At 37.6% G+C, this 72089-nt stretch overlaps 3 protein-coding genes across 3 annotated transcripts; all 3 read right to left on the reverse strand.

Annotated features, from left to right (window-relative positions):
- Positions 1 to 7934: 7934 nt before the first annotated feature.
- Positions 7935 to 19620, reverse strand: LOC105442849. Its single transcript, XM_030988126.1, has 11 exons — positions 19295 to 19620; positions 17581 to 17828; positions 16285 to 16413; positions 15022 to 15184; positions 14428 to 14464; positions 13855 to 14138; positions 10880 to 10984; positions 10405 to 10698; positions 9842 to 10099; positions 8988 to 9323; positions 7935 to 8227 (listed from the first exon to the last, which is right to left on the reverse strand). The coding sequence occupies exons 1-11, from the start codon at positions 19539 to 19541 to the stop codon at positions 7935 to 7937; spliced, it is 2394 nt and encodes a 797-aa protein (XP_030843986.1). The 5' UTR covers positions 19542 to 19620.
- Positions 19621 to 21349: 1729 nt separating this feature from the next.
- Positions 21350 to 29083, reverse strand: LOC105442847 (serine/threonine-protein phosphatase 6 regulatory ankyrin repeat subunit B-like). The gene is made up of 4 exons (XM_030988128.1): positions 27595 to 29083; positions 26902 to 27351; positions 26525 to 26829; positions 21350 to 21589 (listed from the first exon to the last, which is right to left on the reverse strand). Exons 1-4 carry the CDS (start codon positions 29081 to 29083, stop codon positions 21350 to 21352), a joined length of 2484 nt encoding a protein of 827 aa, XP_030843988.1.
- A 19003-nt stretch (positions 29084 to 48086) lies between these two features.
- Positions 48087 to 62829, reverse strand: LOC580955 (ankyrin repeat domain-containing protein 50). Its single transcript, XM_030988129.1, has 15 exons — positions 62823 to 62829; positions 62018 to 62030; positions 60956 to 61373; positions 60434 to 60438; positions 59546 to 60149; positions 59083 to 59274; positions 57108 to 57265; positions 55999 to 56096; positions 55488 to 55622; positions 54146 to 54349; positions 53193 to 53434; positions 52561 to 52695; positions 50853 to 51015; positions 49649 to 49766; positions 48087 to 48480 (listed from the first exon to the last, which is right to left on the reverse strand). Exons 1-15 carry the CDS (start codon positions 62827 to 62829, stop codon positions 48222 to 48224), a joined length of 2751 nt encoding a protein of 916 aa, XP_030843989.1. The 3' UTR covers positions 48087 to 48221.
- Between the last annotated feature and the right edge of the window lie 9260 nt (positions 62830 to 72089).

The following is a 72089-nucleotide window of genomic DNA, read 5'->3' on the forward strand; positions in this document are numbered from 1 at the left end:
TTATTATTTAAAAAATTCAATTACTACTTCTAGTATTGAATACAAACTGAACAGTTTTCAAACCACCTTATAATGAACCATGTTATTATTGTATCGAAGTATAGAACTACATGCGCAATACAATTTTAGCAATAGAACTTATTATTCATATAATAAAGAAAACATCTTCTGTAAGTATTTTGTCATGTACATGATTATTCTAGCAACATAATTGAAACAGTATTCGCACAACCTTTATTCGACGAAAATATATTCTGTAATTACAATTTCATGTACATTGTCACTGTTGAAACATAACTGAAATGATATTATGTATATACTTATTGTAGCAAAAGTACTGAAACAGTAGTCATACAACCTTGCAATAAACAAAAATATCCTCTGAATCATAAAGCTACCTTTTATCCATGATCTTTGCAGCCATACACCTTAAACCGTTTTCATACAACCTTATGATATTAAACGCATATATTCATTGCATTTATTACCTACATAATCATTGTAGTAAACGAAATGAGCAATCTTCCCAAAACCTTGCCATGAAGGAAAATATATCCTGTAGGTATTGTCTTATGCACATGACCGTTGTCGCAATACAAATGAGACACTAGTCATATAGCCATGTAGTAAAGACAATTAGGTATGTAATTATTGTCTTATTTTCATGATTAACAGTTTGTATACCACCTAATGATGAACCATATATTCCTGGTATTTATTACCTTATGTGCATTATTATTGTAGCAAAAGAATTAAAACAGTATTCAAACAACCTTACCATAACGAAAATATATTCTGAAATTATCATCATACTGAAACAGTATTCATAAAACCTTAAAAAAAAGAAAATGTATTCTGTGATTACGATTTTATGTACATTGTAATTGTTGAAACAGAACTGAAACAGTATTTATACAATCTTAAATGAACGATATCTTCTGATATTATCATGATGCTGAAACAATATTCATACAACCTTAAAACAAAGAATATGCATATAAACTGTTGTTATTATAATAATGTATATTATATGGTAGCAACAGAACTAAAACAGTATTCATATCACCTTTTAAACAAGAAAATTTATTCTGTAATTACAATCCTTTTGAACTTGACAATTCTAGTAATAGAATAAAATAATAAGAAAAAAAAAACGATACTTATGAAGCACTTACCACCGAAGTCTTTAAGCGCTATAAAATTAGAAACGGTGTGTAAACAACCTTTAAGAAAAGGCAATATTGACTGCAATTATAATCTTATGTACATTGCCATTATTGAAATATAACTAAAACAGTATTCATATAACCTTTCGATAAAGAAAATATCCAATGATTCTGTTGTCACATGTAAATGATTTGGAGTGTGCTGCTCTAGCGTTTCTGTTAGATACCATTGAGGAAGGATGAAAGGAAAAAAAGACTAAGGCCTACCAAGCACCGAAGCTCTGTTACACTTACAACCCCCTCGCACAGACACACAAACACACGCACACACACACAAACGAACACACCCACACGCACGCACGCACACACACACACACACACACACACATACACGTTTACCCTTATTGACAATCCATATCTAAACAACCTTCTCAAACATGAAATATAATTCAAAAAAATTATTATCATATGTAGCTTAACTACATTACTCTCAGCAGCATCGGATGGGGAACATTCCACAGTAACTTCGAGATTCAGGTTGAGAATGGCGCAAACTTAGAATACATGTTTCTCAAGATGTAGGCTTCTCAGCTTAATGCATTAATGAAGTAAATCCATTCTTGGTCGTGGGATGATGACAAACATTTCAATGACAGTGTTGCCTACTTCTTTGACTCCCATACTTGCCTGCGCTGAGCAAAGCGCCTCTTGCTACTCACTAAAACGGAATAGTGAAGAAAGAAAATGAATAGTTTGAGTAGTTGGACGTGTTACAAATTTCAATTTCAATTTTAATTTAGTATTCATTGTCCATTTCTGGATATTTGATTTTCTCTGGTGTAACATATACATATTAACTTTTACTAATGAATTTACAAAAATGTAGACATTAACAGTAAATAAACAAGGTTTAACGTATGATTATTAAGCACAAATTAACAATTAAATTTCTCGCAAAATAAAACTTGGCAAGAAAAGAAGGGAAATTCAATAGTTCGAATATTTAGATAATTAAGCTACTCACTTATGGTTCATACAGAACTAGGGGAAGAAAACAATTCAGGATTTTTTTAATTGACATTTTTATCCTGAAAGGGCGGTAACGGAACATTATCTTTGTAACTGTTGCCATACACAAATTACAGCCATTGCTTATAAAGGAACCGTTCCCGTGGATTTGGGAGCATTGTGATAAATTGATTGCTCTGGATAATGAGACGCCCAAAGGGAAGTTGGCGTTCCGTACTGAACTCTAATGTTGTAGGTTCCAGGTATATGGCGTTGCTCGGTGCTAACAATATCTGACAAGTTTGTTACCTTAAGTTATTATGAACATTCCGATGTGTATTAAATGGGTATTTACCAATGTTTGGGCAGTATTCGAAATAGTTCGAGCACATTCCAGATCGTTTCAGTGATCACTAACGCTGCAAAAACCTTTTTGGTGCCTATGTCTATGGTTTATTAGAAGAGGGTTCTAAGTTCTAAGACATATTCTCGTTTCATCTTTCTAACAATACAAGGAGACTGTTTAGTCTTACATAGTTCGAAAGGTTAGAATATGGTACTTACGATCGTGTAAGATGACCTGAGCTGCATGACCTAACCCAGCATTTTGCAATGCCAGATGAAGGTCATCTACCTGCTTACTAGGTCGAACATGCCGTCTCCAGTCACGCAGCATCTCACCAAAGCTTGACCTTGACACACTATCAAAGGACACATCTGCTAGTTCGTTGTATTTCTTCATGGATGAAGAAGAGAAGCCAAGCTGGTTGCCAAGGGACTTTAAGTCCTTTGTTGTTTGGATCACACCGGCCAGGGTCTCAAGAAGATTGTTGGATACATACTTCAATCTCCCCTGCCTGTAGGTAAGTACATTCATAACATTCGGTGGGGGAGGGCGGTTGGGGGGGGGGGGTGAACAAAATTTAAAATATGTAAACGAAAAAATACAAGCTAAAAGAGGAATGGCAGATTCCGTTGTAAGATATTGATATGAATCCTTGTCTTTTGACAAAACACGATCAAAACCTATACTAATTACGGGTATTTGGAACGTTTTAGTGACGGTTACGCGTTAGGAATGATAAATCCCTATATAAATGTCTATATAATGTCCATTCTCAAGGATTATAATGATTTGGATCTATGTCATGATTCTTAATCAGAGTTTGAAAGTGCATTGTTATAATATTAATGATGGTGATGATGGCGTTTTACAAACTGCTTCTTGGACAAGTGAAGAAGATCCCCCCAAAAACGACGTGGTGTTGTCCACTGGAGACTGGAATGCCAAGGTGGGAGTCGATGCAGATATTCCACATGGCAAGGGACTGCGGGAAGATTTGACCTCGGAAATACGAATGGGAGGGGACATAGCCTGCTGGAATTCGCTGAGTTTCACGACCTTCCATGTTCTGGTAAACACCCTATATCTCCGAGAAATGTCACGGGAAGCTACATGGCACTCATCAGATGATAAAACGCACAACGTAATCGACTACACCATGATCAACCGACGTTTCCCATCAATTCTAAACCTTGCTCAACCCAGGTCAGTCCTGTACATGACATAGGGAGTATCCAGGAAAAGGAAATTAAGAAGTAAGAAGCTAAGAAAAGAAACTAAGAAAAGAGAGGTCACCAAGAATGAAGTTCAGCTTGGAAAAATTGAAAGATCCTGACATATTGCTAAAGAATTGGAGGCTAAGATTGGTGGAAGATTTGCTCCACTTATATTTGCAGACACATAATAATTTATGCTGTAATCTTCAACAATCAGTTGAATCGGCGTTTCATTGCCAATTCAACGGAGGTTCTGGAAAGAGCAAGGGACATGAACAACCAATGAATGGGAGGGAGTTGAAGAAGAAAAGGTACCTCAACGATGCTGACTGTCAAGCGTAATAGAGAATCCAACAATGCAGTTAAGAAATCAACTAAGAAAGCCAAAGAAAGGTTGATCATTGACCGGTGCAAAAACATAAGATGTAACAACTCTGCAGTCGCCTATAAAACAGAAGGAGACCTATTAAAGGGACTTCGTAACATTGTTCAGATGAGAGAGAGAGAGAGTGGTGCTAAGGTAGTAACGTCATTGCTAAAAATTTATGATTTTGTGCATGTAAAAGGGTTAGTACAGTAGAAGGAATATAAAAAATTATGAACATTTTGATCAACTTTCAACCATGTTACCGAGTCACTTTAAAGGAGGTGAACACAAATGACAGTTAGACCCTATACTGAAATGCCAACACCCTTAAAACAGAAAAGCAGGCTGTTCGGAGTAAGCTGAAGGGATACTACGATGAACTCTGTGATTACCACCTAACAAATCATAAACTGCTAGATATGTTGAGGTCCGGGGTAATAATATGTGCTGCGCCTAGAAACAAAAATTAGGCTATTATTATTATTGTCTTAATTATAAGGCTTCTCCATACCCACTATAATTTGCATACGTCCAACGAGAAACCGAGAGGGATAAGGGAGAGTTATCAGGGGGAACATGGTCACCTCATCACAATTGTGAAAAGACGACAGCTGCAGTGTTTTAGGCACGGTCACTAGATAAAAGAATAGCTTGGAAAACACCATCTTGTAAGCAGAAACTGATCGGAGAAGAATGAGGGGCAGACCAACTAGGACATGAACTGATAACATCAAGCAACGGAGAGGAATCAATTATTTTAGTAGCTAACTAGAACAGCTAAAGACAGGAAGTTATGAAGCTGGGTCTCAAGGTTCATTTCATTGAAGCCCCAATAACCTCAAAGCTATGGGACATAGATGATGATATTTGTTTACTTACGAATCTGTGTGATCGACTGCATATTCTGGTTCATCTACATTGAATGTAATAAAGTAATACAATAGGAATAAATTGTTCAGTATTTAGAAGTGCTATGAATTTAATATAAATAGATGTGTTTTTAGAGTTGATAATTCATAGGTTTTTTTATAACTTTTTTTCTCACAAGAATTTCATAAAATACAATAATGCAATCTAATTTCTGAGAAACAAATTTAAGATCTGAAACGGACAGCTACCTTAGCTATTCTTTTTCTTCTTTTTGTTTTTGTTTTTGGAGGGGGGCATTAGTGTGTGCTTTATGTGAGACCAGGCGCGTACACAGGGGGGGGGGGGGTTGGGGGTTAAACCCCCCCTTTGGTATTTTTTTGTGTGTAAACCCCCCCCCCCTAAATTTCTCTAACCCCCCCCCCTTTTGGATTTTTTTTTTTTTTTTTTTTATTAAAACAAAAACAAAAACAAAAACAAAATATATTCCTATGGTTGACCTAAAAAAGCTGACCTTACCCCCCCCCCAACGGAGCAAAATGTCAAATTTTCAAATTTCGAGACAAAAAAAAAAAAAAAATGTGTCCTCTTCCCCCCCCCCCCCCCCCCCGCTTATTCAGACCAAAAAAAAAAAGTGACCTCTTACCGCCCCCCCCCCCCCGCTTATTCAGCAGCTGGCTGAGTCATTGCGAAATTTTCGGCCCGATTTATAAATGTTAACCCCCCCCCCCCCCCCCCCCCCTTGAAAAAAATCCTGCGTACGCGCCTGTGTGAGACTTTAAAACACATTTAATGATTCTTATTGAAGGGGAAGAAATGACTGATGTATGGCCTTTGAGATCAAATGGTTACAGTAAATTAGTTATTTAGGTATTCAAGATAACAGGATACAGAAATGAATTACTGGTATGCAGGGTCTTGTAGGTAAATTATGTAGGGTCTTGGAGTAACTGGCTATAGGAAGAACTTGTGTAGGTTCCTTGAGATAACTAGTTACAATATATGACTTATGTAAAGTATTTTATGTAACTCGTTATGTAAATGACTGACGTAAGGTCTTTGAATTAACTGGCTACGTTTTATGAAATGAAAGACACATAATATCCTACTTCCAAATAATATAGGCTTACCTTCTATTGAAATGATAAACTCTCTTTCTGCACGTGTGGCTGACCCTTGTAGTATGTCGATATGGCCGTTCTTCTTTCCTTTCTCTTCTGGAGAGAACTCCAGCTCGAAGCTGAGAGGGCTGCATTGTCCACTTAGTATACTCTTGATGGGCATCTTCGTTTGAATATCATGGGAATAATAATAACAACGAACGATAGCAACAACAGCAATGATAATTATATGATGATAATAATAATGACATAATACTAATAATTAAATAAACATTACCAAATTATGTTGGCATGTGCATGTGGTTGTTAAAGGGAGAGAAAAGATTGAGAGATGGCATATATTTGATTTAAGGAGATGCTCCAAATTCGAAATAAAGAAGATGCTTGATCATTCAGTGACTGTTTACGAAAAATGTAACTTCAACTTTCTTAATGGTTGCATTTATTTAAAAAAGGTCATGTATAGATATATCAACTTGGAAAATAAATGTATATCTAGAAACGAAATAGCTTTGTAAAAGAATAGCAAATCAGCTTCAAGAATGAACATCCAAGGAGTTAAATCCTAACTCCTAGGTCGACCACTATTCCTCAACAGACCTTATGAATAAATTTTTCAGGCATATTTACCGTTCTTTCGTTTCTTTTCTTCCCGTCGTCGAACAAAATCTGCAGGTCCCTTGTTTCTGACTCAATAGAGAACGTGAATTCTTTCAGGACTCGGCATGGTACAAAAGAACTCTTCTCCTTTCTCGCTATTTCCTGGAATATGACATAAACAATCCAAATCTAGGTATAGCAAAATTATTAAATCGTACGCAGATGAATAATCTCAATTATTGTAGGCCTGCTAAAAAACACATACATTACCTTTACTAAAATATATATGTTTTTTTTTCTTTTAATGTGGGCGTAACAATTAAATGGTAGAAATAAAATCATGAATAAACAATTTGAAAAGTAATAGTATTAATGAAGAGTTTGGTCTCAAAATATGTTCTTTATCTGTAATATATTTATGGCACTAAAGCTGAATATTCACCGTAAATGATATTGAGGCCTTTCAGGGCATTACACGTGATGCAGGTCCAAAATATTCTACATCAATAGTTCAATGACCTCCTACGGGAAAGACTAATCACAAAATTCTACGTCATATATATGTTATTTATCTGTATTATATTTATGGCACTAAAGCTGAATATTCACCTTACATAATAGTGAGGCCTTTCAGGGCATAACACGTGATGCAGGACCAAAACATTCTACATCAATACTTCAATGACCTCCTACGGGGAAAGACTATAATCACAAAACTCTACGTCATGTATGAACGGTCAATTTGCTGATCACCACTTATACCACAAGCATCACAGTAAGATAATGTACAAGAATCCTCAAAATGTAGATACTTCGTGGTTGCCATAGTCCCGCACTCATATTTTAAATCTTAGAGTATTCCCCCCCCCCCCCCGTTTCACACGTGCTACTACAATGTATATTGTTCCACGAAATTACATATTAGCGTTTTATCCCATGAGGTTGTTGTTGTAGCCGTTTTTAGGCGGGTATTATTCAGATGTGAATATTTATGCCAAAATCTGTTCGCATTAACCAAACAAAAAGAAAGGAGAAGAGAGGAAAAAGGAAGCAAAATTTACGCTGTATAATTTACCGCAATTTGTGGAGTTTCTCCTCAGGCTGTCAGCATAAATCGTTGGCCGTTTATTTCGGTACGTTGACCAGACTATATGTACATATATTTCCTGAACAGTTTCCACTTCACACCTTTGTTTTCTTATTTAAATCCCGTATTTCAACACAAAGCTATAATTTGAACAAGTTTTATCGATTTAAGCAGTCAGAACGGAAACTCTTAATGACCACAGTACCAAATGGCGCCCGCAAAGCATATGATATAAATACCTCTACATAGTTCCTGTACGGATGAAGTATGTACGCACGTAGAGTTGGTTTCTCTGCAGGAGTCATGAAGAGAGGCTGGAAGACTACACATTTCAACTGGAGTCCTTGAAGATCGGTCGATGACAGAGCCCAGACTTGAAGATGACTTGTACGAAACGTGATCGTATCTTTTGAGATTTGTGATGGATTCATGTTCCTACGACCGAACGTTCCTTTGAATTTAAGAAAATAAAGATTCAAAGATATCGATTAAACATATCTAATTACTCCCTGATAATAAAGGTTTGTACAATATTGATTATTAGTAGAGTAGGAATTGAATTCGACTTCATTTTCTGACATTTTACTTCATTCAAGCTTTGTTCTACTTTATTAATTTTATATTTCGTTATCATGGAGAAATAACTCAAAAGTAACTTTTATCAGCTTATCATTTTGAAAATTGATTCTTGCGACAGGAATATTAATTTATATAGGAATTGAAATGAGTCATTCACCTCATTTGTCAAATTATCAGGATTCAAATTTCAAATGATGAAGATTACTTTTTATTTTAAAGGGATCGTTTAACAATGTTAAATCTGAGATAGACGGCCCTACGTGTTATCAGTGTCTGTGGTATGGTGTAATATTGAAGCCCTAAAAAATTGCGCTTCAAAATGATCAAGAAGTGCCTCAAAAAAGTAAAAACCTTTGAGTGACCGGTTTTACCATACTCGTTTTCCCCAATAGACTGTAGTGTTATGAAAACCGTCAGGCGAACGTTTTTCAAAATTTGTAATTCCAATCATAAATATCTTGATAATCAAACAGGCGATCGGCTTGTAAAATTCATGGGGTTCCTGACTGACCTAAAGGTTTATAATTATCATTGCATCATGAGCTAAATCCAGAATTTTGTTTCAGAATCTGAGACAAAGTTACCGGATCCCTTTAAGTGAAGAGAATAAAAATATGTCGATAACTTTGTACCTGGTCCTGTCCTTGTGTACAAGATAACAGAAGAGTCGTCTTTACGTTCATTTTGAGTGGTGCAGTGTGGTAGTACCACCGTAGCAGGCTTGAGCAGTTCTTGTGTCAGAGAACCCTCTATGACTGGAGTAATGACTACCTCACCCTCCCGTACGGGAAGCCTAGGAGTATCGTGAGTTGGGACGCTAAGAGTTACAACTGATCTCATCCCTTTTGGCAGAGCTCCTTCGGGGATAGAAACGGCAATTCCAAGTTCATCAAGGGTCAGTTCTCCACCCTTGTGACCAATGATGCCATGCGAGAAGAAAGGTTTATAGCTTGCTTGGAATGTCATTGCTAATGAGGATAAGAAGGAAACAAGTCATAGATAATCCCCATATGAAACTTGATGCGAATAAAATACAGTTTAGCTATACAAAATATCATTTTGTTTCAAGTTATGTTCATAGTTATTTTCAAGGAAGTCCCTTTTGACTGTATTGAGTAAAGTATACATTGGTCAAAGTTTTTAAAGATATAAATCATTGGCAACATCTCCGAGATGTTCCTGTAAAATTCAAACAAGGTTATTTGTTGGTATATGGCGCTTCTTAGGTCTAAAAGATAACTGGTAAAGGGACCATTTCATTTTCATTTCGTGTTTCCTCATCAAGCAACACGGCTTGTGATTACTCCTTCCTAGTAGGAGTTAAAAGTGAACAGGCTCCTGCCAATTTTATGATTTTCTCTAAGGGGGGATGTGGGTTTCCGTTATAGTTAGGCAATAGTAAGTAAACATGATGAATCTGTTTGATATTTTTCTGATCAAGTAGGCCTCCACCATTTAATGTAATGTGAAACACAAATGACATTACATTCTGCTATCTTGACTGCTGCTTCGTTGAAGCGGAAAGCCTGAGCAACTTCCAGAAGCCGCTTCCTAGTCCCACCGTGATGTACCCACTCTTTAAGCATCTTCAGAGCACTACGGCCAATCATGTGAGGCGGGAAGATCAGAAATGTGCTCATTATGAGCAAGATGTCAGAAGGTTTAACACTCAGGCGATGGCACAAGTCCAGTAGTTTGGTCTTGGAACCAATGGTTTTTGAGATTTCTTCACAGCCTATGGAAACTGAAAAAATGCATATATCAATGTGAAGAAAAATATCCACTTTAAAGGACATAGCATCATGAATTTATGATGGTGATGAATGAGGACATTGACGGCGTCAGAAATACAGAACTTAACTGTAAAGCATTGATGAATATGGGGAAAAGTAAAGACTCTACAAATAATTTCTGTGATTTGTACATACATATCAATAAAAATCTTTACCTACTGACAATCTTCTTTACTACTTTTCTTTTAAAGGGTAAAATGTACAACTTCTTATCAACACGATTAAGGTTAAACTCAGCCTTATGATTCCAACGAACCTGTTTTGACATCTGAGATGTTAAACTCCGAGAGAAGCGTAGCAAACTTATTTCCTTTTTCATCCTCTTTCAAACCATTCCACCAACTGTCTACGAGCTGTCGTGCGATCTTCTGGAGTACTGACGAACTGGGTAGATCGATAAATCCAACAATGAGGTCATCATTTAAACGAAGGGCTTTTCCAAGTGAACATGCTAATGGCAGACTTGTCACTGGTAGAGCGACGCTGCAAAGCTCTTCCGTGCTTGGCGTTCCCCCACATTGGTCAAGGTCGTCATTAATTTCATCCCGCTCTATTTCAAAATAAAGTGATAAAAAATCGTTAAAGAAGTTCATCAATTCCTTATTTCGAAATTGACATATTTGATATTGATTTTTTTACATTAGTCATGCCTACTGTTATTGTTTTATACAATGGGAATGTATATAAAGTTATTATTTTCGCAATCATATCATTATCATTCTGTTATCTACCTGTTTCTGATGTTGTAATGATATCCATATATTCAGGCTCTATAGGCTCGATTGATGTGGCTCTTATCTCAGGAGTCGCCGACGAGCTCGGAGGCAAGCTTTCGTCTGAGAGAAGAATATATAAATATTAAACAGCATGTGTATCATGACAGTCAAAGCACTGCTAAGGTTTTAGTTTTAAGTTGTTTGTGTATTAAATAAGTTTTTCCGTACATCCTATGTATTATTGAGTGTAGACATGGCTCCGCCCTATCTCGTCTTACCTATTGAGACAAGTTTTTGACACATTAAACTGACTGCTATGAATGATATTATCAGCCCTGATAGTCAACCTGAAGCTAGAAAACCATTTGTATTACCACTAAACATTTAATTCCATTGAAGACAAAGTTCAGTTTAGATGTCCGTTTGTTTCTTCATTTGATTACAATTACCAATCATATAATATACGATATATACAAGTCATAGAGCTATTGGTTATTAACATTGAAGAAAAACCGTCGCTGTTTTCACGAAGTGACGGTAGTGAAAAAAAATTGCATTCACTTTGCGTTACGATTTTCCTCACTACCGTCACTTCGTGAAAACAAGGACGAAACAATTGCCTGTATTCTCATCCGTAGGCCTAGATGCCAAAGAGACAGATTCCCAAATGCACTTCAACGTCTCAGTCGCTTCAGGATCTGATCGTTGAGATGCCTTCCACGTGCAGAGCATTTGGATGTTAGCGTCTTTGCGATTCTGCAATGTCTTGTGTTTGATGTTCTCAAGCTTATTCCGACTGAATCCAAGCTTTGTGCCAATCTCCATGAAGTCCGTCCACTTGATATGTCGAGCCAACCTAAGCAATTCTCGGTCAGAAATGTCACTAAATATATTGAGAAGAAACGATGTTTATTATACTAGAGTCAAACATTAACTTGACTTCTGGCTTTTGACAGAAACTGTTATCCAGTCAATCGAATTTTTGTCATGCAGTATAAAGATAGATCGATTGCTTCGATAAACAAATTAAGTTAGGCATCATTAGAAAATCAAATGAGACACGTTTACCTCTAAAAACGGATACCTTAAACAAACTTGAAACACATTGAAATTTCCAAAAAATTAGTTCAATATATCAAACTAAAGCTTACAAGCCGAATAAAACAAGTAGCAACCTAATTTTCACTGAGAGTAGTAGCTCTCAAAATTAACAGAAAATCATGACACCCAATACAAAACTACAACGAAAATACTCCACTTCACACACAGTTTTGCATTTCACGTAGCATATGAACGTAATATTACCGAAAACAAAGGATGTTTTATCAGCTTGGTATGTAGCGCCCTCTGCAACAGAACTCAACTATCTAAAGGGATAGTTGAGTTCTGTTGCAGAGGGGGCGCCACACAAAATATTTGTTGTTGTAAGATAATGGAAAACTGAATGTCAAATTCGAAAGAACATACAATTCTAACGACAAAATCATCTTGGTTTGACCAAAATCGGTTCAGAGACGGCTGAAATATCCATAAATATATTACCATTTCTTATATTTGTGTACCACCACAAATATTAGATAATTAGAACCAGCCGTTACAAAAAATAGCGCATTATATGTTTTGTATTAGCCATTAACGATGTTGGCTTTTTCGTATATTTTGAAATGTAGAACTGAATTGGTATGATCTTATTGGCTAAATTTCACACATTGTGGGGTCTAAAATTACCTTCATACCAATTCTAGGTGCTAAAAGGGTACTAGAAATGTCATAAATAAGAATAAGTGCAATATCCATGCATGTTAAAGGCATTTGCGGTCTGAAACAAGAACTCAAGTATCCCTGGATGTTCGACGCCTTCAATTTATAATATAGTTATGCTATATACGTCACAGTGGTGCCTTTTTTGTATTACTGGTGAGAACTTAAAAAGGTACATTAATTTCCTAATTCAATCGGATATTGCTCAAGCTCTCACTAATTTGTTTCTCGAATTTTTCGGCTTATATTGATACCAGCTAATTATCAGGGTGGACATCCTTTATGATAATCTCCCTTTTGATGTCCTGGTTTTAAGCGCTGCGACATTCGCTCTGGGTTTATCTCGTGAACAAAATTAAACACACGTGGATAGAGTTGTCAGTGAGGGTTGCAGTAAGGTTTAAAGGTAGATTTATTGTAAGGGTAAGTGACCAAGAACAAAACCTTACCTGGTTAGAGTAATAGCTGAAGTTAATCCATTATAAAGAACGTCATTGATGGATAAAGAAAGAGAAACATATATAGTTAAATTAGATTTTTCTGTATAATTACAATTGATTAAATGAAACACTGTAATAATAGGTATTTGAAAACATAGTTTTAATAAAATTCTTTCACAATTTCTTTTCTTCCCTGGCTGGCTAATATATTTTTGAAAAATAAAATCTTCGCATTCTATGGTTGTTACTATTTATATTACTACTAGTATTATCATTATAACTGATATTTGTATTATTAATCATCATTATTATAAATATGTAAATATCATTATTCATTATTATTGTGTGTGTGTGTTTGTGTGTGTTATCATTATTATCATTACTATCGTAATTTTTAGTTGAACTATTTAAATCTATATTGCAGTGTTTTCATGGTGAATATCAAAGTTTCCTATGCCAATAACTTTATATTCCTTTTTTCCCCTTGTTGTTTCATTGCATTGTTTAAAGTCTAAGTGATCAAAAATGAGACCGCACTTTTTCATCCATTGCTCCTTCTTTTTGGAAGTTGTTTCAATCACTTCTTCATCTCGCAGAAATGCAAAAGAATTAATTTGTTATAGGAGTCTGTGGCTTTTAATGTTGTTATATAGAAACATATTGCGTCACACCAATGATTACTACGATCACCATCTTTTTCCCCGTAGCAACAATGGCCAAATGTTTAACTGTTAAAATCAAAAGATTAGTTCAGATCCATACACAGCTTAGGTATTATATCAATTATACCTGTCATTTTCGTATTTTCTGCCTCTGTTTCTAAAGACTTCAGGATTGAAAGAAGCACTTCCTTCACATTTTGATGGGGTAGTTGTCTCTGTTTCCATGTTATCAACATTTCGCAGATGGCCTCTTGTCTGTCTTTGAGCCTCTTATACTCTATTGCATCCAGTTGTTGTATTTGGAAACCTAGTGCAACTCCCAGGTCATAAAAGTCGTCTATCGAAAGCTTTTCAGCGATTTTCTGGACATCTTTATCAGGGAGATCATTTCGAGAAGTTCCTTCGATTTCTCTATAAAAACAAATACATGTATATATATTTTCATCTTAGTTACAGTGCATTTCCTGCATTGTGTTGCATTATAAGATGTTAATGATCTTCCAAATTCCATTTAAATTTCTTACAAAAGGAAAGACCAATCAGGAGTATGAATACATTGTATTTCAGACAATAGGCCTAATTGTCTCACTTAATATCTTACAAAATTGTAATGAAACTTAGATTAAAAAATCTCGTAATGCACCTCAATCTAACTTGAATTTATTCTGAAAATGTGAATGATTGATTACGCCATGCTTACCGGATAACTGGAGTAAACTCAGGACTCTTGATTTGATCTGTAATCATGTATACGATGATAGAGAGTTTTAAAAGAAAATGTATACAAGTATTAGGACACTTTTCAGATCATTATTATTAAATATACAATCATTGTCCAAAGTATAAAAAAAGAAGATGAAAATAATCCAAATAAAAGAAAAGGATATATATCAGTGCAAATGTATTGTCTACCAATTGATTTTGAACGCGTGTATGTCCCAATTGATCAAAATATTGTTGTATCATAAGAAACTCTCAAAAAGCTGACAAGAAAAGAATTTCATATTATGCCTGCCTAGGTTTATCTTTTTACGAAACTGATAATTTTGTTCATTTTTCAGACTAATGCTTTCCTGTTAAGTCAAGTTTATGAAAGTAACAGTCGGAGCTTAATAAGTGAAGAAAAATCAATTTACCCATTAACAAAGCAAATCATAGTTAAAAAAAGAAACATGGAAGAAAATAACGTTCATAGTATTATGTTAAATCATAGCTCGTCAACAACAAAATACAAATAACAACGGGCCATCTCTCTGTATAGGATAATAGGATTGATTGAAGATTGTAGACCAACCTTCGTATCTAATGACGAATGCCATTGATCGAGACATCCCTAGCTTCCCAGACTGTGTAAGGGTGATGGTTATCACGTCAATTGGAACATCGTCCTCACTTGGGGGCACATTGAAGACTACATTGTGTCTCATTCGGTTGTGAATTTTCTTTAGAGAGAGCAGCTAAAGGACGAGATAATTAAAATATTAAGAAACAAACATTCTTTTTTTCTGGAAAGAAACAAAACAAATTGACAAGAAAAGGGGTTCCGTATCCGTATTTGCGATTGTATTTCATTATTCATATTCCTCATACTCTGTATCCGTTAACCCAAAGAAAGCGGCTTTAGTAAATAAGGGGGCTATAGCGCAGTGCGGCTGAAATTGAACATATTTTTGAGTATGGCACCCTAAAGTGCGTTTTGTCGGAGAAGCATTTCAAAACGTGTTTTACTCGGAATTATCTCGGGATTTCAGCTAGGTGACAGATAATCAGTTTCTTTTATATTATTGCCCAGTCATATATACGTCTATTTGATGACGAAATTTCGTTCGATGAGTGTTAGAATTTAATCGGTCACTTTGCTCGCTCGCACGATTTGGAAACCAGATAGTTGATAATCAGGCAAAAGTCTTGAGGATATTTGACTCGGGCTTTTATTTATTAGGGGAAGTAGACCCTTCTAATCGATGACTTCGGGGGTCTTGGTAATGGCAGACTGGTTTGTAATTGTAGCCATGTTATTTATTAAAATACGACGGATACCGAATATTCGGATATCGCATACCCTAACAATAATTAGCTGGTATTAAAGGTATTATGTCCCATTTGCAGGCCAACCAAAATGAAAAGGTTAAACTCCACTGGCATTTGAAATAAAATACCGATTTAGGGGCTTGAAAATATCTTCTTGTGGGAAAATAATGGCCGTAAGTCGTCGAATCGACTTTAGGGATTGCAATCCTTTTAGTAAATAGTCTGATTACCAGTGCTGCGCAGAGATTCAATCAGTTTAATTTGGCCATTACAAGAAGTGGGTTTATTGGTGTAGGGAGAATATAAAGTTCAGATTTCTTTAATTTCAGAGCACATGAGAAATCATTTCGCAAGAAATGTCATATAGTTGCCAATTTGTGTTTTTTTCCTGATTTTAATCGGATTTTGCTCAACTTTCACTGACCTGTTCTTTTCAAGTTTCTGCTTTCTTTATAAAATCAAACTTCATAACGGGGAGGACTTCCTCTTAAAAAAAAAAATTAAAAAAAAAAAACGATTTTCGTACCTTAGTTTCTGCCATCTTCCCGTCACAATCACGTGCCACTGTAACGTCACCTGCATGAGATATGGTGCTAAATGGGACCGAACGATGGGCCTTGCGGTACGCCTGATGCTTCTCATCTTGTCGAACTTCCTATTTCAAAGCAGGGAGGACCAGCAATTGAAGAAAACATGGGCCTAATCAATCACAAAGTTATTGGGTTATCATGGAAATATGTCCTGACATTATTAGCGTATATCCTGGGGTTCACTAAACAACATTATAATTTATATCTCACTTAAGAAATCCAGCCATCTGATTAGTCGAAATTAGAGTCGGGATTTTAGCCATTCCCGTAAAGAAACGAAAAATGCCAATACCGGTTAATAGTCCAAGAGCGAGATCCCTTAAAATTCCGGTTACCATGAAAATAGTAAAATTTTGCTGCAATACCCATTGGTTTACGTGTTAAAATGTTCTTTGTGCAAGCGCACACACCATACGATGTCAGCGATTCCCAAATGATTGAAACTTTCAGTCATTTTTCAAGCAAAGATTACAGACAGTGTTTCAGATTTTCCGTGATGTTTTAAACATTCTTTACTCAATAAAAGGATAAGGTAAGAATTATTGATAGATTTCTGTTTCAATTCGGCATATAAAAGACATATCGACTACTTTAATATTCGAGGTCTGGCTGCTTTATATGCTCTCGGGAACTAGCACGTCCTGCCACGACCCCTCGGGGCGCCGCCCACCCAGGCGCGCATCATGGTCATTGCAGGAGGTGCGGGCGCTCCCTTGAGCATATAAAACAGCCAGCCCTCTTAAAGCAGTTAGTATGTCCATACTATTCTCAAAATCATTATCATTATTCCATTTAATTTTATTTCCATCGAATTCAAAAACATAAATTGGTAGGATAGGAAGTTCGTCCAACTTTTCGTACGTAACATTTTGGAAAAACCCATAGACCGCTGGTGGATAATATTTGAGGACATTGGAATGTATTTCTGTACGTTATCCTGAAAATTCAGCTTGTAACAAGCATTTTATAGGAATTGGCATACATGACATGCTAGGATCAATTCTAATAAACCTATGTCTCAAGGCAGTTTTAATGGCGTACAGCTATTTTCATCACAGTTCTAGAACTTCTATCAAGTCTGCTAAGCAAATTGTGAGGCCTTGCAAATAATAACAACAGAAAGTCAGATTTTAAACAACTACCTATAATCTTCCGGAAATTTGCAGTAGTTGACAGTTTTAACAGAACTGTAAATTAACAATTTACTTATAGGACACGTTAACAGTACTAACCGCATCCATGCCAGGAACATCGGCATGCACATGCAGATGAACTTCAATCTCTTTGCCTCTTTCTAAGGTTTCTGGGATGTATGGAGTACACATAAGTTGGTGTCGGATCAACTGCTGTTCAAGAGGAATAAGAACCCACCACTCAGCACATTTTCCAATGTACAGCTCAAGATGTCTCTCATACAATCTGCAGTATGGTGGTTCGTCTGGTGAGCTGGATGATCTCATTCTTGATGTTCTTGGTAGATCTATTGCCAGTGGGTAACAAAACAAAATGCGTTTGTTTTAAAGATGTGTTATTCGAAAACGGAGCCAATTTGTCCTTTAAACTGTTGCACCTGAATATGGCGAAACCATATATTTAAATAAGTAAAGGTGTCTTTGTGGAGAATATTTACTTCAAGTGGTTTTAAGTTTAATAAGCCCTCATAACACGCCCCAAATATCCCCTTACATCAGTTTCCCTTTATTGAAAACTTCGACAGGAAAATTGGAGTTATAAATTGTTCCTCGATGTTATGGCGCTGTGATGACGACGATACCTATAAATAGAAGTACTAACTTAGAATGCGTTTTAATTCCCCTCATGAATCAGGATTTAAGAGTCCAGTTTTAGTCAAGAATGAAGTCTATTTTGCTTTACATTTCCTACAATGCGAGTAATGAGACGTCAGGTTATTTTTAGAAATCAAGTTCACGACTATCCTTCCCGATAGGCGTTTTCCTATCACCTTCCTAGAACACGAACACGCTTTGCTCAAAACACCTTAATGTGTACAGGTCCCAAATTTCTGGAATTCTCACGATTCTGTGATTAAAATATCTATTGTTCATGTATTCAAATGAAAAATGAAATTTCATTTAATTGAATACATATTGTCATTCCTGAATCACGACTATTTTTTCTTCTTCTAAGCAGTATGCTTTTGTTGATTACAATGAGTAAATAACGGTATGGCCATGCCAATTATGTACATATACTACTCATGTTGAGAACAAATTACATTGTACTATTGTTTTAAAGAGCTGCATATATATCCCCTTCCCTTTCCCTTGTCTTTTGCTGTTGATTGTGAGTATCGGTACATGCATCCCTGTAATATCCCTTTCCCTGTTTTAGCGTGTATTTGTCTTTTATAAACCTAACTTTTTGTATGTCATTTGTAGTTTAAGGAGCCTATCCACAACTAGCTCTGCTTTTCCATAGGCTCCGCCATTATATCTCCCAAGTTCAACTGAAGGACAATTTTCTGAATAGTGTGTACCGGTATTATATTAGCATGTATATTATAATCATTTTTCATTATATTGTTACACTCTTTGTAAAATAAGATATTGTGGAAACCAATATCCCCCCCCCCCAAAAAAAAAAACAACAACGTAAAACAAAATATGCCATAGTATACTGAGAATTTATTTGTTATTGTTTTATTGTGCCCTTTTATTTTACCCGACTGCTAGAAAAGCAGTATACTTGTAAACAAAAAAGTCTTTAAGTCCTCTACTTGGTTATTAATAACTTGTCCAAGGGCAATAGCTTAGACTTCGACTAGTAGCGAGACCAATCTCTACCATTTAACCATATCGCAACTCCTCAGTGTTGTCCCGAAAGTGGTTTGCGTGGTTTGTTGAAAAGAGATCTCAGGGCATTAACTTCCGTCTAGTCGAGCATTAAAAAACGAGTCAGTTTCAACATCTGACCAGATGAACTTACCGTTTACTGAATCCCATACATGGGAAACAATGTCTGGTTTCACTTGATCAGGGTTGATGGCCAAGGTAGAGTGTGGTATCCTGATCTTAACAGGTTGGTGGAAGATCATGTTTGGAGGATCACATCTGATCCCGTAGCAGGCCACTGATTCACCATCTTGGATGTCAACACTGGGAGGGTCCCTTAGGAGGGTCAGGGTGATCTTGCTAGGGTCATTCTGATGAACAGCCTCCGGAGGAATAAACATTGATACGCCATGGTCTTCTAGTTCGATTTCCTTACTTGTATTCCTTTCGACTTCAACAGAGACAATGGTAGGTGTTGATGGTTCATCTGTTGTTTATTTAAAAAATGAGGAAATTACACGATAATGAGAACATAATAGATAACAAAATAAATTGTGTGCACATCGGGATGTTAATTGAAGAAAAAAACAAATGATATATTATTATAATTTTTATTTGCAATCTTTTCAACAAAAAGAAAAGATTGTATTACCTTTTCAAAAAGTTATGTTAAATACCTAAAATGAGATATTCAATACTGGTTTCTAACATTTTGATTGGGACCCATGACAAATCCAAAATGTTTTATCCATAACACTTTTTTTATTCGTGTATCTGCATCTTAAATTGTTCTTTCATTTTGGGCACATTCCCCGTTTATCTCTTGTTTTTGGTCAATTGATGTAACACTAAAATTTGGATCTATATATAATTATGAATACAAATGAAGTATAACTAAGAAATAAGTGGAAAAATTTTGTGTCCAATTAAGTAAAATACCCGGACAATAAATTATAAAATCCTTCGTTCTTTCTCTGATGGAAAACCTGAAATGCATTTTTTAATCATCGCAAAACATTGATTCGTGACTTAATGGATAAGAAGAAAAAATATCAGAATCACTTATTTATCACTTATTGTTTAAAAGATGATCTTACCTCGATAAGACTGGATCTCCTCTAAAGATGGTAATCTGAAATTAATCATACGTAAACAAAACATCATTTCTATGGGCTGTGAAAGCATGTAGTTGTGTCCACTCATACAAAATGACATACGTGATATTAACAACAATTGAACAACTGTTGAATGTCAGACACTTATCGAGGCCTACTGTAAACAAAAAGATTAAGGCTCTAATATTAGCATTACTCATGAAAATGAGAAAATAATACACACGCTTGCATCTAGAAAGAAATGCCGTAAAATACATCTTAAACAGATTAACAAAATTAAAGAACCACAGTTAGTGTTTTTATTCTAAACGAATTTCGAAGAAAATGTATACTTTCTTTCTGAGAAGAAAGAACACAAAGATGATTACCCAGTAAGCCTGACTTATGGCCCCGGACATATTAACTGTCACAGTTAATGTCCGAACAGCACATCTGTAATATGTTCAACTACTAAGATTTACATTTAAGCTTAGAGGATTTCATGTTTAAGAACTTAATTAATTCCGTTACCAAATCGTAAAAGAGCAGATATTTCAAAAAGCCTTATTCCTTGCGCTTTGATAAATCACTTAGACCTGAAAGAATCACCTTGACAAAATCATTTGTTTGATCACTTCGTCCTTGGCATACTGGATTGGTAGGTTGCCTGTGTTGTCCTTCACATCTAACTTGGCTCCATTCTCTAGGAGATAAAACACCAAGGCCTTCTCAGGAGATAGTTCGCCCTTGTAGTACTCCTCAGAGATCTGACACAAACAAATATATATATATATATATATATATATATATATTAATAGAACAGTATCATCCATCAATAGCCAGGGTGGATGAGCATCATAAGCATAGTTTATCGCTACCTCTTGGATTCACAGGAGTGGAAATCCCTTGTCAAATTATCAACTTTCCCACACACACAAACACAAGTCCCAACCCCCATATACACATTTTCTTTGATCAATCACAGGTATCAGATTCTAGGATTCACTAATAATCTAGAGGAACAGTATTTGTCAGTTACACCGCCAAAACGATTCCATTTAGACTCCGAAGCTATCCAAAATTTGACCGTTCGGGGAAATTTGTTGTCCAGACTCTTATTGGGCTGGTGTCGGTCTCGTTAGCGTTACTGGGGTACAACTCACATATTTGAGTGTATCCGTGTCTTGCACAATCGTCTCGCTCTTATAGCAGAGTTTAATGGCTTTATGGAGACAAGTCTGGCCGTCGGTTGACTGGATATTGAGATCGGTTCCCTCTGAAACTAACTTCTCAATGATGGAGGTATGACCGTGTTGTATGGCTAGATGGATTTCCGCTAATTCATTCTGGGCGAACTGGATATAAGAAAATACGTAGCAGGAAAACTCAAGATTAAATTTTAAAAAATTTTAAAACACAAATCATGCCAAGTGATCGATAAAATACAATAAATCGAATACGTTTTCAGCAAACATTATAACTTGTCTATAAAGTACATTAAACACATCATTGAATGCTACTGATGTTAGACTTCAAAATAATTAACATATAACTACTCAGATTTTATATAGCGCAAATTACAATTAAATCTCTAAGCGCTTCCAAACTTGGAGATAATTACCCCGACTTTAGCTGTGCTGCAATTACGGCAGGCGTCATTTCAAGGAATTAATTTCTGCCAAGTACCCATTTACATCCCCTGGGTTGATTATTGCAAATGTAGATCAATATTTTGCCAAAGGACATTGGTGCCGCGGGGAGACTCGAACCTCGGACCTTGTGATCGACAGTCCGGCGACGTAACCACTCGACAACGACTCCTCTTCATATGGACGTATGGCCACTAATGCTGTTACAAAATCGAGTTGGTCAAGTCTGAAAACAAAACTAGAGGTAACCTATGCCTAAAGCAGAGTTGGAGCCTCGAGTTGTTGCGAGCTGGCGCGAGCTTGAACTCGCGTAATCTCCTGTGAACTTACTAATTTTTGCGATATTTGCATGAGTGCTCTACGACGCAACATCGAGTTTCCTACGATGGATGTACGAGTGAATAGAGCGCATTACGAGACACGCGAGCTCGGTTTGAGTTGCTATGACCTGTGTACGACTACGACTTGTACCGATCTACCAACGAGTTATCAAGATCTTCTAAGGAGTCATAGCGATCAAGGGGAAATGCATCATTTTGGCCAGGGGCGACCAAGCGACTTCCAAAGCGGGGGGAGAGGGGGCCAACAAAAAAGGGTACTTTTTGGAAAAAAGGGCACCTTCGAGGGGAAATCTCAAATATCATATATAACTGTTGTTATACATTGTTATATACCCCTATATTGTGATTACATTATCAGGGATTATTTCAAGATTTGTTTCACTTTGTACCCAATACAAGATACTGCTTAAAGTAAAGACCGGTAGTGGTAAAATTGCGGTTCAAGGGTTTTGGGTGCAAAATATCCACCTAATAATGTTTAAATATTGCCTTCAGAGGTTTAGATGGCAATACTTCAACCCAAATTCGCAAAAAGCTGAAATATATGCCTAAATGTTCAATGTTGAACTGTATTCGCAATATCTATCCAGGACGGATCGGTATCAAATACTGTATATCAATTGGTGGATGGTTTTCTGGCAAAATTTGTATCATCACGTATTAGTCAAAACATATTCTTTTACATAATTGGTAATAAGAGCTTCCATTTTATTTTTCAACTGGGTCGTTTCTAAAACTGGTCATACTTTGCAGTTGGGTGTGATGGAAAATCAATTTGCGAGCGAGGAAAAATCCCAATCCTGATGGGGTTATAAGCACATTCTAATAAAGGAAGACTGAAAAGACCTTTGATAAGTAACATAAGTATATCATCAATAAATGCGAGTGAGCGTAGCGACTGAGCTTTATATAGTGGGATGTGCTCTTAGACGCTTGAAAGTAGGGGCGCGTTTAATGATAAGAGGTAAAGGGGACACTTATCAGAAAAGAAATAAAGCTCTTGTCAAAGTACAAAAAGTAATTATCAGAGGTGAAAATGGGGCATTTTTCACACTGGCACCTTTACAATGAGGCACTCACCAGGGATGAAAAAAGCACTTATGAAAATAGGATATGGGCATTTGTCGACGGAAAAGGGGCCTCGATCTGATTGTTAAAGGGACATTTATAAGAGGTGAAAAGGGGAATGAAAAGGGCATGAGGCCTTTATTAGAAAGGAAAAGGGGCACGTATCATTGTTAAAAGGGAATTTATCAGGGGTGAAAAGGGGCATGTATCGCACCTGAAAAGGGACGATAAACAGAAATTAAAATGGGCACTTATGGGAATGAAAAAGCCACTTACAATGTGCATTAGTTGAAAGAAAAGGGGTACCGACAGGTTTTGATAGGGGCATTTATCGGAAGTGACGGGGGCACTTATCAGTGCTCCATGGAAGAACAGAGCCATAAGGTTAATTGACTATCTAACCGTTTTATCATTATATTATTATACAATATAGTGAATGGCCATGAGTGCAATGGTTCAAGATTTTGCACGAGGTGAAAGATAAGAGACGCTCTATTCAACGAGGCGCAGCCGAGTTGAACAGAGCGTCTCATCTTTCACCGAATGCAAAATATTGTTCCATTGCACGAATAAAGACCATTCACTATTTGTTGTATACAACACCTCGGACGTAAACGGGCTTAAAACAGTTTTCCTAGGCCTTAATCTCAGCGATTTTTGTTTTCTTTTTCAATTGATGAAATTGCCGATAGTGAGCGCGCACTTTTAAGCAGGCAGCAAACCATGCGCGTACCATGCGGCGCGCGTACCAACCTTTATGTTTATAGTGACGCGGAGTGCAATTTCGTTTGATCCATTGGTACCATTGCACGGCGACGTCACTTACCTCACCATATACTTTGTACATCGTTAGTGACGTCAGCGTGCAATGGTGCGAAAGGATCAAACGGAATTGCACGGCTGGAGAATGATGCCGTTCAACAGTACTTTTAGCGCATGTCATGGGATCAATAATTGACCAATGAGGTTGCAAGAATCTTAGTAGGCGTTGTATAAAGTTATATATGTCTTTGATTTGATATATTGTGTTATTGCTTTTATGATGATTCTCGGAAATAAAACAAACAAAACTAATCAGTCTAAAGGAAAAGGGAGTAACTTCTCGTACCTAAAAAGGGTCATTTACCAGAGGTGAAAAGGGGCATTTGTGTGAAGGGGAAGGGGCTCTTTTTAATAGGGGTACTTTTCATTAGGAAGAGGGGCACTTATTAGAAAGGAAAAAGGGCACCTGAAGAAGTAAAAGAGGAGCCTCTCAAATCTAAATAGGCCAAATTATCAGAGGTAAAGGGGCACTGAAATTGAAAGGGGGCACTGCTCGTCTCTGAAAAGGGGCACTTATGAGAATTAAAAATGGACACTTTTTGCAATGGAAAAGGGGCACTTGTCAAAATAAAAGTGGCACTTATGCTAAGGAGGGGCAATATGCCAAGGATATTAGATTTGAGAACATGCTTTAACTTCAGATACGTGAATGAAATGGGGCACTTGTCAAAGGAATGCCATAATTGTAGTTTTTATATTATTTCAGTTTCTAAGCAATAATACAAGTACTTTCAATATCAAATGTCAACAATGTTATGTCAAAAATATTTTAATTTCTATTTTTATATTTGTATATTGTCTTAATGACTCTTTAAAAGTACATGTATGCAATTCGTATTTGTTAATGTGCATGTACTTTTACATCTTCTTATCTTACTTCTATTCTTCATGTTTCTCTTCTCCGTTTTCCATTTTGTGCTGCCCAAGCAATCTTACCATATTAACTATACATAATTATTTTCATGTTGACAAATTAATTGTAACATGACCATTTCAACCATGGGGCTGCGATTCATGTCTTTAATAAACCTTTAATTGAATTGAATTGAAAGTATAAGAGGTGAAAAGGAGAGGGGCACTTTAAGAAATAAAAAGGGGTACCTGTCCAAGTAAAAGGGGCACTTTTCCTATGTAAAAAGAGGCAAATTTCGGGTACTGAAAAAGAGTAGGGGCACTGCCCCCTCCTCGCTCCCTGCCCCCCGGGGAGGACCGCATCTGATTTTGGCCCTCTCCAAATCAAAGATGGATGCCAGAATCATTTTTGCTAGATCTGCTGGAGGAAAAACATGCCGTGATCTTCTGCACAATTGTAGGCCAGCTGACGCATCATGGTGCGCAAGTCATGCTCGCCATGCTCGCCCTACACTCTCCTCATTCTCATACGAAACCCGCCATAAGTCCCCGTACTCGATCTAAACTCGCGTAAATCTCGTGGGCAACTCGGCATGACTTTATGCATAACTCGCAGCACGATCGTCGTGCTCTACTCCACTTTTGGAAACTCGAATAGCACTAGTGTATACTTGAGGGTGGCGAGTAGATATGAGTTATGAAGAGTGCAGTGCGAGCTTGTTAATACGAGTAATGCGAGTAAATGCGAGTAAATTACGAGTGTAAGCGAGTTCATCTCGAGTAACGCGAATTCGAGGAGAGTCGTGGAATGTTGTAAAGAGTTACGCCGAGCCATACCGAGTTGTCGCTAGTTATCCCGAGTTACAAGAAGAGCTTTTCGCGAGTTATTGCGAGTGCCTCTTTGAGGCAACTCGCCACAACTCACCATACCTCGATAATACAAGTCGGCTAAGTGGGAGCCCTGCTTAATATTCGCGCAATTGAATTTCATTACTTGTTAATCTACATGCATGTATTTAATACATCAATGTATGATTCGACATAAAGTATTTTTCAATATTGTTACCTTGATATTTGAACGGTCGATGAATAGATAAGCGATGCTTTGGTACCCAAGGGATAAAGACAATTGCAGAGGTGTTTGCCCATTAATGACTCCTGTGTTAGAACCTCCAGCCAGAAGGACTTTAACGACATTAATGTAACCATTCTGAACAGCTTGGTGTAAAGCGGTCATACCATCATTATTTTCCTTATTCACCTCAGCTCCTTGACTGATGAGACATTTGGTGACATCAAGATGTCCCTCATCAGCAGCGAAGTGTAATGCAGTTATACCGTGATTATCTCCCCTATTCACTTCAGCTCCTTGACTGATGAGATAGTTGGTGACTTCAAGGTGACAACGGTGAGCAGCACTGTGTAATGCCGACATACCGCTATCATCTCCTTTATTCACCTCAGCTCCTTGACTGATCAGATATTTGGTGACATCAAGATGACCATTATGAGCAGCACTATGCAAAGCGGTCCAACCTTCATTATTACCCTTATTCACATCAGCTCCTTGGCTAATGAGCTTTTTTGTGACATCAAGATGCCCGTCCTTAGCAGCACTTTGTAATGCAACCCTAAGGTGATCATCTCCCTTAGAACATTCAGCCCCTGATTGACTGGTGGGACGTTCGGTGGCAGCAACATGCTCGTCCTTAGCAGGAAAGATTAATGCAGTCGAATTGTGATTATCCCCCTCACTGACTTCAGCACCTTCACTGATGAGAAACTTGGTGAGAGTAAGATGACCATTCTCAGCAGCAAGTTGAAATGCTGTCCTACCTTCATTATTCCTCTTATTCACCTCAGCTCCATGACTGATGAGATATTTTGTGACATCAAGATGACCCTCATCAGCAGCGAAGTGTAATGCAGTCCTACCCTCATTATTTCCCATATTCACTTCAGCTCCTTGACTGATGAGATACTTGGTGGGAGCAAGATGACCATTCTCAGCAGCAAGGTGAAACGCAGTCCTACCGTCATTATTCCTCTTATTCACTTCAGCTCCTTCACTGATGAGATACTTGGTGAGAGCAAGATGACTATTCTCAGCAGCAAGGTGAAACGACGTCCTACCGTCATTATTCCCCTTATTCACCTTAGCTCCTTGACTGATGAGATAGACGGTGACATCAAAATGGCCCTTCTCAGCAGCACCGTGTAATGCAGTCTCACCGTCATAAGCTCCCTTGTTCACATCGGCTCGATGGCTGATGAGATATTTGGTGACATCAAGATGACCCTCAGCAGCAGCGAAGTGTAATGCAGTCCTACCCTCATTATTTCCCATATTCACTTCATCTCCTCGACCGATGACGCACTTCGTGACTTCAAGGTGACCCCAGAGAGCAGCAAAATGTAATGCAGTCTTTCCGCCTCTATCTCTCTTATTAACCTTAGCTCCTTGACTGATAAGATATTTGGTGACATCAAGATGACCCTCAGCAGCAGCAGCGTGTAATGCAGTCTCGCCGTCATTATCTCCGTTATTAACCTCAGCTCCTTGACTGATAAGATATTTGGTGACATCAAGATGACCCTCAGCAGCAGCAGCGTGTAATGCAGTCTTACCGTCGTTATCTCCCTTTTTCGCCTCACCTCCTTGACCGACGAGATATTTGGTGACTTCAAGTTGACCCCGGTGAGCAGCCCCGTGTAATGCAGTCCTACCGTCATTATCTCCCTTATTCACATCTGCTCCTAGACTGATGAGATATTTGGTGACATCAAGATGACCCTCAGCAGCAGCCCCGTGTAATGCCGTCATACCGTTAATATCTCCCTTATTCATCTTAGCTCCTCGACTGATTAGATATTTGGTGACATCATGATAACCCCCCTGAACAGCAAGGTGTAATGCAGTCATATCGTTATTATTTCCGTTATTCACCTTAGCTCCTTGACGGACGAGATATTTGGTGACTTCAAGTTGACCCCGGTGAGCAGCCCCGTGTAATGCAGTCCTACCGTTATTATCTCCCTTATTCACCTCTGCTCCTAGACTGATAAGATATTTCGTGACATCAAGATGACCTACTTGAGCAGCAAGTTGTAATGCAGTCCTATCGTGTTTATCTCCGTTATTCATCTCAGCTCCTTGACTGACAAGATATTTGGTGATATCAAGATGACTCCCATGAGCAGCACCGAGGAATGCATTCCACCCGTTATTATCTCTCTTATTTACATCAGCTCCTTGCCTGATAAGATATTTGATGACTTCAAGGTGACCCTGGCGAGCAGCAAAGTGTAGTGCAGTCCTACCGTCATTATCTCCCTTATTCACCTCAGCTCCCTCCCTGATCAGAGATATAGCGTCACTAAGAAGACCGCTGAAGGCAGCAATGTGTAGGTCAGTCATACCGTTACCCTCATTACAATCAGCTCCCTGACTAATGAGATATTTGTTGACGTCTAGATGACCCCTCACAGCAGCAATGTGGCATGCAGCCATACCGTCATTATCTTCCTTATTCACCTCAGCTCCTTGACTGATAAGATATTTGGTGACATCAAGATGACCATTGAAAGCACCATTGTGTAATGCAGTCTTACCGTCATTATTACCGTTATTCACATCAGCTCCTTGACTGATCAGATATTTCATTATCTTAAGGTGACCATTGAAAGCAGCAGCGTGTAATGCAGTCCTACCTTTATTATTTCCCTTATTTACCTCAGCACCTTGGCTGATCAGATACTTGGTGACATCAAGATGACAATTCCTTACAGCGCTGTATAATGCAGAGTAGCCGTCATTGTCTTCTGTGTCCATATTTGCTCCATGACTGAGTATAATTTTCGATGCTTTAAGACGTCCGAGTGATGCAGCAAGATGTAAGGGTGTTTGTCCATCTGTAGTCGCCTTCTCAATATCAGCACCTTGGTTTATGAGTAACTCAGTGACGGTTATATGGTCTTTCTTCACCGCATTATGTAAACTTGTGTTTCCATCTTGGTCTGCATGGTTTATGTTAGCATCCTCTTTTAGCAGTTTTTTGACGGTTCTGATTTTACCCCTCAATGCTGCCTCATGAAGCTGTAGATTTATGTCCTCCATACTTGAAGAAGCATTGGCTTACCAGACACCCTTATTTAGCTCTGTTCCTTGTCACGATCTACTTCGAAATCTAAATCTATATGTAGTAAATAATCCCATACACCACACTTGCGTGGTTCTTTTTCTCGAAATGTGCACTCGTTATTATTGTATCGTTCTCAACATGTTTCAAAGTCCTGTGTAGTGAACTAGATCGTAATTCGAATATGGGTCATTCATATCACTGTTATGCCTGCTCTTTCCTCCTCTTCTTCTTCTTTTTTTTTTTGAGGGGGGGGGGGGTGAATCATCAACATCTCGTCATAAAGCAAGTGCATTTTTGTAACACCCCCTATTCCCTTTCAGTCTAAAATAAAGGGTGGAAATATTTTTCTGTCCGTCTCATTTAAGGAGACATACATTAACCTGAAATAACGAAGAAACATTTTCAAGGAGGGATATTGTCAAGCCCTTGTTTTACATGTGTCATGACAAAATTCGTAGTAAAGGAGCATAAAGTTCCCGCCTAATTACGTATCTCAATACAAAATAATTACTTTAACTATGTGTGAAGGACGCTGATTCCTAACCTTTGAAAATTGAATTACTCACGAACAAAGCAAATATCAACGCTCATTATGGCACTAAGTATGGTAATGGTAAGGTGGTGAAGGTTGTGACAAAAATCCTACTGAATATAACCGTTATTGTGATAACAACGACGATGACGATGGTGGACTGTACATTATTCAAATGGTTATGGCCATCATATAGTAATAAAGGTGAAGAAAATGATGATGAATTAATTTGAGTCAACACTATTTATCCGTTGCATTGCAGCACATGGAGGGTGCATGTCTAGCAAAATAACTTTTGACAAAGTCTTCTTTATGGGGGTCCCTGTTAAAAAGAAGTCATCGCGGTGTAGTGCCCTTGAGTAAGACATTAATTTTCAGTCCTCTGAGAACGTGAACCTGCTTAGCCGAATCGACATGAATTTGTCAATATGTATAAATATATACCGCGATGCATAGTTAGGCAAGAAATGGAGAAAGCAAGGAAAGAGACAAAATTGTATAAAAAATATATCCAAGAAGGGATCAAAACGCCCCCTCCCCCTTCTCCTCAGACGGAAAGGAAAAAAAGAAGGTTTGGGACTTTGTTTTTAGCGGGAAGATCCCAAGCAATACCCAAGCAATGGGCATACCATTGTGCATGTGTGCACTTCATCCATAATATCCTCTATGTTATTTAGTTTGTGACAAATAGAATTCACAAAGAAAAAGAGACTCCATGTCTTATCTCTGCACAACTGGCCGAACGAAGTATTGAACTCTATCGTTCAAGAGAAGAAAAAAAACTCGTTATATTAAAGTGGAATAAAATGAAGAGAGGGATGAATCAAACACTGGAGGATTATAAATTCTATGTGCTCAACCAAAAGCATTAATACCATTATGAATAATAAAAATTGAGCGACAAAAAGCAGCTCTTGTAAAAGAGATTTTACAATGACTGGATATGGTACGGTAAAGATACGGGCCCGAATTCACAAAGGAGGTTTGTCGACAAACCTCCTTTGTGAATTCGGCCCACAATGTTTGGCTCTTTATCTAACGTGAACCCGCTCAACAACTTTGTAATTAAAACAGGCTAGAGCCAGTATAACTATGAATATACATAAACGCGGTTTGACAGTGACCAAAGTATAGATGATAAGATTATAGGACTGTGTTCTCAATTAATTGTCAACAACGATGAAAGGCTACCGATACGTTTGTGCGCGTGTGTGTGTGTGTATGTCTGTCTGTCTGTCTGACTGTTTTTTTGGTCGATGCACTGTTTTATTCCTCTCCCAGAAACTTGGCGCAAGTGAGATCGGGCAGTCTTGAAAAGATTGTCTGATGTTCAGTCATGCATGCGGAGATTCAAATGAAAATGGTACCTAAATGTAGGGGGATGATAACTCTATCAAGACATGTCATGAAACTCATGATTAAATATTCATACTTCAAACAATACAACTTTTATAGACAATTTCGTAAATTCATGGACAATTTTTACCAGCCTTAAAAAGTATTGTATTAGTCAGCTTCTTCTGCTTCAAGGTCAGAACGGTAACATACATTCATTTTGGGAAAGCCTTGTCCTAAACACTGCTAAGTTTTGTAGTAATTAAGGACTTTTGCTAGTACTTCTTTAATTGTTCAGAATTACACACGCCTTTTCCTCTTGTCAAATACCGAAAATAGCAGAACTGGATTATTTCCCGCTTACATGACGTATGTTGCAACTAAGTAAAGGGTTATCGTCCTTTATGATCTATGATTCCATCATGAAAGGCAAATATGTACATTGTTTGGAAAGAGAGCAAAACACCTTTCAAGTCTAGTGCAGATCAATAGAGTATCTTCGCATGAGTGGATGTAATTTCACGCATAATTTCGTAATGTTAACCCACACTTTGCCATTAAAGCTCTTCCAAACAGACCCTGCACGTAAACCCTATACATTATCTTGCCTGGTATTCTTAGAGTTAATTTTCGGGGGGATTCCCCTTTTTGATAATTTGGCGCCTGTTTTTGACACCGCTTCCAATTCTAAAGTGGATACCATTGTGTATGTGTACACTCCATGACTTTCAATCTCTTTGTTATTCAGTTTATGACAAAATAGACTTCACAAAGTAAAAGAGATTCCATGGCTTATCTCTGCACAATTGGCCGAACGAAGTATTGAACTCTATCGTTTCAAGAGAAAAAAAAGTCGTTATATTAAAGTGGAATAAAATGAAGAGAGGGATGAATCAAACACTGGAGGATTATAAATTCTATATGCTCAACCAAAGGCATTCATACCATTATGAGTAAGAAAAATGGAGCGATATAAAGCAGCTCTTGTAAAAGAGATTTTACAATGACTGGCTATGGTACGGTAAAGATACGGGCCCGAATTCACAAAGGAGGTTTGTCGACAAACCTCCTTTGTGAATTCGGGCCACAATGTTTGGCTCTTTATCCAACGTGAACCCGCTCAACAACTTGGTAATTGAAATAGGTTAGAGCCAGTATAACTATGAATATACATAAACGCGGTTTGACAGTGACCAAAGTATAGATGATAAGATTATAGGACTGTGTTCTCAATTAATTGTCAACAACGATGAAAGGCTACCGATACGTTTGTGCGCGTGTGTGTGTGTGAATGTGTGTGAATGGGAAGGGAGGAATTAATAATGTGATCTTGAATGTAAAACAACCACCTTCAGTTTTACAACTATTTGTATTGACCCTTTATACTGTGAGATTGGACGATAAATTTCTAAAATTAACTTTCATAATGATAATAATCTCCTAATACCCTCAAAACCGCTGGATAGAAATATTATGTAGGCTAATATGGAAAGGATGTGGCGTTGACGAAGACATTCGAGGAAAGTATAAAACCTCGGTCAAAAATGTTAAACTTATACAATACTTACATGAAATAGACAATTTCGTAAATTCTTGGACAATTTTTACCCACATTAAAAACTATTGTATTAGTCAGCTTCTTCTGCTTCACGGTCAGAACGGTAACATACATTCATTTTGGGAAAGCTTTGTGCTGAACACTGCTAAGTTTTGTAGTAATTAAGGACTTTTGCTATAGTACTTCTTTACCTGTTCAGAATTACACACACCTTTTCCTTTTGTCAAATACCGAAGATAGCAGAACTGGATTATTTCCCGCTTAGCTGACGTATGTTGCATCTCAGTAAAGGGTTATCGTACTTTGTTATCTATGATTCCATCATGAAAGGCAAATATGTACATCGTTTGGAAATAGTGCAAAACACCTTTTGAGATTAATAGAGTATTTCGCTTGATCGGATTTAATTTCACGCACAATTTCGTAATGTTAACCCACAACGTGCCATTAAAGCTCTTCTGTACAGACCCTGCACGTAAACCCTATACATTATCTTGCCTGGTATTCTTAGAGTTAATTTTCGGGGGGATTCCCCTTTTTGATAATGTGGCGCCTGTTTTTGGCACCGCTTCCAATTCTAAAGTGTATACCATTGTGCGTGTGTACACTCCATGACTTTCAACTTCTTTGTTATTCAGTTTTGTGACAAAATAGAATTTACGAAATAAAAGAGGCTTCCTGGCTTATCTCTTTAAAACTAGCCAAACAAACTTTTGAACTCTTTCATTTCGAGAAGAAATAAAATGTCGTTATAAGCGGAATGAAATGTAGAGAGGGATGAATCAAGCACCGGATGATTTTACATTCTATATGCTCAATCAAAGGCATACACACGATTAGAAATAAGAATATTTGAGAGATAAAAAGCCGAACATGTCAAAAAGATGGTAGAATGTCTGGCTGTGGAACGATGAGGATAACATTTCTGGCTTTTTATCCAACGTGAATCCGTTCAAGAATTAGAAAAATGAAAGAGATTTTAACAAGTATGATTATAAAATGACATTACGCTTGACAGTAACCGAGGTATCGGTGATCAGATTATAGGTCTGTGTTCTCAATCAATTTTTAAGAACGGTGAGAGGCTACCCATACGTTTGCGAGTGCGTATGTGTGTGTGTGGAGAAGGGGAGGGGAGGCGGTATTATTTATCATGATCTTGAATGTAAACACATCCACTTTTAGTTTTAAAGCGATTTTTAATGACCCTTTATTCTTTGAGATTGGACGTTACATTATTAAATTGAAATTTGTAATAATAATAGTTCCATCAATACCGCTGGAAAGAGATATCTACGGTGTACATCGAAAGGGTGTGTAGCTGAAAAAGACATTCGAGGAAAGTGAGATACACCCCCCCCCCTCAACATTTGATTGTCTCGAAAGGACGCGGTGAGCGCTCTGTCACCCCTTACGAGACAACTAGGAAAGGTGGTGGAGTTTCTCTATTTGTTCTTGCATAATTACCATTTTGATTAATATGATAATAACAATTAATAAACAGATGACGAAATAATATGTTCATAGACTTATGATTAATGCATTTTGATTTCGCATTCATGTACTCTACAAGTTCTCCTGGGATGAACACAGCATAGGGCAGACATTTAAGTATAAGTTGGGGCATATTTATTCTATCAAAAAAAGTTCAGGTAGGAAAAAGAACGTTCACGAAATCGGGAGTGTGCGCCCATTATACTTAGACAAAGAAAACCATGCCAGCTTACAAAAACCGCTCCAAGCTTCACTGCATTCTCCACTGCATTCCATTGTATGGGTGCCTGGCATGCCAAACTTCTTTTTTTCTTTCCGGCGGGGGCGGACTCACTTTGTGATGTTTCAAGGGGTGCTTGACTGAATATGTGATTTCTATCTATAAAACGTGTTTTCTGCACCCAAGCTTCTTGCAACCATGGATCAGCATAATTCAATTTGGTTACCTTACTTTCATATGATATGACACTAAGGTTTTCGCGACATTGCATCAATTAGAAATTTGAATGCATACAGTACAATAGACAAGTTCGTAAATTTAAGGACATTGTTACACATAAAAAAAAAAAACTATGGCATTAAGCCCGTTTCACACCGGGCCATGCGTAGAGTTGCGTAGTGTTGCGTACCGACTACGCCTAGCGTACGCTGCCCTACGCCGGCCTACGTAACTATATGCTGAGGGACGCAAAGGCGTAATTTCGGCGCTGACACTAGACGCAGAAAGTACGCATTTCGTACGCATTTTGTACGCAAGTATATGCAACAGTACGCAACAGCACGCTACAGTACGCCAAGCCTTTGCAATAGTACGCTACCCTACGCCAGTCCGACGAAGCAGAAAATGCTTGCGCACACAGTAAGCGACCATACGCAACCGTAAGCAAACCTGTACGCCAGGACTACTTAAACCTACGCAACCCTACGCCTGTTAAACGCAATCGTACGCGTAGATACACCAATTGCATACACGGTGCCTATGCACAGGGTATGATACCATACGCCATCGTACGCCAGCCAATGCATAACTTACGCAGGGACTCCGCCGGAGCAACATTTTTTCATGAATACGCCGCCTAATTTCGGCTTAGTCGGTACGCCACACTACGAAACTATACGCAGATCCGGTGTGAAAGGGGCTTAGACAGCTTCCTATACTTATATGGTCTGAATGGTTAGATACATTCATTTGGGAAAGATTTATGCCCATATTTGCTACGTTTTTAATTAAATAAGGATTTTCGCTAGTACCTTTTGACCTGGTCAAAATGACACACGTCTTTTTCCTTTGTGAAATACCAATCATAGCAGCTCATGGCCTTGTGGACTTGATAAGTTCCCGCTTACATGACGTATGTTGCATCTCAGGAAAGGCATATCATACTTTATTATCTATGATTCCACTATGAAAGGAAAATATGTACATTGTTTGGAAAATCTTTCAAGTCCATTAAAGATGAATAGAGTATACAAATAATGCACTGCAGTGAGGGCATTAGTACCTTTGGAACAGTCTAACACGCCTGAGGCGAAAGCCGAGTGTGTTAGTACCGAGTGTGGGTAATTTTACTGATGCCGAACAAAATGCTGTGTAATATTTGTTTTTTATAAAATTATGGCGCGGATCCTTGTTATTTGATAAATCACCCTCATCTCAAAGTCCGTACATTACTAATTATATAGGTCTACATCTATGACTGATCTAGATCTAACTTAGATAACTAATGCGTTTTAAATTCCGCGGCAGCCATTTTCGCGAGTAAAAGTAAAAAGATAAAACTCAATGGTTGCAATCGCAAAACATGATCGCCAATGACCGGCCATTAAAGGGAAAGTCCACCCCCAAAATAAGTTTGTTTCGATAGAGGCAGAATAATAAGAAAATCAGGTGAGTGAAAGTTTGAGCAAATTCTGAATGAAAATAAGAAAGTTATGAATTATTGAAGTTGTGATCAATCAAATACAAATTGGCAACTCTGTGACTTATTATACGAGCTCTTCTTCATTTGCTTTGTGCATAGTATTCCATAAAATCATGTTTTCTTCGTTATTGATGACGGAATATATATTTGTTCCTTGCAGGGGGAGTATAGAAACATATTTGCAATTATTATATTTAGGGTGCATGTATGGTTGAAATTTTTCTTGAGGGAAAATGAAAATTTTAGATTTTTTTAGTACTGAGCAAATGGAAGTTGAGCTCGCATGATACGTCATAGAGTTGCCAATTTGTATTTGATTGATCACAACTTCAATAATTCATAACTTTCTTATTTTCATTCAGAATTTGCTCAAACTTTCACTCACCTGATTTTCTTATTATTCTGCCTGTATCGAAACAAGCTTATTTTTGGGGTGGACTTTCCCTTTAATGACCGGTAGTTATCCAAATTTCGCGTTAGGCTAAAAACATGGTCATGTGTACGCTTTCAACCAATCATTTGATTAGGATCTACGTCATCATTTTATAATATTTGTTAATGTTTTTATATGATTTCATGCACAATCTTGTCATGATAACCCATACTGTGCAAGTAAGGCATATCTGTACTCATCTTGCACATAAATCCCCTATATTTTTCTGCCTGGTATTCTTAGAGTTAAATTCTATTGGGATTCCTCTTTGATAACACGGCGCCTGTTTTTGGCGTCGCTTCAAATACGGGATATACCGTTGTGCGCGTGTGCACCATGAATAATTCCTCTTTGTTATTTAGTTTCGCGCCCAAATTGGAATTTATGAAGTAAAAGAGGCTCAGTGGTTCGTTAACGTACAACTAGCTAAACAAAGTATTGAACTATATCATTTCGATAGGAATGTACAGAGGGGCGAATCAAGCACCGGATGGTTTTACCTGCTATACTGTATAGTATGCTGTCTATTGTTCTTTGTAATATACCCTGGAGGACTTGGGAGGGGGTAGCAGGAGGGGTTTGCGTGATGGAGAGGGTGGTGGGAGGGGAGGGGGTGAGGTGAGGTGTGATCAATACGGGGGGGGGGGTTAGTGTATTGACATATTACTTTGATTGAAAATAGATATTGTATGTGAATTAAAGCCAGCGTTTAACAATGTTCAATCCAGGATGCATGGCCCTACGTGTTATCAGTGTCTTTGATATGGTGTTATATTGAAGCACTTAAAAAATTATCATGAAGTGCCTGAAAAAAGTAAATATTTGAGGGTGAGTGACCGGTTGCACCATAATCGTTTTCCCCAATAGACTGTAGTGTGTTGAAAGACGTTAGGAAAAAGCAAAATTTGATTTCGATTTCCAATCATAAATATCTTGATAATTAAACAGGCGATCGGCTTGTAAAAGTCATGGGGTTCCTGACTAACCTAAAGGTTTATGTTTATCATTGCAGCATGAGCTAAATCAAGGATTTTGTTTCAGAATCTGAGACAAAGTTACCCAATCCCTTCAATATGATGTTATGCTTTGGGACCTAGTGGAAGAACAGGACAATTTTGAAAATGGTCCTGAAATGGGCTAAACAATCGTTTGTATATACTGTACACATTTAATTACTTTCCTATCATTTGAAATGTGTTTTATATGTATGTTTTTAAAACTTGTATGTATAAATGGATTTCGGAAATAAAAGCAAACAAAGCAAACAATGCTCAAAAGGCAAAGATACCATTATTAGACATAAGAACGTTTGAGAGATAAAAAGCTACACTTGTAAAAGACATTTTACAATGTCTGGCTAAATGGTATGGTAAAGATAAATATTATTGTCTCTCAAATTTGAAAGACTGAACGGAGTAGAGCCAATGTAATCATTCAGTGACATTAATAGGGACTTTTAGATTTGCACGTCGACATAGTGGATTGCTACGTGTGACGTCCTTTTAAGGCACCATGACGTCCTTTTAAGGCGCTGCGAGTGCCTTAAAAGGACGTTACACGTAGCAGTGCACTTTGTCGACGTGCACATCATTAAGTGACATTAAGTGACATTAATGGTCGACGTACATATTTAAAAGTCCCTAATGTTTGACAGTGACCAAGGCATAGGTAATAATATTATAAGTCTGTGTTCTCAACCAATTTTCAACAACGATGAAAGGTGGGCGTTAATCCAAATCAGACCGTGGGGGGGGGGGGGACACAAGTTCAGACAGGGCGGCGCCAGGTTATTTTGTAAGGGGGGGGCGAATGGGCGCGCCACGCAGGGGAGGGGGGAATGTCTGAGGGGATGCTTTTTTTAAATTGATGCATAAATGGCTCAATTTCGTGCATTCTTTTTGCCAAATTAGAAAAAAAACAGTAAAACGCAGGGGGTGTCTGAGGGGGGTGGGGGTGTGCCCCCCTCAGAAGTTGAAGATTTTTGTTTAAATTGATGGATAGATGGCTTGATTTTGGGCATACTTTTTGCCAAATTAAAAAGAAAACAGTAGAACGCAGGGGGTGTCTGAGGGGAGTGGGGGTGTGCCCCCCTCAGAAGTTGAAGATTTTTGTTTAAATTGATGGATAGATGGCTTGATTTTGGGCATACTTTTTGCCAAATTAAAAAGAAAACAGTAGAACGCAGGGGGTGTCTGAGGGGAGTGGGGGTGTGCCCCCCTCAGAAGTTGAAGATTTTTGTTTAAATTGATGGATAGATGGCTTGATTTTGGGCATACTTTTTGCCAAATTAAAAAGAAAACAGTAGAACGCAGGGGGTGTCTGAAGGGGGGGGGGGTGTGCCCCCCTCAGAAGTTGAAGATTTCTTTAAAAATTGATGGATAGATGGCTTGATTTGGGCCATACTTTTTGCCAAATTTAAAAAGAAAACAGTCTTAAGTTCAACTAACAAGGAACAAGAACGCAGGGGGTGTCTGAGGGGGGGTGCCCCCCTCAGAAGTTGAAGATTTTTTTTGAAATTGATGGATAGATGGCTTGATTTGGGCCATACTTTTTGCCAAATTAAAAAGAAAACAGTCTTAAGTTCAACTAACAAGGAACAAGAACGCAGGGGGTGTCTGAGGGGGGATGTGCCCCCCTCAGAAGTTGAAGATTTTTGTTTAAATTGATGGATAGATGGCTCGAATTGGTGCATACTTTTTGCCAAATTAAAAAGAAAACAGTAGAACGCAGAGGGTGTCTGAGGGGGGATGTGCCCCCCTCAGAAGTTGAAGATTTTTTTTTTTAATTGATGGATAGATGGCTTAATTTGGGCCAGACTTTTTGCCAAATTTAAAAAGAAAACAGTCTTAAGTTCAACTAACAAGGAACAAGAACGCAGGGAGTGTCTGATGGGGGGAAGTTCCCCCCTCAGAAGTTGAAGATTTTTGTTTAAATTGATGGATAGATGGCTTGATTTTGGGCTTAATTTTTGTCAAGTTAAAAAGAAAACAGTCTTAAGTTCAACTAACAGGAACAAGAACGCAACAGGGGGGTAGATAGATGAATGTGTCGTTTCCATTATCAGCCATAAAGTTTGGAAGATACAAGGGATTAATTGGATCTTTTTCAATTGGTGAAAGGATTTTCATCGTAAACCAATGTTTGAACTTCCGGTAATGTGAATGTAATATTAATGACGCTTATAGTTCTATTAATAAAATCTGATCACCTGATTTGGCTTGATTTTCTCAACACAGAGAGAAAGAGAGAAAGAAAGAAAAAAAAAAAAGATTTTAACCCCGAATCATGGGGGGGGGGACATTTCACCACCTGAACATTCGTGGCGGGGGGGGGGACGTGTTCCCCCGACCCCTCCCCCCCCCCCCCCCCAGGATTGACGCCCATGTTACCAATACGTGTGAGTTTTTTGGGGGGGGATTTTCATTGTGATTTTGAATGTAACACACCCGCTAACAGTTTTACAGTGATTTTTGATTGACTTTTCTTTTGAGATTGGGCGAGTGTTTATCTGCGAACCTGGCAACCGTTGGATAAAGACATGTAGTGCTTTCGTCGAAGGGGTTTTAACAGGCAGATACCACTACCCCATCCCCGCCCTCCGGTTGTCTCGAAAGGGGGATATGGCCGTGGTGTCACCCAACCAAGACAACCCAGAAGCAAATATATACCCGTATCCCCCTCCCCATTAAAGGTATAGACCAGTTCTGGTCATGAGATTGCATTGTGAAAGAAACGTTGTGGAATCAATCAGAAAAATTGATCATCTATAGCATATAAGTATTCATCATGATGTGTACTGCAAGGTCCTGGAATCATCAAAGTGATAAGAAATTTGGCCCTGCCTTGGTAAAGTTACAAGCACTGTACACAGAAAGATGTATATGGGACTACGCGATTTCTATCCAGTCCTGGTAGATATAATAATTTACCAAATATATTAATTAGTAGGCGGTTTCCCGGCAAAATCTGTATCATCATGTATTAGCCAAAACATATTTTTTCACATGATTGGTAATAAGAGCTTCCATTTCATTTTTTGAGAGGGGGGCATTCCAAAACTGGTCTATACCTTAATTGCACAGAACACACTCAACTCAACCTTTCGAGACGTCCAGTCGGAAGAGGGGGGGTAGGGGTACGTGTGGGTGCCACGTAATTTAGACGTGGGCAGAATCATTCATAAGTAGCCTACCAGACTTCTAACTCTAGTTTGTTAATTTGATGATTTTTCAGAGTTGGTTATTTCTATTAAATGCTGCGTATACATAATGTATATATATTTACATGTCGAAATGCCAAAGGAAATGAGAGAATAGTGGTTGCGTAGCTTAAGCCGGTCTGCACTATTTTGGCCAGAAGCGATTAGACCCCCCTGCGTGGTCACTGACAGGTGGTTATCTCATCAAATCAGCTCTCAATTAACATATAGCTATATTTGATATATAGAGGGCGCAAGTAGCTACAAGTAGTGCAGTCCCGCTTAAATGAAAATTCCCCATTGCTGTGCTTCCTTTCCGGATTTGTTTTCATAGGTTGACATAATGTCTCTGATGGAATCGAACTGGGTATCTGGTTTAAAACTCCTTTGCCTTAACCACTTGGCCAAGGAGACGGGGTGGTGATTCCTGCAACGCAAAATTCAATTGACCGACGGATTGACTAATTTTCAACATTCGCTCATTGATACCAAATTTTGTTGACGACAAGGTGAATTTTGAACAATGACAAGCCACATATACGACAGATGGCGTTCTATTCTCTCATTTTTGTAGCTTTGTATTTATTTTCACGGGAGTTTCCAAAGCTGTTGTACTCTTTATTTCTGTACACCTGTTTATAATTAATATAATGTATATTTGTATCTCAAAGCATTCGCCTGGATCAGGCAGAGGACGTTGACAACATGTGTTGGGTTCTTTTTAAGTTAAAAAAGTTAACAAAATTATTGTATAAAAAAGCGAGCTGGTGAAAAACTGCAGCTTCCGCACTCTATACCATCAACAATTTTTTGTATCTTACAAGAAATACAAAATGTCACCCTCACCTTATACCCCCTCCCCCCCCCCCCCAACAAAAGAAACACACACTCACACCACACGTTACACAAACACGCACACACTCACGCGTCTAAACCACATTTCATACGTACTCATACAAATAACAGATCGTTTTATAGAGGACTATGTTATATATATGAAAAATATTTCCAACATTGATTTAATATCATAGTTTCTCTGTCAACCGGCCCATACACTACTAAATGTACTACAGATCTAATATTAGATATATATTTACGTAGTTGCATTCAATACGATACACATATACATGGACATTCTTTCATTCTCTAAACAATGAACTTTTTGAAATGCTTAACAATATAGCTCTAAAAATATACATGTATATGATTGTTGTCTCAACACATCTAATCCTGTCATATAACTTGGCACTTTACATACACGAATTGTATTTATAATCTTACAAATTCTACTTCTGATGAAAGTGTTCCCTATGTGAATGTAACAAATGTCACGAAGAAAAGAAAAAAAATCACGAACATGAAATTAGATATTTTGATGTATATACTACACAGGATATCCTTCTGAATGTTGCAATGCATCTTGATGAATTTAAACAAAATTGTAAAGTCATGAATCTGCTTGATCGATGCATCGTCAGTGAGAAACGAAATATGGCAAATAGAAAATGGCATGATAACATTGTAAACGTAATCATTTAAAGTATACACATATGCGCTTTACACCAGTAAAATATTACAAAACGTTACAGGTGTTTTGGTTGGAACAGGGTATTGGTTATATTTACAGAACCCAATAGGGATTGAACCCGACAAAGAACTTTAATAATCAATGCGATATTCAAATTCAGAAACACGAAGATAGAGTATGTGACTTCTGAATGTTCGATAACGGTCATTCAAGATGCAACTGGTATTCAAGATATTGTATTTGACCATAACCATTAAAAAACATCCAAACATTTTATACAAAATACTATATTGATTATGGAAAGGACTAGTAGAAAAACAGATTCTTGTAAAAATGACCCTAGACAAAATAACAAATATACCAAGTAAATACAGAGTCAACTCAATCAATATCAGAATCTTAATTACACAGAGAAGCACATACATGTACCTACAATATCTTACATGCACTTACACAGAATATTGTACCAGTCCTAAGTAACCACAACATTCGACACATTATTTAATTAAAAAGAACTACAACAAAGCTTTTTAAATCTGAAGAAGTTGAATTTAATCGAATTTGTTCATGAAATCGAGTCCAAATAAATTTTCCCAGCATAAATCAATAAGTTCAAAGACGGTGTAAATTTTACAATAGGTACATGATATTAAAATAAAAACAAAGGGCACTAGGCTCCCTGCAATTATTTATATATACGGTTTGAACACACCTTTATAATTTCCATTAAAGTTAATAGTTTGTTGCAATATTCTACGAATAGAGAGGTCTTCTCCCTTACGCCAAGGTAACGTATTTTCTTGCAATATTTGCAATATTTCAAATCAGTATACATCTATCTTTATGTAACAGAACGATTTCGATGTTGGATTAACATATCTAACAAGAAAAAATGAACAAAGCGTTTAACATTATTTACAATAAGTATGGAACAATACAGTGTATAATTGTACAGATGGAAAACAGCCATAGTGGTAAATATAGAAAGTATATACATTTATATACATGCATGTAATTAAGATATACATATATTTAAATATTCGAATATTTTCATTGGAAACACGTTCAATAAAATGAAATTTTGCTTTATTCTACATTGCGGCGTAACAATTGTAAATATTTTACGCCAAGTACGATTGTATGTTATGATAATGGTTTTAGGACAATTACCCCCTGGGCAATCACCCCCCGGAAAATTACCCCCCGGAAAACTACCCCCTAAGGACAATTACCCCCTGGAATATTACCCCCCGGAGAATCACCCCCCCCCCCGAGGACAACTACCCCCCAAGGACAATTACCCCCCGGAAAATTACCCCCCGGAGAATTACCCCCCGAGGACAATTACCCCCTAGGAAAATTACCCCCCGAGGACAATTACCCCCTAGGACAATTACCCCCCCCCCCGAGGACAATTACCCTCTAGGACAATTACCCCCCGAGGAAAATTACCCCCCGATGACTATTACCTCCGAGGACAATTACCCCCGAGGACAACTACCCCCCGATGATAATTACCCCCCCCCCCCCCCCGAGTACAATTCCTCCGATGACATTTACCCCTCGAGAACAACTACCCCCGTGGACAATCAGGATTCAATAGCAAAAGACGATCTGACACATTGAGAGATGGCTACGAGCCCATAAGATCCCCTGTATGAACCCATATTCTTTCAAATACTATATCACGTTGTCTTCCTCATTACTACACATTTCCCTTTTATTATAATTTATGCAACGCCAGTGCGGTTGCTAATTTCCACGAAGGGTGTAAGTTTTAGGTAATTGTCCAGCGCTTTTCAAAATGCATAGAAATACATTTCTCTGGAGCAGCGTTATTTTAACTTTTTTGTTAGTCACGGTACCCTCCTAAGAAATGAAAAGTTTCTCCCAAGTCCCAAAGTCTTTACAGATTATTAATTTTGCATGACTCTGGCTCTCGTCAAGTGCTATGCACACACGTATGGGCACATTTAAGAATGAAAAGGAGAAGACATTTTCGAACTGGTAAAAAATTAGTTTGTAATCCACACACTAGAAACTGTATGTGGGCACCTTGCCGCCAAATGTACATAAATAAAAAATGATATATTCGGTCATGATCTTGATACACGAATTTGAGGATATTCGGGCCTCTCGTTGCCCTTATTTACCTTGCTGTCAAAATATTGTCAGCGAGCGAGAAAGGAAGACACTTTAGTATCTTCAAAAAAATTATTTTCTCATGTAATTAGATATTTTAACCGTTTCTGATATTTTTTTTTTTTTTACAAAATCAACGTTTTCCAAATCATTCTCTTGCGGCACCCCGGTTGAAAAACGCTGTGCTGGCGTTATAAAATCAAATGAGATGAATTACCAGAGAGCTGATATTTATTTTCTTTTGACATGGCACCGTACATATAACTTGAAGGCAATTTCTATTTCAAAATATTTTAACGTACACGAAAACATATTATACTTCAGCATGACAACAGAAATTAACAGATAACGTGAAGAAAACCTTAATTATGGATCATGGCATGGATGACGGCCCATTATATACATACAAAGACAAATACACGATCAGCTGATTAAAACAGTTACAGAGGATGCATAAAGGAAATCTGACATCCTAATTTCTTTGTTGTGCCATTGATGGTGAGAGAAGCTGTAACGCGTACTCATCTGCGCGCAATGTATTGTTCAATTTCTAAGAAATATAATTTCTGTTCTTTACTCGGTAGCAAAACTACAGGGGAATCGGGCAACCTCCACCCCCATATCGAATTTAATAATTTGAAAAGACTGAAATGAACTTCATAAATAACAAAGAAAATGAAGGTTTATGCAATTTTCTGTAAATAGCAATTTGGAGAGAAGCTATATTTATACGTCACAGTGTTATAAATTCCTCGGGGGTGATTGTCATTGGGGGCATAGGCGCCGGAAGTGGGGGGGGCAGGGGGGCAGCTGCCCCACAATCACAAAAGTGGGGGGGGCAAAACGCATTTTTGCCCCCCAAAAACGCCCCCTCCCCTCAAAAAAGAAAGAAAAAAAGCAGTAAAGGAGTCAAGATGGTTTGTATTTTTAACCCAAAAGAACATAAAAATAATAAAAACCTGAATTCAATGACGTATTAAATTCCTTTCAAAGAAAAGGAAAGTTAACAGGAATTAAATTTCCTAAACATTGCGCATGCTACCTATTAATGGAGGTTTTTATAATAGCGATACGCACATATCGTGGGCATATTGTGAGAGAATGGGAAAGCGTGTCTGTTTTTTGTTATAGGGGTGAGAAACTTATGAGCCCCTGGACGCTGGCGTACTGATGGGGGGGGGGGGTATTTTTTTATTCGATACCAGTGATTTACAAATGTTGCTGAAATGACATGATTTTCCGGTATATTTTTTTTCTTTTTTTGTAAGTCATACCTTTTTTTGCGTTTGTTGGAAAATTAGAAATTCCCAAATTTAGAGTCGGGCGAAAAATATGCTTATTTAGAAGCATTTATCTTAGGGTCTGCAAAACGGCCGGGCTCGGGGACTCGTGCCACCCTCAATTGTTGAAAAAGTTTGTTACAGAGAAAAAGAAAGAAAGAGAGAGAGAAAAAATAAATGACCTGCCAATGTCACAAATGAGGTATCAAAATATGCTCATCTGACCGTAATTAAGTGTCTAAAACCCCAGAGCTTACGGGGGCTCCGCCCCCAGACCCCACCAAGGGCCCTAGAGCGGTCCCCTGTATGCTCATCTGACCGTAATTAAATACCTAAAACCCCCGAGCTTCCGGGGGCTCTGCCCCCTGGAATCCCACCAAGGGCCCTAAGGCGGGGCCCTGGATGCTCATCTGACCGTTATTAAATTATTACCTAAAAAGCCCGAGCTTCCGGGGTCCCATTGAAGGTCCCATTGTTATAAATCACGACCTCCCGTTCATGAGGCGGGCGCTCTTACCACTGAGCCACCATGCCCAGTAGTGTCCATGGGGGGTAATTGTCCTCGGGGGGTAATTGTCCTCGGGGGTAGTTGTCCTCGAGGGTTAGTTGTCCTTGGGGGGTAATTGTCCTCGGGGGTAATTGTCCTCGGGGGTAGTTGTCCTCGGGGGGTAATTGTCCTTGGGGGGTAGTTGTCCTTGGGGGGTAATTGTCCTCGGGGGTAATTGTCCTCGGGGGTAGTTGTCCTCGGGGGGTAATTGTCCTCGGGGGGTAGTTGTCCTCGGGGGGTAGTTCTCCGGGGGGTAATTTTCCGGGGGGTAATTGTCCTTGGGGGGTAATTGTCCTCCGGGGGTAATTCTCCGGGGGGTAATTTTCCGGGGGGTAATCGTGCTACGGGGGTAGTTTTCCGGGGGGTAATTGCCCGGGGGGGGTGATTGCCCAGGGGGTAATTGTCCTGATACGTATGATAATATATACCAATGAGTAACATAACGTTTGAAGCACAGTTATCTTGTTTTAGAACATGCATGGCAATGAAGAAGAAATGTGTTATACAACTTCATGAATATACTGTGGGTCCTCAGACTTCAGTTGATGTCATATACATTGGTAGATGACTTGTGTATTCTTATGTCTCTGATCAGCAAGTCAAGAAATATGATATTAATAACATTAAAACGGTAGTGTGTGTACATATACTTTTTTTTTTTACTTTTAAACATTTTGTTCCATGTAAGGATGGCAATTTGAGAATGATTTGTTTTCTCATTTGCAATTTGCCAGAATGGAATAATCTGCAAAATGATGTTGTTGTTGAATTCCTTCACTCTATTAAAAACAAGTGGGGAAGATCTATGTTTGGTTCAGAAATGGAACATTCGTTTCTCTTTGGAAAGATTTACTTTCTATTGGCTTTAAATGTTCCCAAGAAACATACATGTCCCCCTTCTACCGAAGCTTCCCACAATTTTACCAAACTCCGTTTACTGAAATACAGCAGTCACAGTTGTAGAGTTGGCGGTTTTTAGAAATTGATTCGCAATCTTCTATCAAAGCCTTCTTCCTCTACATTAAGATTGTATTATTATCCTTATTATATCAAGTCATTTACATTATTTTAGACGGGAATGGCAGACATACACTGTTGAAAAGTCTTGATATTATGTAGATATAAGTGGTATATAATACGTTTGAACCCTCTCATAATCATGGGTTTGCTTTCTGATATTTCTAGTTATTTCTAGTAATGACCGCGTTTGCGGCTTCGGACATACTTCATGCAAACTGTCAGTAATAAAACTATTATCGGGGAATTTGTTGAATTAACAGGAGAGAGGAAGAGAAGAAGAGGAGGAGTAAAAGGAGAAAGAGAGAGAGAGAGATAGACAGCAAGAAAACAAAAGAAATACAGTGAAAGAGTGTCGGGCAAATGATATGTCAATGAGGGCGCTCTTTCGATCTATCTTTAACGGAACACATTTTTAAAAAAGCAAAATACGAAAACACATCATACTGCATACTCAGTTTCAGTGAACGATTCACAGAGTAACCAATGATGGAATACCTTGTTTTGTCAAGCAAACACATACCTTACCACAGTGTTACCATTGTATGCAAGTCTGAAGAATCCAACTACACGAAATTTACGACTAAAGTTTTTAACACCCGAAGGCTTGCCCAACATAGCACCAAGTTATGTATGGACCCAAGCCGGTTTGCACCATGGATTCCAAGTATTGTAGTCCATTTATTAAAAACAGGTTATTATAATAACTCGTCCCTAGGTCCCCAGGAAGAAACATCCATACATTTAAATTTGGATATGTCAGTTAACCTGTCTACTGTGGCAAGACAATTTACTCTGGCTTATGTCCGTAGTACCCTCGATCCGTGGATTGTGTAACGTAGACAAAAAGGTGGTGGAAGCCACAGGTTAAGTGAAAAACCTTTCATCTAAAAATTCCATTTAAGAAATCCAAAAACCGCATTAGCTCTCAAATCTATTACACCATCTGTTCTGACAAATTCCGTGTAGAAGCATAATGGATTCTTTTATTCACATGCAGAGAGTCCTTTATTTTAAGCTGTGGAAGGTTGGCATGTAAGTATATCATATTGCACATACATTATCACACCTAAGCCTCTGTTTTAATTTCTTCCACTACTTCAAGTGAGTTGCTGGAGCTATTACGACTATTCAATATATTTTGCTAAATCTCCAACATCTGTCTCCTGAAGAATAGTCTTCAGTTGAGCCATATCACCACCCGTCCTTGTTTTCCACTGTGCCAAGCAAGACCTAGTAGCTCTCTGGTAGTCATTGGAAACTCGAACTAGGATCTTGTCAGCTTCGTAGTATTCGATCCCAAGATGTGTGCACAGCGATGTGTATTTCTCAGCAGGCATGCGTTTCGACAGCCTGTCTAATATTGCATCTGATTGGAGATCAAACCTGAGGAATGAAACGATTAATACGATCTTTGCAAATCGGTGGTGTAACTTCATAGTCAAAGATATGTCGCATGATGATGATCATGATATTAATAATGATAATAATAATATGATCATAATAATAATGTTAAAGAATGTTCACTTAGGGTCAGCTCATCAGCTGCAATACTATTAACACTTCGCGGGGCCCTGCTTTTATTATTACCTAGCAATTGCCAGGTACTCATTTGCACCTGGGTGGAGAGTGGCAAACGTGAATAAATGACTTGTCAAAGGACCTTTGTGACGTGGTAGGATTCCAACCCTAAATCCCTGGATTAAGAGGCAGGTTAATGAATAAGTGTACCACGAAACCTCCTGATTGTTAGTGGACTCGGAGGCGACCATAACCGCCTACTTCGCACACTTTCAAGAATGTTATCCACAACATATGCCTTCTCACATAATAAATTATATCGGGTACAAAAAGGACCACTAAATGTAACATTATCTTTTAGCGTACTAAGTACACATCTACAAAAGCGGGTACGTACGATTTCACTTCAGTGTTTCAATCCTGAACAGGTTACCCTTTTAGCATTTACTTGTTATCGGAAAATAAAGGTAAATAACATACTCTTTTGTTCGTGAACTTCCTTGGAAATTAACCTTTTCTATATCTGATTTGAAGTATGTTACTTTGGGATCACCTCTTGAAATGTTGATAACTTGAATACCTCGGCCATATAGCGAGAGAAATACATCTCTATTATGTAACGTATTAAAGTTGAAAGAAGACCTTGTTCATAACCCATGTTATGTATTATTTAAATGGAGTCTTGATATTACAATGTGAAAAACTGTGTGAAAGCAATTGGGAAAGGTTCATCATGTAGTATATATCAATTAGGGCATACTTTGGGGTTTAAGAATGATACAAATCTAACGAAATTGACGAATTCTTGGTGAATATATCATGCACTCAAGACAAAAGATTCAAAACTTTCTGCTACTTCTAGTAATATTTCAAATGAAAGGGCGTTTGAAGAGCAATCCATTTCAGGCGACATTTTTACTACGCAATTCCTCCAAACTGACGTACACAGATTAAGAAAGCTCACAATGTGCTTTTTCAATTTTCACCAGAACTCAGCCTACTCTTTCAAATCTAATATAGATCGGTTACATACCCCGATTGCTTTGACACCTCTGCTGCTTGTAAACTGGCATGCACGGGAAGGGATGCTCCTCCTGCTGCTGCTATTGTTTCCACTGTTGGTGTTGATGGCGCTCTTGTTAATGTTGTTGCTGTCATACATTTATATAAAATGAAGATAACTGTTTATAAATATGTTAATTAATTTAAAGTCAGGTCCATTTTTGTTAAAGTTTTAGGCTGGTTTTAAAACAATTGTTGCATAAAACTTAAAAGACTATTATTGATAATTGTTACTCTTTTATAGATACTTTTTTCTTCTTCTATTATTGGAGAAGTTGAGATACTGCACTCTTCCCAATGCCTCATGTACTGAAGAAATATATGAATAGCTATAACTGTTTAAACTGGCACTACTCCATTTAAGAAATACTCATGTTGAAATTTCTTCTATACTTGTGTCATGATATCGAATAGGAGAGTATTAACTGTTGAAGAAGTAAAATGTGTCACATGACACATACATCTTGAACTTTGAATACATTTATCCTTTCATGATAATGTTTGAAATACCCTATACCTCAATGAACTTTGCTTTTGTATACTGTTTATGCCTTATTCACCATAGTCGGTATTCAGTCATTCATCATGGGTTTTACGCGAAGGCTAATGCGGAATTTTTCTCGTGTTATGCTTATATAGATTATTTATGCTAAAGAATTATGTATGTAAATTTTTGCTTTGCTTGTCATAACTTAGATTTTTCTTTTGGGGGGGGGGGGGAGTATTGTTCTTCCTTTTTTTCTTCATTATATGACCAAAATATAGTATGAATTACACATTTCTATTTCTCCTAGGACCCAATTAGAACAGGCTAATTACCAGCATTAAAATTCTATCCTGTCAACATATATATTTCCTTTTTTAAACATTGTGATCGTCAATAGTTTCAAATTGAGGTGAAATTCATATTTAATAGTATCCGCAAAGTTAAGGATTGCATTTATGCTGCTACATGTAAGTAACTTATGAACTCATTAATTTTGTTAAACAAATTTTAAACGGATCAAAAGTTACTTCAAATGAAACACGTACATTATGCACATTTGTCGGTCGTAATTTTTCTCAGAAGTCAACAAAGTTACACAAGTCATTGTCTTCAAATCACGTAATTATTAGTCTTTTAGACTTTTAGATCAAAGTGTGTAGCTTAATTGTAGTCCCTCCATCATACATACCATCATATTTCAAGTCGAAATGAATCGGGGTAGGGTTAAAGGTAGACTCTGTTTGATCCAAGGTGAATTCGAGAAACCTTTGGCTTGCCCCCGACTCGAGTGGCTCCACTTCAAAGGAGAATTGTTTACTTTTAACGAGGTTCATTTCCCTTGTACCTAGTATCTATTTTAAAAGAAGAAGAAATTCAAGTAAATCTGTCGGTTAAAACATTACCACACACTCTAAATGAAACAAGAATATTTGTAAATGTTACATAAATCAAATACTCATGACTAGGTATATAAGGGAAAATAAGAAGATGAAAAAGAGATAGTTCAAGTTCATGTTCAAGTTTTATTTCCACATCTAATTTTAAAAAAACATGATACCGTATTTGGTATCATTTGAAAAGGTAGTCTGCGGTCAGTTTTACACCATTGTTTTACACGTAATGTATTGCAAGCATTATTAACGGGTTGTTATGTATTGCAAAGTAAAAAAAAACATTTGGCCTTTACTTTACGATGACGTCATCAAATTATAACATATTTGGCAGACAGTTGTCAAGGGTATGGATACATATTTGTCTGCTGAGTTTCATTGACGTAGGATCGTAAAGATCGCCATTTTTATAGCAAGTTAAAGTTATTTTGCAATTTTCTTGACAAATCACTGCAAATTTTGAGGGCAATTTTCTTAAAGTCGGTCAGTGATAGGGTATATTTTTTATTTGGCTGGAAAGGGCATATCTTGAAATATCTATATCAACAAAAGTACGGGTGTGGCCAAACGCGATGGAGCTACGGCCACAGAAAGAAAACTTCATGTATTATTTTAAATGAAGAGGACGCTACTTTTGTTTTGCGTAACTACATGTGCGTGAAATTGTAGATGGTTATGTAAAAATGATAAGATGAAAATACTGTACGAATTCGAGACAAAACCGAATTGATATGGGAAAGTTTTGGCAATTGACGGGTTTTAGGGTTTTTTTAAAGGTTTTTTAGGTTTTTCTTTTTTATAGAAGATTCTTAAAGGATTCGATTTCAGATTTGAATTTCGAGTACGAAGATGGCATTTTAAAAGCAGGTTATGCTTCGCAGATGAAAGAACATTTATTTGGCTATCTAAACGAATTTGTTAGAAGTCTGTAGAATCTAGGAAAGTTGAGACAGGAAGGAAGAAAGAACGGCCTTACAGAAATGGACAAAATGGCGCCTGGACGGTTACGCATGAGTGATTTCGGAAAACTAAGATTTAGATGACTTTAGATTAGTTTTCAGAGAGTACGCCTACGAAATGTGAAAGGAATCGGGCCAGAAAAAAATACCTAGATAGGGAAAACAAGCACTGCGTGAAAAGCGAATGGGATTTGTTGGCATAAGATCGAGAAGAAGAAGAATTCAGACCGGAAACAAGACAATGCAATAACAAATCAAAACGCGGACGAAGACAAGTCATTGACGAAAGTCGCCAATGCAATAAAATCCTTACAATTGACCATTTTCCTAATTCATTAAATTCGATTCACGTACCTTTGATAAGTGCCTCGTTATAAATTTATTCATCCAGATGTAACGAATAATACTATTTCAGTAGTCAGAATGCGAATTCGTACTTCAATTGTCGGTTGGTAGGACGAACATTAGGCTTCTGCATTGAATTTCATGACATTACAAAAATGGCCTATTTTCTTTGATAATCCTAGCTTTGAAATACAGAACGTACCTTTTTGCCAATTGTCCTTCCTTTTTCCATTGAGCCATCGAACAACGTGATATTGATATCACCACACCTCCATTCTACGAACATTTGCTGGGGCGGATAGAGCATTCTGTACTCCTTCATATTCTTGTTTGTTTTCTATTGGAGCAAAACATAATTTATGGTAAAGAAGACCAACCCCCCCCCCTCTTCAATCTCTTTCTTTATATATATATATATATATATATATATGTATATATAAAGAAAGAGAAAAAGCTAAATATATTTATATATATTATATAGGTATAAACAAATATATATTTTCTTTTTACATTTCTAGGATATAAATTACATATTTAGTATTACAAAAGGCAAATGCCCCCCTCCCCCCAGCAACTTTTTCAGTGACATCATAAAATCATAACATAGCAAGAAATGTGTTAACTTCCTTTTTTTTTTACAGAGAGACTTTTAGGGGGAATTATAATTCTATGTCTCGTTTTTGCCTTAAATTGTGTAAAATATCTGGCAGCAAATGCTGAAATTTGAGGACCCTCTTGAATGACATGTTGTTATATTTTTGACTCACTTGCTAGAATATTTGCTCCGACACACCATCCATCATCCCCCCCAACCCCCAGCGCTCTCTGTCTCACCTCAATAACATCCAAGAGATCGTCATATATGCAAAGTAGCACTAAGTGCGTGAACCCCTTCATGACAGGTGGTCGTATATATGGCGTGCACTCGACCCTCTTTCCGACGAAGTACCGTTTGATTAAGGCCACAATCCACCAATCACTGAAATGATCCACATAGAAATCCAAGTCCTTTGATCTGACGTCACAGCGTGGACAACCGTCAGTGGATGCGGGAATTCTCACGAAAGTTGTTGAGTCTATAACAACGAGAATTATAATATAAATATTCGGTCTACAAGAGACTTGTACATAAGTGTTCTTGGGGGGACAAATGCTATATTAATGGTGAAGCTATTTACATTAAATATATATAATTCAACAAATTATTGAGAGACAGCATAACGATAAGTATGCATTAACTTTTACTATGGAGTTGAACAAGGGTCATCAGCCAATTACTTTTCTTGTTCCTATTCCCCCTATTATTGTTTTTAGGGGGAGAAGAGGGGCGATGATAGGGTCATATGTCCCATGTTCCTAAAAGATCATCTTCTGGTCCATAAATAAGCTATAACTAAGTTTACTTAATTAAATAAAAATAAAATAAAAAGAGGAACCTGAAGATAACATGTATTCTACCCATTTTGAAATTTAACGATAATTTTACTTATATTCATTGTTATATTTGTATGTCAAAATTGTTTGTTTGTTACATGAAAAAGGCATTTGAGCTGCGGTAAATTGGATATGATACTTGCTCCTGCGACAATTGCTCCGCTTCAATTTCCCTCAATACACGAATCCTTAACTTTAACAATGGAGTTAAAACAACACCTGACCCTAACCAAATCAAGCAGATCTAATTTGGAACTCAATTGCTACCCAAACCAAATGCCTATAACTTTGAAGAAATAAAGATCGGAGCAATTTTTGTCGCAGGAGCTTTTGTAACGATAGTTGCCCCAGACCTTTGTTGCGGGTGTAGAAGACGATCTCTGCACGTCTTGGATTGGTGAAATGTGCATTATGGTCCAACGTGACCTTGATAGTTTCGCTGAGCTTGACTCCAGAAGGCGAGAATCTGATGCCGCATGATATTACTACTTCATTCTCTTGAAGAGTAAGTTCTTGAGGACTGTCTGTCAAAAATTCCCAGTGGACTTTCTTGCCAACTGAAAAACAAGAGGTTGGTAGAATATAGAAGTTTGTTAATTTTCTCACATGTAAAAGATTGTATAATCTACTTGACCAACATGTTTTCAAAAGTTGTACGATTATCACCACCACCAACACCACCACCACCACCAACACCCGTCAACATCATCACCACTACCACCATCATACCTCAGTCCCACCGGCAGACCTTTCAAAAGACCGACTCCAAGCTGACCTATGTTTAGCCATTGAGTGTAATGTCATCGTTTGTTCGGTTTGTCATCGGTCTGGTATCGGTCTCGTTGGTGTGATTGAGGTATCAGCATCACTGCCATCATAATCATCATCGTCACTATTATCCTACTCATTACTACAATCTTCATCCTCAGACCAAACACAACCATATGCGCACACCTAAACAAATGAAGGTGCGGTAAGTTCGTAAGTGTGCCCCAATCATTTGGCAATATTGTATCATGAGTTTACATTGTTATTCATATAATTCATGTATCATACTGTACGGTTTCATTGTATTCATTTTTTGGTACCAGTGTTATGTATCTGTTCGTGGTTGTATTTGTATTTGAAATACAACTTTTTGTTGCAATAAAGGAATACAAATAATATAATTATGGACCTGGCAAAACAAACTGTTAGACCTCAAGGCGGATGTTGAATGTTTGCAAAATGCTTGTATGCAGGACCTGCAGGTTACCTAATGTTTTGAGGGAGACCGCGTAATTTCCTGGTCTAAAGCCATTTAATAACTAACAAAAGATGTTAATTCCTTCTCTGTACAATGTACTTCTGAAACTTTTGTCTTGAATCTTTACGGAGGGTAATGGGCCCATTTCTTGACGACGAAATAATATATAACCCTTATTAGGTAAAGGAGCAGAACATTATCTGCTGATTTTAAGGCCAGGTGACAAATCAAGTCAACAGCATTTTGTCTATTTGTCCTGTTTTCATAATTTATCTTCAACCAAATTTAAAAAACGATCATACACTCACCATAACAACGCGTTTTGACGATGCAGTGTCAAGTGTCAATACTTGTTTTGGAGTTCTCTATCGAAAAATGTCTCATTGAATGGCAACGCATATCATATTTGAATAAGCCGACAATTTTGTTACCTCCACTCGCCACATTACCTTGGTTCTTGGAGGACTTATCATCTAGAAGGGGCTGGTCAATGGTTGATGTAGGCTCCTGTGTCATGGTCTGTACTCCTGAGGGCCCTTGCGCTGCTTCTTTTTTCGGAGGGAAATCTAGTCCTGTCAATCCACCTGCATTTTGGAAATGGAAAAAAGGTAATATCAAGGACTCAAGTTATTTGACACAAACCACACAGTGAAGAACATCCCATATTATGTACAAGATATTTATGTTTTTTGTATAATCTGGATCATTATCATTACTGCTGACCATACTACCATAGAACATACCCTCACCTATACGATGATATACATGGACGATTATTCATAAAGAACACTTGAACAAAGTTTGGTAGGTTTTCATACTTGGTTTACAGTCATCTGCCTGTGACCTCAGATCTTTATCAAAATAAAGTGAATCGACTAATTCTTACTTTGGAGGTGAATATATCTATGTGTTCTGGCATAAAGATATTCGCCTGCCTCAGATGCATAAAACGTATCTCACCTAAGGCGTGGTCTATTGGCTCTACAGTGTCTGTTTCATCATTTTTCGCCTTTTCCGGAAGATTGTCAAAATCGTTCTTCTCAGCCTCCGTTGTTCCTCTGTTGAAAAAATACAAATAAACAAGAATTATACATGATTGATTATGTATTCCGTACTCTTTTCACACTCATTATTATCTGAGGTGTCCACACTTTACAAGTTCTGCTTTTCAGTGGACCTCTCCATTTCCTCAAAATTTAAATGCAGTTAAATTCAAAATTTCAATTTATGTCTTCCTCAAATGTATAAATTACTATTAAGATTAGTTTATTACAAATGTAACTATTTATTTGTATACATTTTACATTGTATTCGTTATTATATATTGTATTTTGTTGGAAATGAAAAAATAAAAATAAAAATGAAATGAAATACAGTTAACCACCAGGTTATTCATATCTCTTGTAAATTTGATGTATTTGGTGTATTTTTCGTTACGTAAGAATGACAAAGAGGACTGGTTGAATTAGGGGATTTGTTAAATGCTTAGTAGATGTAAGTTTATTATGTCATATTCTCAAGAAAATACATCGGGACAAATTAATTTTTCACATATTTCAATGATGACAAAACTAATTCAATTGTTAACTGGAAATTTAATTAACGTTGAAGGTCATGTACAATGTACACATTAACGTGTAGCGAATTATCTTTCAATTTGAGAAAACCCAAGACTCCGTTTCAGATAAACACGTTACAATGAATCAAATGCTATTGTTGCTTACATGTAGCTGCTACTTAACTGATCAAATGATAGTTCTAATAGCAATAATACTTATAATTATGATGATGATGATGATTATGATGATATGTATTCCAAATCTTCACATTTGTCGCATAATGTACACTTTTATTTTATTGTCCGAACAACACAAACACGATATGATCAATTTTTAAGATTTACAATAACACTTAATGGACTTTTCCATTTTGAGAATGTCATTCCGTTACCTAATTTCAAAGGAGCAAAATGGAAATACGAATTATTTATTTGCGTTTTGATAAATCCCTGGTCTTCAGTAACATGGCTGATTAGGACAATGTCATTTTCTTAGACCTGAAAGAATCACCTAGACAAAATCATTTGTTTGATCACTTCGTCCTTGGCATATTGGATTGGTAGCTTGCCTGTCCCATCCTTCACGTCTAACTTGGCTCCATTCTCTAGAAGATAAAACACCAAGGCCTTCTCAGGAGATAGTTCGCCCTTGTAATACTCATCAGAGATCTGAAACATACAAACATATATATTCATTTCTTTTATTCGAACAGTATGTTGTCCATCAATAGACAGGTTGGATAAGCATCATACGCATAGTTTATCGCTGTCTCTTGGAATCACAGCAGTGGAAATCACTGTTTTCGTTGTAAATTTCCCTACACACACATTCGCCCACACATTGTCATACATATTTCTCGGGCCAATCACGAGTATCAGATTCCTGGAGTCACGTATAGCCTAGAAGAGCAGTATAAGTCAGTGACTCTGCCAAAACGACTCCATGTTGACTCCAGAACTGACCGATATATGGCCGTAAAGTTAATTTCTTGTTTAGACTCTCGTCGGTCTGCTGTCAATCTCATTGGTGTTGATGGGGTATTACCACAAAATACTTACAAAATACGTAAAAGGCTCAAACGTGTTTGAAATTATAGTTATTATTATAGATATTAATAGTCTCTCCTACTACTCTATCCATTCTTTCTCCCTTTCTTTTAATTCTTATTTCCCTCCTTCTTTCTCATTTGCCTCTTCTTTTATTTCCCGTTGTCTTCTCTCGTAACCCTCTCTTTCTAATTTGTTCTTTAAATCTATCAATCTCTACTTCTCAACATATCCCTTTTTTCTCTCTTTCTCTCTCTCTCTCTCTCCATTTTTATTCTCTCTGTGGGGTGAATTCAATCTATTCAAAATATTGTAATCCGCGTATTTTCAAACGACGTAGTTCCTACAATTGTTTAGTAAAATGTCGTTATTGTGATCTTAATATTTTCATATCTGTTTAATCGTTTTAAAACATATTCTTATCGATAAACCTCTCTTTAGAAATCTAGCCATCTGATTGGTTGATATTGGAGTCCTAATTTTAGCCATACCCGCCTAACGGTCAATAGTTTTTTTAAAATATGCCCAAAGGGGGCGAAAACGTTAAATGTTGCTGAGATCCCCATAGGTTCACGTGTAAAAAGTGTGTGCGAGCTCGGATACATACAATGTGTGTGCAATTTGGTCGCTTAGTGTGTGCGATTTTTTTGATTTTTTTAAATTTTTTTTTAAATTTATTTAAATACGGTGATTAAAAAACATGCTTTCAGCTTAGCATAGCTGTTTTTCAGCATGTCAGATTCCCGAATGATCGTAACATTCAAGCAACTTTCTAACGAAGATTAACAGACAATGTCACAGATTTGAGAATTCTGTGTAGATTTTTTTTTTTATAAATTCGGTATATAAAAGGTAGTTGGACTGCTTTTATATTCGAGACATGTCTGTTTTAATACTGGCTCTCGGGGACGTTGCATCCTGCCATTACCCCTCAGCGCGCCGCGGGCACTTTGAGCCTACAGAAACAGCAATGCCTCTCATAGCAGTCAATATAATATTTCTTATCATTGAACCGTTTTTTATGTAAACAAATGAATAATTTTCCACTAAAAAAAAAAGCTTGAAATAGGATGTTTATAAAAAAAACTATTTTTTTTTTAAATTCTGGTCTTGAAAGAGAACTAAAATTCTACCTTTTGTATCTCGTATGCTATAAGATAACACACGCCATTAATTGAAACATGACAGCAGACTTCAAAATTGAAAGTGAATCTAAGATGATGGCATACAGAGAAGGTCGAAATAGAATTGAACTGTGTCAATATGCGCGTGGTCAACTGGGGTTTGATAGCTGAAAAGACAGAGGACTAAGCAATATGGCGGCATGTGCACTCGAGCGTTTGACGGCCACAGCGCCTTTGACGGCCACACGTCGATATGAGTATGTGAATAGAGATGAGCGTTCTACCAATTATTTCAGTTCTTTGGGTATGACTCACCTTTCTTAGAGTGTCAGTATTTTGCACAATGTTCACGCTCTTATAGCAGAGTTTAATGGCTTCATGCAGACACGTCTGGCCGTCAGTTGACAGGACATTGAGATCAGCTCCCTCAGAAACTAACTTCTCAATGATGGACGTGTGACCGTGTTGTATGGCAAGGTGGATATCAGTTAAATCATTTTGGGCGAGCTGGATAAAGAATATACGCAGCATGAAAACTTAAACATTGTAACTCGTCTTTAAAGTACATACAAAACAGCATTGAAGTCTAACTGGTGTTTTAAGAACGTATGGTTTTTATTGGTGATACAAAATCGAGTTAGTCAAGTCTTTAAAAAAAAAAATAGGTATGCCTATGCCTAATATTTACTGAGATGAATTTCAGTACTTGTTATTCTACATACATGTATTGAATACATCAAGTTCAATTCGACATGAAGCATTTTTAAATTATTTTTACCTGGGAACGGTGGATGAATAGATCAGCGATCCTTTGGTGCTCGAGGAATGAAGACATCTGTAGAGGTGTTTGCCCCTTAATGTCTCCCGTGTCAGAAAGTGCTCCTCCTTCCAGAAGGACTTTAACGACATCAAGGTTCCCATTCTGAACAGCATTGTGTAGAGGAGTCATACCGTCATCCTTTCCCTTGTTCACCCCAGCTCCTTGACTGATCAGATATTTAGTGACATCAAGATGACCACTCTGAGCAGCACTGTGTAGTGCAGTCACACCGTCTTCATCTCCATGGTTCACCTCAGCTCCTTGACTGATCAGATATTGGGTAACATCAAGATGACCATTCTGAGCAGCACTGAGTAATGCAGTCCAGCCGTGACCATGTCTCTTGTTCACCTCAGCTCCTTGACTGATCAGATATTGGGTGATCTCAAGATGACCATTTAGAGCAGCACTGTGTAACGCAGTCCGACCGTCATCCTTTCCCTGGTTTACCTCAGCTCCTCGACTGATTAGATATTTGGAAATATCAAGATGACCATTCTGAGCAGCACTGTGTAATGCAGTCCAACCGTCGTCCTTTCCCTTGTTCACCTCAGCTCCTTGACTGATCAGATATTGGGTAATATCAAGATGACCATTCTGAGCAGCACTGTGTAATGCAGTCCAACCGTCGTCCTTTCCCTTGTTCACCTCAGCTCCTTGACTGATCAGATATTTGGTGATATCAAGATGACCATTCTGAGCAGCGTTGAGTAATGAAGTCCAACCGCCATCCTCTCCCTTGTTCACCTCAGCTCCTCGACTGATCAGATATTGGGTGATGTCAAGATGACCATTTAGAGCAGCGCTGTGTAATGCAGCCCGACTGTCATCCTTTCCCTGGTTTACCTCAGCTCCTTGACTGATCAGATATTGGGTGATGTCAAGATGACCTTTTAGAGCAGCGCTGTGTAATGCAGTCCAACCGCCGTCCTTTCCCTTGTTCACCTCAGCTCCTTGACTGATCAGATATTTGGTGATATCAAGATGACCACTCTGTGCAGCACTGTGTAATGCAGTCCGACCGTCATCCTTTCCCTGGTTTATCTCAGCTCCTCGACTGATCAGATATTTGGTGATATCAAGATGACCATTCTGAGCAGCACTGTGTAATGCAGTCCAACCGCCGTCCTTTCCCTTGTTCACCTCAGCTCCTCGACTGATCAGATATTGGGTAATATCAAGATGACCATTCCGAGCAGCACTGTGTAATGCAGTCAAACCGTCGTCCTTTCCCTTGTTCACCTCAGCTCCTTGACTGATCAGATATTGGGTAATATCAAGATGACCATTCTGAGCAGCACTGTGTAATGCAGTCCAACCGTCGTCCTTTCCCTTGTTCACCTCAGCTCCTTGACTGATCAGATATTTGGTAATATCAAGATGACCATTCTGAGCAGCCATGTGTAATGCAGTCCGACCGTCATCCTTTCCCTGGTTTATCTCAGCTCCTCGACTGATCAGATATTTGGTGATATCAAGATGACCATTCTGAGCAGCACTGTGTAATGCAGTCCAGCCGTTGTCCTTTCCCTTGTTCACCTCAGCTCCTTGACTGATCAGATATTTGGTGATATCAAGATGACCATTCTGAACAGCGTTGAGTAATGAAGTCCAACCGCCGTCCTCTCCCTTGTTCACCTCAGCTCCTCGACTGATCAGATATTGGGTGATGTCAAGATGACCATGTAGAGCAGCGCTGTGTAATGCAGTCCGACTGTCATCCTTTCCCTGGTTTACCTCAGCTCCTTGACTGATCAGATATTTGGTGATATCAAGATGACCATTCCGAGCAGCACTGTGTAATGCAGTCAAACCGTCGTCCTTTCCCTTGTTCACCTCAGCTCCTTGACTGATCAGATATTGGGTAATATCAAGATGACCATTCTGAGCAGCACTGTGTAATGCAGTCCAACCGTCGTCCTTTCCCTTGTTCACCTCAGCTCCTTGACTGATCAGATATTTGGTGATATCAAGATGACCATTCTGAGCAGCCATGTGTAATGCAGTACTACCGTCATTATCTCCCTGATTCACCTCAGCTCCTTGACTGATCAGATATTGGGTGACATCAAGATGACCATTCTGAGCAGCCATGTTTAATGCAGTCCAACCGTCGTCCTCTCCTTTCTTCACCTCAGCTCCTTGACTGATCAGATATTGGGTAGCATCAAGATGACCATTTAGAGCAGCCATGTGTAATGCAGTACTACCGTCATTATCTCCCTGATTCACCTCAGCTCCTTGACTGATCAGATATTTGGTGATATCAAGATGACCATTCTGAGCAGCCATGTGTAATGCAGTACTACCGTCATTATCTCCCTGATTCACCTCAGCTCCTTGACTGATCAGATATTGGGTGACATCAAGATGACCATTCTGAGCAGCCATGTTTAATGCAGTCCAACCGTCGTCCTCTCCTTTCTTCACCTCAGCTCCTTGACTGATCAGATATTGGGTAACATCAAGATGACCATTTAGAGCAGCCATGTGTAATGCAGTACTACCGTCATTATCTCCCTGATTCACCTCAGCTCCTTGACTGATCAGATATTGGGTGATATCAAGATGACCATTTAGAGCAGCCATGTGTAATGCAGTCCAACCGTCGTCCTCTCCCTTGTTCACCTCAGCTCCTTGACTGATCAGATATTTGGTAACATCAAGATGACCATTTAGAGCAGCCATGTGTAATGCAGTACTACCGTCATTATATCCCTGATTCACCTCAGCTCCTTGACTGATCAGATATTTGGTAACATCAAGATGACCATTCTGAGCAGCACTGTGTAATGCAGTCTTACCCTCATTATCTCTCTTATTCACCTCAGCTCCTTGACTGATCAGATATTTGGTGATATCAAGATGACCATTCTGAGCAGCACTGTGTAATGCAGTCCAACCGTTATTGTTTCCCTTGTTCACTTCTGCTCCTTGACTGATCAGATTTTTGGTGACATCAAGATGACCATTCTTAGCAGCACTGGCTAATGCAGCCCACTCATCATTATCTCCCTTCTCTATCTCATCACCTTGGGTTATGGGATACTCAATGACGGTTCTACGGTCTTTCTTCCTTGCATTATATAAACGTTTGTTTTCATCTTTGTATGTCCGGTTTATTATGTTATAACCCTTTTTGAGCAGATTTGTGACGCTTTTGATGTTACCCCTTAATCCTGCCTCGTGAAGCCGTTGATTTATGTCCTTCATACTTAAAGAAGCACCTGGTTACCAGACATCCTAATCTAGCATAGTTCCTTGTAATGATCTTCTCCTCTTTTAACGCTCGTATTCTACTTTGGTAGCAGATAGTCCCGTTGCATTCTGCATGTTACAAGCATAATCATACCCCGACTGGGGGGGGGGGGGTTCTCGCAATGTGCAGTTGTTATTTATATCGTTTTCAACAAGTTCCGAAGTCCTGTGCAGTGAACTAAATCGTAATTCAAATATCTGTAATTCCTATTCCACTGTTAGCCTTGCTCTCTCCTCTTTTATTTGTCTATTCCTTGTCAATCATCAACATTTCGATAAATATAAAGCGAGTGCATTTTTCGAACAACCTCCTTCCCTGGAAACTTTTGTTCTGTTCGTCTCTTTCGAGGAGACATACATTCACGTGAAACTACAAAGAAACATTTTCAAGGAGGAATGACGTCAAGCCCAATGAAGGAGAAACAGCCCATGTTTTACATGTTTCATGGCACAATTCGTATAAGAAGCACTAATTTGCCGCGTAATGACGTATCTCAATACAAAATAATTAAATTACTTACTATCCGTAGAGGGCGCTGATTCCTAACATTTGATAATTGAATTACTCATGAACAAAGCAAATATTAACGCTTTGTGAGGCTATGTGTTACAATGTGTGGCTATGATACGGTAAAGATACAATTTCCTGCTTTTTTATCGAACTTGAACCCGTTCAAAAATTTGGAAAATGGAACAGGTTAGAGCCAGTATAATTATGAATAAACATTAAAGTTTCACATTGACCAAGGTTTGGGTGATCAGATTAATATAGTGAGTGTTCTCAATTAATTTTCAATGATGAAAGGCCACCCATATGTGTGTGTGGTGTGTTTTTTTTTTGGGGGGAGAGGTATTATTTATTGTGATATTGAATGTAACACGCCGTCTTGCAGTTTAACGGGGATTTTTTTTTTTTTCCTCCTCCTTTTTTTTTTATTGGCCCTCTTTACTTTGAGATTAGACGGAAACTTCCTAAAGTAATTTTGTTAATGATAACGATTCCCTAATACCCTAAAAACCGCTGGATATAGATATGTACGGCGTATATCGAAAGGGTGTTGCGTTGACGAAGACATTCGAGAAAGACAGATACACCCCCCCCCCCCCCCCCCACCGGCCGGTTGTCTCGAAAGGGTGCGGTGAAAAGGACTCTTGGTAATCTTTCTTTCTTGGGTGTGTGTAGTTATGAAAAGGACTGTTGGTGTAGTCTTGAAAAAGACTGTTGGTTATCTTTCTTAGCTTATAGTTCCAAGGAGAACTATGGCCCTGGTTGGAGAGGATGTGTGGTAGGAGTGGCCCGACGTTTCGAACAGGTTGACCATCCGTCGTCAGGACGACAGGACCCATCCTCTCCAACCGGCGCTATAGTTAGAAGCCGCCCGCTAAATGACTTTTTGGTACCCTCTCTTCAAATATTTGTTAATCACTCATGCGTGAAATATGCATCATATGAGTAACATCAAATGAAAGAGGATCTAAACTTTACAAATATGTTTCATTAATAAATTATAATTGTGACTAAGTTATGATTTTAAAAAAATCAATAATTCTCGGTTTCGTTTTTTCTGGGACGCACTGTAAATTTAATACTAAAAAACTATTTTCATAGTTGCGTTCAATATATTAAACATATACATGATTATTCTGTTATTCCCTATACTTGAAACTCTTTGAAATTCTTGATATAGCTTTAAAATATCCACGTATAATATGATTGTGTCGCAACACATTTTCATTTCATATAACGTGGCATTATACATGCACGTAGTGTACTTATCATCTTAAAGGTGTTACTTTTGATGAATTATATTTTTTTCTAAAGTGTTTTTTTTTTAATGTAATAAATGTCAATTAACATATCTTATTTTGTGCGAAAATGAAATTAGGCATTTTATACATTTCATAATATTCTAATCCAAGCTACGGACTGATTTACATTTAGATCGATATATTTACACGAAATCGCAAATAAACATGTGAACAATAAGTAGTAGAGTAAATTAGGATTATTTGCATACAGGTATGTTTTATATCTCGTGTCATATTTAAAATTAACAAAGCGAAGGTTCGATTATTGAGAAAGTACGTGTGATAAATTATCGCATGTTTTGGTTATACGTTAGTCTGTGCTTCGCAATTTGAATACTTTCGAAAGAAATCATAACTACAATTTGGTTTAAGCCTAAAACTGTTTATCATGTTGACAATTTACTTGGATAAGACGTTTCTACTCTAAAATTAATACAAATGACACTGTGTCAATTATATCATTGAAACTGCAGATCACAGGTCTAGCATTTTTTTCTGAGCCACCCTGAATGAAAATAAGACCTTTACATTTTGTTTCAACCAGTGAAATCAACAGTTTAAATACAGTCCATACGTATTAGCTAGGCCGGTTAATACATAGATTTCTTTTCCAGAGAATCACGAAACAAGCATTCATGTTATTTCATCTCTCACAACCTTATTGTTTTAAAGGGATAGTTGAGTTCTGTTTTCAGACCGCAATTTCCTTCAAAGGGCATGGTTATTGCTCTGATTCGTATCTATGACATTTCTAGTGCCCTTTGAGGACCTAAAATTGCTATGAAGGTCATTTAAGACCCCAAAATGTGTGAAATTTAGCCAATCCGATCATACCAATTCAGCTTCACTTTCAAAAATATACGGTGACCGTTAATTAATTGATTAATTAATAATAACAATACATGAGCCAGATGGTTGGGCTTAATATAACCAACACGAAATAGCCGACAAAAAAGCCAACATCGGAATTAGCTGAAATCAAACGTAAAAGGCGCTATTTCGTTTTTTCAACGGCTTTTTTAAATGATGGAATATTTGTGGTGGTACACAATATTAGAAATCGTTATATTTATTGATATTTCAGTCGTCTCTGAACGGAGCATGTACCGGAGCATTAGAAAACACTTATAAAACGAGACACCTGAAGTGAAGCTACTAAACACATAAAAAGAAAAAACTAACTTAGATAGTTTAGGAGTGCTTAGACATCTTCAGGAAATACATAGGCCTAGACAAATTGATGGTTTCATTTGAACAAATTTTATGACCACAAAGAAACATTTAACAAGGTAACCATGTTAGTCTTATAATATGTTACCTTATTACAATATAACTTAACATTTACAGTGAAACTGCAGTTCCCTGTAATATATACAGATGGAAGAATAATTTTAAGGAAAATACAACAAATAAATCATACATCTGTTTAATCGATTCATCGTTATTGAGATGCCAAATATGGCCAAGAGAAAATGGCATGATAACATTGAAATAACACGTTATGCACTATACAGAAGTTAAATATTACAAAACGTTACCAGTGCTTTGGTTCGTACAATTAAGGAATTGGTTATATTTACAGAACTTAATAAAACAAAATAAAAAAATAGACATTGAATTCGTTACGGAGACGAATTAGGTGATCTGTCGCTTTGATCGCCATATTCTTCATGATGTCAATCAGTCAATTTTGATTATTTCTTACTCCAAGTAGAATCATTGGGTCTGTTAACCACATCTACACGTATTTTAATCAAAAAATCACCAGTTATAATTAGATACAGACTCGGTTTCTTTTCAGCTTGGCAGAAGATCCACAATAAATTGCAAAAGTATTACTGATGTGTTCTAAACATTGAATGTTGTCAAAAACTAATCAAATAACCACTTCCTCATTGCATGTCCAGTAATAATATAATAACAGACGATACTGGTAGAAAAGACACGTTTAAAATAAAGGAAACAAAAGGAAAAAGAATACTAATTGTTTCATGGAAACGGGCATGATTTCCGTAAAGAAGGGAAACTAAAACCGCGGGGACAAAATGAAAGTACACGCATCGAGCACTCGATTCGAAACTTGCCAAATACTGCATGCAGTTGGTATAGTAATTCGGCTTTCATCCATTTCTCGATCACCCATTGTGTATCCATAATAATGTTGCATGTGAGATGTATCTATTTTAATTTTTCCTTTTGGATATCTTTCAATCCTTCTTTCCCCCATTTGTAATCAGTAAAATCGCTCACTTAGTTTGGATTACAGACAGCCAGCGATCGAGACCCACAAATCGGCCTTATGCACATTTTGAGTCACTTGACTGGAAGTATCACATTGCTAATAAAGCTTTCAAGAAGTATTTTATTCAAACTCAGATATTTTATACCCTCCATTCTATATTGGTAAACTATATATTTTACAAAAACATGCGATCCGACTGATAAAAAAGAGTGACTTTTTTATTCCCAGTCTACCACTATTTGTTAAATTAAAATTCCCCCCAGAGTCTGAACTATCAAAATTTAATATAACAGTCTATTTGCATACAAAACAAAATGAAAAGAAACCCCAAAAAGGTAAATTGCTTAAACACATGCATTGCATGAATCTATATCGTTACGAGGTTGGTGTTATTTCCTGTTATTTTGAACTCTTATGATCTTTCCTTCCTCATCCAGGAACAGAGGTCACCGCCGATGATCTACGAATCACCCGAGGCTTGTTAGTCTGCAAGTAATAATTGTGTAGGCTTTCCATTAGTTAAAGCGGGACTGCACTATTTGTATTTACATGCGCCCTCATAGCCAACAAGGCCTAAGCGGTGCCCGTTGGTCCCCCATGATCCTTTTTTTTCTTATGTTAATTGAGAGCTGATTCGATGAGATAACCGCCTACCAGTGATCTCACAGGGTGGTCTAATCCCTCCTGGCCAAACTAGTGCAGATAGGCTTAAATGCACTTTGACAGCTTAATCTGTTAAAAAGTTGAAGAAAGTTCTATAAAAGTCTCCCTTATTTTGTTAAAGAAAATATGGATTGTATTGATACACCTTGTTCCCTTTTTTGATGATACACTATTTTTGATGATACACTCTAATATATTGGAGCAGTGCGTGCAACACTTTGTTACTGCAAGGAAAGCATTATTTCAAATACATTGAGGATTAGATAACATACTTAACGTGGATGTGAAAGCTGTTATACTGCGTTGAACAGCTAGCAAAGATTCCTTTAAAAGATTGAGTATGCTTGATAGTGTTGTCTGCTGTATTGTCATTAGTTTTTAATTGGTTTTGGAGAAGTGTTGTAGACAATAATTGTGAGAATTTCTGTTATATCTGTTATATCCGCTTTGAAACTGAAGAAAGATACATATTTTCTGCAAACAAAAATAAAGATACAAATTAGATATGGTATAGTTGTACTGCACTCAAAGTTATGTATCTCAATACCTCTCTAATTAACCCTTTCACGACAGTCGTTCCACATTTTGTAGTTTGGTTCCATAACTTTCGATTCAGAGCCCCAAAAGATATGCAAGATGCACACATATATAGAAAAGGGCAAAAATTGTGCACACACTGCTACATCAATGTAGCAATGAAAGATAACACATTGTTGTTGTCAATTTTAAGAAAATGTATGTGATCAATTTAGCCCTAAAAATAAATCGTGTCCTAAAAGGGTTAATGTTGATGTCAAAGAACGACTTTATTGTGTACTAAAATTAAACATTCCAAGATGGCCTCATGAGTGCCTTTATTTTTTCTCTAGAAATCATGATTTATAATTACAATGAGAAATAGCAATGATAGCTCACGTTTGATTAGTTTGAATGATGTGCTTGTGATTATTTTATGTGTCAACCAAAGGTGTGAGCTGCAAAAAAAAATCCCATTTAGTGCGTAATAGTGTGATACGGTATGTCACTGAAACAGCTCCCGTAGGATTTTTGTGCCAAAGTTGATTTTTTTTGTTGCATTTTTGGATTCATCGGGGTCCAAGCTATCAGAAAATGATGGGGTTCAAATTTTCCCAAAGACACCAATTTTCCCTATTGCGCGTTATATAAGCCATTTTGGCGCCCAATATGGACCAACCCACCCCCCCCCCCCCCCCCCCCCCAGGAAATGAAGGAGAGGTCTGAACATTCGAACCCCATCATTTTGGGCCAATATTTTATTGGGACCCTTTTGAAGCCAAAACAGCAAAACAAAATCAACTTTGGCAAAAAAATCCTACGCGATTACATACCATACCGCAATATAATGCTGCATGTACATGTAATACATTTTATAATATATATTCTTGTGAGCAATCCTTAGAGGAATAGTATTACTTTGCCAAATCTATATTCTATACAGCAGACAGATCAATAAAGAAGCCTTGAACTAGATAAGATATGTCTTTTTTTTATTCTTTTGTCCGATTGATTTTGTTTTGATGATAACAATAATAATAGCAATATTGTTTTTATTTGTATTAGTAATAGTAGTAGAAGCACAATTATCATTATTGTTATCATTATTGTTATTGCTATCATTATTATTTTTTTTTTTAATATTATTATTATTTCTATTATTATTATTATAATTATGATTATTACAACTATTTTGATATTATCATCATCATCATCATCATCATCATCATCATCATCATTGTTATTACTAGCCACCCCCCCCCCCCCCTCCACCCCCCCCCCCCCCCATCTCCACCACCACAACCAGTCCCCGGCCCTCTCAACGATTGAACCCAAGCTACGATATTGGTAAAGAGTGATTGTGAGGGATAGGGAATAATAGCTCTTCTAGAGTTATGTATCCGTCCATGCCCAATTATTCGATTATAGGCCTACATCCTGAATATTTTCGAACTTAATCCAAACTTACCTTGCCAGAGTTCAGCTAACGTGTTCTGTATCTGATTAGATCTACACCATAATATTTGATGATCAGGGCCCAGTTTCATCAAACTGGTTATCAATAACAAGTTATGATAGTTGTTATAAGCTACTGAAATCCTCGCATTTGATTGGCTGAGAGCAAATTTGTCATAGAAATTTAGCATTTGTTATAGATAAAACGTTTCATGAAACGGGCCCCGGGTGCTCTCTTGTGCACGTATGTGGTCATTAACTGCTTCTTGTTTCCATAGAATCTACAATTAAAAGAAAACAAAGACTTAGTAAAGTTCATGCTAGTACCACATGCATGCAGTTGGTTATCAGTTTATAACTGTTTTAATGTCCTTTAGAGTAAGACAGAAACAATACCCATGTCATTATGTAGGGTTGGATTCGAAATTCTCAACAACAACAACAACAAAAAAAGGGGAGGGTGGCATATTAATAGTCCTGACAATTCACTGTAAATAAAGTAGATATTACAAAATTAGTAATATGGTAACTATAAAAACCTTTTTTTCTAAATATGTCTTTTTTTCCCCCTCTAAATATTTCAAACAAGGCACAGCGCCATAACTTAGTGCAGAATAAGTGGAAGGGGAGGGGGTATGACCATGGACCTATTTCGGATGGAAATTCAACGTGATTCTTTCTTTGATCCAATGATAGTCGCCGCCTTCTGATTATATGCATCTTAATGAGAACATTCAGCTGTTTTAACAATAACGACTGCGTAAGCATTTCCGGCCATTGACAAAGGAGCAGTTTCCCTCTCTTGGGTTTTGTTTGGATGGTGTGCTCTGGAAGCATCCCCAATGGGGAGCAGCAAAGTTGAAAAGCAGACGATTTTGGTGATATAACATGTATTATTACTGATTCGCACACTTTCGCACACACCCATGACCTTGTAAAACAGTTAGAAGGCCATGATCTGTATAAGCACTGTGCTTTGTAACTCTGGAATATTATGAGGAAATAGGGGAAACGGGATTTTAAATCACAACCCAAAAATCCAAAAATAACCTCTATCTGGTAATATCAACATGTTTTTCAAAATAAAATACATGTACAGTACACGGAACAACAATTTCCGATTATAAGTCAGAACTGCACATCGATTTTCCATGATTTAGGCGAGTTATTATCTTCTGCGCATGTAGATTAACATTGTGTAAAATCACTATTTTTATTCTGTCCCGGCTTTTTGCCGGTGACCATCATGAAATCAAAGTGACGAAACATGTATGGAATTTAATTGAGATGACATTGACAGAGACATTCACAATGAATTCGTTAAGAAAACGATGAATGTCCTTTCGTAATAGGTCCATGGTAACCGTGTATACGTGTTGTTGTTTTTTGGTAGATGTAATCTACATCCGAACTACGCTGAATCTGGACCTGAATCGCATAATGCCACACTAGTGGAGGATAAACGAATCTACAGTGTGAGTCCAAAAAAAGTTTACACCTAGAAAATTGCCTATTATTTAAAAAAATCATTTATAAACAATAAATTATTTTACATCTTATGAAAAAGTGTTTTATCCCGAATCATTTGGTACCATTTTGTGCCGTATGTTTTCACGCTTGGATGAACAGGAGGCATTGTTTGCGAGAATGCAAAAATCGACTTGCGCCAAAGTTGCTTATGTGATGTTTGAATAAAACAATTAGGATTTGGGTATTAATTCGGTCTTTGCAGTACAAATGACATCCCTAACAAAATCAATCATGTCACACATATCAAATATCGAATATCAAATATCAACGAACATTTGTGCGGGCGCATGTGTGTGTGTGATTTTGCTTCTGCAAAAAGCGTATGCAATGCATTCTATTTGATACCTTCAATTCATTCTCTCACTCTGCTAATCCCAACATAAAACATACCATATAGGCATCACTTTGGCGCAAGACGATTTTTGCACTCTCACAAACAATGCCTCCTGTTATCCAAGCGTGAATACATATCACACAAAAATGATACCAAATGATTTGGGATAAAACACTCTTTCATAAGATGTATATTACTCGGTTCATAGGTGATTTTTAAAATATTTAGCAATTTTCTAGGTGTAAACTTTTTTTGACTCACACGGTATATGAAGGCTATGGTGCTCAAAAGAGATAATCTACGATAAACTTCTGATTGTTTCTAAAAAAATATTACCGTCGACGACTTAAATTAGGGTTCATTCAAGCAGGATCAGACAAAAGAAAAGGGGATGGGATAGGGAATAATACGTTGTGACAATGTAAAGAGCCCCTGGACTGCCACGACGACCACATCACAATCATTTCAGAGATCTTCACACAAAATTGATCTTTACTTACTTTTTTGGTATTATATGGCACCACGTCGATGTCGATGGTCGCCTGAAGGTTTTCTGCTTCACTGAGGTATACTTGACACACGTTCTATCAGAATAGACATTCACTTATAAGAAAATGTTTCATTGTTCGTAATTGAGTAACTTCAAAATTGCACGGTTCATACAACCACCATTTTCTAGATATTTGTCGACATAT

This window comes from Strongylocentrotus purpuratus, unplaced genomic scaffold (genome assembly GCF_000002235.5).
Source record: "Strongylocentrotus purpuratus isolate Spur 01 unplaced genomic scaffold, Spur_5.0 spur5_scaffold_17, whole genome shotgun sequence".
Taxonomy (NCBI): Eukaryota; Metazoa; Echinodermata; class Echinoidea; order Camarodonta; family Strongylocentrotidae; genus Strongylocentrotus; species Strongylocentrotus purpuratus.

Excerpts from the sequence above, each read along its gene's own strand:
- LOC105442849 (XM_030988126.1), bottom strand. The coding sequence starts at position 19,541 with ATGTTTATTCCTCCGGAGGCTGTTCATCAGAATGACCCTAGCAAGATC. Across the intron at positions 16,414-17,580 it reads ATGTTCCTGGCATGGATGCG|GAAGTTCGACAAGATGAGAA; the intron begins GTTAGTACTGTT and ends GCTTTGAAATAG. Across the intron at positions 10,985-13,854 it reads AGAAAATACGAAAATGACAG|ACGAAAGCTTGCCTCCGAGC; the intron begins GTATAATTGATA and ends TTCTTCTCTCAG.
- LOC580955 (XM_030988129.1), bottom strand. Across the intron at positions 53,435-54,145 it reads CTTCTACACCCGCAACAAAG|ACTCAACAACTTTCGTGAGA; the intron begins GTCTGGGGCAAC and ends TCGTTGTTATAG. Across the intron at positions 51,016-52,560 it reads GAAGGACAATTGGCAAAAAG|ATACTAGGTACAAGGGAAAT; the intron begins GTACGTTCTGTA and ends CTTTTAAAATAG.
- LOC105442847 (XM_030988128.1), bottom strand. The coding sequence starts at position 29,083 with ATGGAGGACATAAATCTACAGCTTCATGAGGCAGCATTGAGGGGTAAA. Across the intron at positions 27,352-27,594 it reads GAAAAAGGGAGATAACGACG|TCACGAAGTGCGTCATCGGT; the intron begins GTAAGACTGCAT and ends GTCACCTTGAAG. Across the intron at positions 21,590-26,524 it reads TCATTAGCCAAGGAGCTGAT|TTCGCCCAGAATGAATTAGC; the intron begins GTGAATAAGGGT and ends TCTTATATCCAG.